The sequence below is a fragment of the Pelecanus crispus genome, assembly GCF_030463565.1.
Source record: "Pelecanus crispus isolate bPelCri1 chromosome 24 unlocalized genomic scaffold, bPelCri1.pri SUPER_24_unloc_3, whole genome shotgun sequence".
Lineage (NCBI taxonomy): Eukaryota > Metazoa > Chordata > Aves > Pelecaniformes > Pelecanidae > Pelecanus > Pelecanus crispus.
The window spans coordinates 1-51,015 of record NW_027461231.1 but is presented as its reverse complement, the minus strand read 5'-3'; the positions used below and the strand labels follow the sequence as shown (position 1 = coordinate 51,015).

Below are 51,015 nucleotides of genomic sequence, written 5' to 3'. Positions count from 1 at the left end.
CCCTATAGAGCCCCATACTATAGAGCCCCTATAGAGACCCAGAGAGCCCCAGAGAGCCCCTATAGAACCCTATAGCAGACCCAGAGAGCCCCAGAGAGCCCCTATAGAACCCCTATAGAGACCCAGAGAGCCCCTATAGAGCCCCTATAGAACCCTATAGAGACCCAGAGAGCCCCAGAGAGCCCCTATAGAACCCTATAGAGACCCAGAGAGCCCCCTATAGAGCCCCTATAGAACCCTATAGAGACCCAGAGAGCCCCAGAGAGCCCCTATAGAACCCTATAGAGACCCAGAGAGCCCCTATAGAGCCCCTATAGAACCCTATAGAGACCCAGAGAGCCCCCTATAGAGCCCCTATAGAACCCTATAGAGACCCAGAGAGCCCCATAGAGCCCCTATAGAACCCTATAGAGGACCCAGAGAGCCCCATAGAGCCCCTATAGAACCCTATAGAGACCCAGAGAGCCCCTATAGAGCCCCTATAGAACCCTATAGAGACCCAGAGAGCCCCTATAGAGACCCAGAGAGCGCCTACGGAGCCCCAGAGAGCCCCTATAGAGACCTATAGAGCCCCACAGAGCTCCTATAGAGCCCTATAGAGCCTCATAGAGCCCCTGTAGAGCCCCTATAGAGCTCCACAGAGCCCAGAGAGCGCCTATGGAGCCCCCATAGAGCCCCTACGGAGCCCCAGAGAGCCCCTATAGAGACCTATAGAGCCCCACAGAGCTCCTATAGAGCCCCAGAGAGCCCTATAGAGCCTCATAGAGCCCCTGTAGAGCCCCTATAGAGCTCCTCAGAGCCCAGTGAGCCCCTATAGAGTCCCTATGGCCCCATAGAACCCCAGAGACCCCCCCGGCCCCATAGACCCCCCCCCCCCACAGGCCCCACAGGGACCCCTGACCCTATAGAACCCCCATGGGCCATACAGCCCTCAGCCCCATAGAGCCCCCCTGGCCCCATAGGGACCCCCCAACCCCACAGAGCCCCCATGGCCCATATCCTCCTCCCCCTATAGCCCCCTCCCCAGCCCTATAGGACCCCCCCATTCCCCCCCCAGCCCCATAGGGACACCCCCGACCCCATAGCCCCCTCCCCCAGCCCCATAGGGACCTCCCCGACCCCATAGCCCCCTCCCCAGCCCCCATAGGACTCCCCTGACCCCATAGCCCCCCCATAGAGACCCCTCCCCAGCCCCATAGGACTCCTCCCCCCATAGAGACCCTTCCTCACCCCTATAGCCGCCCCCGCAGCCCCATAGCCCCCCACACCAGCCCCATAGGGACCCCTTCCCAGCCCCATAGCCCCCCCCAGCCCCACAGGGACCCCTTCCCAGCCCCACAGCCCCCCCCAGCCCCATAGGGACCCCTTCCCAGCCCCATAGCCCCCCCCCAGCCCCACAGGGACCCCTTCCCAGCCCCACAGCCCCCCCCAGCCCCATAGGGACCCCTTCCCAGCCCCATAGCCCCCCCAGCCCCACAGGGACCCCTTCCCAGCCCCACAGCCCCCCCCAGCCCCATAGGGACCCCTTCCCAGGCCCATAGCCCCCTGCAGCCCCACAGGGAACCCCTTCCCAGCCCCATAGGGACCCCTTCCCAGCCCCACAGCCCCTCCAGCCCCATAGGGACCCCTTCCCAGCCCCATAGCCCCCCCCAGCCCCATAGGGACCCCTTCCCAGCCCCATAGCCCCCCGCAGCCCCACAGGGACCCCTTCCCAGCCCCCCAGCCCCCCCGCAGCCCCACAGGGACCCCTTCCCAGCCCCACTGTGACCCCTTCCCAGCCCATAGCCCCCCCCAGCCCCCACAGGGACCCCTTCCCAGCCCCACTGTGACCCCTTCCCAGCCCCATAGCCCCCCTTCCCAGCCCCACGGACACCCCCACAGCCACCTCCTTCAAAATCCACTTTATTGGGGGGGGGGGGGGGGGGGGAATGGGAGCTGGAGGGGACCCAGCACCTGGGGGGCACCCATAGGTGGGTGTGGGGCACCCACGGGTGCTCCTGGGGGCACCCACGGGTGTGCTCAGCGGCGCGAGCGCAGGTCGGTGGTGAGGGGGTCGTGCTGAGGCAACCGTAGCTGGTTCTGGGGCACCCATGGGTGGGTGTGAGGCCCCCAATGGGCGGGTGTGGGGCACCCATGGGTGGGTTTGGGGCCCCCATGGGTGGGTTTGGGGCACCCACGGGTGCTCCTGGGGGCACCCACGGGTGCGCTCAGCGGCGCGAGCGCAGGTCGGTGGTGAGGGGGTCGTGCTGAGGCACCCGTAGCTGGTTCTGGGGCACCCATGGGTGGGTGTGGGGCCCCCATGGGCGGGTGTGGGGCACCCATGGGTGGGTGTGGGGCCCCCATGGGTGGGTTTGGGGCCCCCATGGGTGGGTTTGGGGCACCCACTGGTGCTCCCAGGGGCAGCCGCGGGTGTGCTCATCGGCACGAGCGCACGTCGGTGGTGAGGGGGTCGCGCCGAGGCACCCGTAGGTGGTTCTGGGGCAACCCATAGATGGTGTGGGGCCCCCCATGGGCGGGTTTGGGGCCCCCATGGGCGGGTTTGGGGCCCCCATGGGCGGGTGCTGGGCACCCACGGGTGCTCCCGGGGGCAGCCGCGGGTGCGCTCAGCGGCGCGAGCGCAGGTCGGTGGTGAGGGGGGTCGTGCTGGATGGTCTGGTGCAGCATCAGCGCCAGCAGCCCCGCCCGGTTGGTCATGGCCGCCCGCACGTTGCGCTCCTGCTCAAAGAGCTCGTCCAGCTTGTACCACTGCGGGGGGAGGGGCGTCAGGCACCCGCCGGCACCCGGGGACATGGGGGCACCCTTGGGGACACCCCCGGGGGACATGGGGACACCCAAGGGACCCTCGGTGACCACACAAGACCCTCAATGACACCCAAGGGACCCTCGGTGACCACCACAAGACCTCAATGACACCCAAGGGACCTTCGATGACACCCAAGGGACCTTCAATGACACCCAAGGGACCCTCGGTAACCACCACAAGACCTCAACGCCACCAAAGGGCTCCTCGATGCCACCCGAGGGCCCCCTGATGCCACCCAAGGCTCCTCGATGCCACCCAAGGCCCTCAACGCCACCCAAGGGACCCTTGATGACACCCAAGGGCCCCCCGACGCCACCCAAGGGCCCCCCGATGACCACCATAAGACCTCAACGCCACCAAATGGCTCCTCGATGCCACCCGAGGGACCTCAACGCCACCAAAGGGCTCCTCGATGCCACCCGAGGGACCTCAACACCACCCAAGGGCCCCTCGATGACACCCAAGGGCCCCCCGACGCCACCCAAGGGACCCTTGATAGCACCCAAAGGACCTCAACACCACCCAAGGGACCTTCGATGACCACCACAAGACCTCAACGCCACCAAAGGGCTCCTCGATGCCACCCAAGGGACCTCAACACCACCCAAGGGCCCCTCGATGACACCCAAGGGACCCCCGACGCCACCCAAGGGACCCCTGACACCACCTGAGGGCCCCCCCGATGCCCCACCCGAGGGCCCCCCGACACACCCGAGGGACCTTCGATGACCACCACAAGACCTCAACGCCACCAAAGGGCTCCTCGATGCCACCCCGAGGGCCCCCTGATGCCACCCAAGGGCCCTCAACGCCACCCAAGGACCCTTGATGACACCCAAGGGCCCCCCGACGCCACCCAAGGGCCCCCCGATGACCACCATAAGACCTCAACGCCACCAAATGGCTCCTCGATGCCACCCAAGGGACCTCAACACCCACCCAAGGGCCCCTCGATGACACCCAAGGGACCCCCGACGCCACCCAAGGGACCCCCGATGCCACCCAAGGGACCCTTGATAGCACCCAAAGGACCTCAACACCACCCAAGGGACCTTCGATGACCACCACAAGACCTCAACGCCACCAAAGGGCCCCCCAACGCCACCCAAGGGACCCTTGATGGCACCCAACGGACCTCAACACCACCCAAGGGCCCCCCGACGCCACCAAGGGACCCCTGATGCCACCCAAGGGACCTCAACACCACCCAAGGGCCCCTTGATGGCACCCAAGGGCCCCCCAACGCCACCCAAGGGACCCTTGATGGCACCCAACGGACCTCAACACACCACCCAAGGGCCCCCCAACGCCACCCAAGGGACCTTCAATGACCACCACAAGACCTCAACGCCACCCAAGGGCCCCTTGATGGCACCCAAGGGCCCCCCAACGCCACCCAAGGGACCTCAACGCCACCCAAGGGACCTTCGATGACCACCACAAGACCTCAACGCCACCTGAGGGCTCCTCGATGCCACCCAAGGGACCCCTGACGCCACCCGAGGGCCCCCCGATGACCACCACAAGACCTCAACGCCACCAAATGGCTCCTCGATGCCACCCAAGGGTCCTCAACGCCACCAAAGGGCTCCTCGATGCCACCCGAGGGACCTCAACACCACCCAAGGGCCCCTCGATGACACCCAAGGGACCCCCGACGCCACCCAAGGGACCCCCGACGCCACCCAAGGGACCCTTGATAGCACCCAAAGGACCTCAACACCACCCAAGGGACCTTCGATGACCACCACAAGACCTCAACGCCACCAAAGGGCTCCTCGATGCCACCCAAGGGACCCTCAACGCCACCAAAGGGCTCCTTGATGCCACCCAAGGGACCTCAACACCACCCAAGGGCCCCTCGATGACACCCAAGGGACCCCCGACGCCCACCCAAGGGACCCCTGACACCACCTGAGGGCCCCCCGATGCCACCCGAGGGCCCCCCGACACCACCCGAGGGACCTTCAATGACCACCACAAGACCTCAACGCCACCAAAGGGCTCCTCGATGCCACCCGAGGGCCCCCTGATGCCACCCAAGGGCCCTCAACGCCACCCAAGGGACCCTTGATGACACCCAAGGGCCCCCCGACGCCACCCAAGGGCCCCCCGATGACCACCATAAGACCTCAACGCCACCAAATGGCTCCTCAATGCCACCCAAGGGACCTCAACACCACCCAAGGGCCCCTCGATGACACCCAAGGGACCCCCGACGCCACCCAAGGGACCCCCGATGCCACCCAAGGGACCCTTGATAGCACCCAAAGGACCTCAACACCACCCAAGGGACCTTCGATGACCACCACAAGACCTCAACGCCACCAAAGGGCCCCCCAACGCCACCCAAGGGACCCTTGATGGCACCCAACGGACCTCAACACCACCCAAGGGCCCCCCGACGCCACCCAAGGGACCCCTGATGCCACCCAAGGGACCTCAACACCACCCAAGGGCCCCTTGATGGCACCCAAGGGCCCCCCAACGCCACCCAAGGACCCTTGATGGCACCCAACGGACCTCAACACCACCCAAGGGCCCCCCAACGCCACCCAAGGGACCTTCAATGACCACCACAAGACCTCAACGCCACCCAAGGGCCCCCCGTCACCACCCAAGGGACCCTTCATGGCACCCAAGGGACCTCAACGCCACCCAAGGGACCTTCGATGACCACCACAAGACCTCAACGCCACCTGAGGGCTCCTCGATGCCACCCAAGGGACCCCTGACGCCACCCGAGGGCCCCCCGATGACCACCACAAGACCTCAACGCCACCAAAGGGCTCCTCGATGCCACCCGAGGGACCTCAACGCCACCCAAAGGGCTCCTCGATGCCACCCGAGGGACCTCAACACCACCCAAGGGCCCCTCGATGACACCAAGGGCCCCCCGACGCCACCCAAGGGACCCTTGATAGCACCCAAAGGACCTCAACACCACCCAAGGGACCTTCGATGACCACCACAAGACCTCAACGCCACCAAAGGGCTCCTCGATGCCACCCAAGGGGACCTCAACGCCACCAAAGGGCTCCTCGATGCCACCCAAGGGACCTCAACACCACCCAAGGGCCCCTCGATGACACCCAAGGGACCCCCGACGCCACCCAAGGGACCCCTGACACCACCTGAGGGCCCCCCGATGCCACCCGAGGGCCCCCCCGACACCACCCGAGGGACCTTCGATGACCACCACAAGACCTCAAACGCCACCAAAGGGCTCCTCGATGCCACCCGAGGCCCCCTGATGCCACCCAAGGGCCCTCAACGCCACCCAAGGGACCCTTGATGACACCCAAGGGCCCCCCGACGCCACCCCAAGGGCCCCCCGATGACCACCATAAGACCTCAACGCCACCAAATGGCTCCTCGATGCCACCCAAGGGACCTCAACACCACCCAAGGGCCCCTCGATGACACCCAAGGGACCCCCGACGCCACCCAAGGGACCCTTGATAGCACCCAAAGGACCTCAACACCACCCAAGGGACCTTCGATGACCACCACAAGACCTCAACGCCACCAAAGGGCCCCCCAACGCCACCCAAGGGACCCTTGATGGCACCCAACGGACCTCAACACCACCCAAGGGCCCCCCGACGCCACCCAAGGGACCCCTGATGCCACCCAAGGGACCTCAACACCACCCAAGGGCCCCTTGATGGCACCCAAGGGCCCCCCAACGCCACCCAAGGGACCCTTGATGGCACCCAACGGACCTCAACACCACCCAAGGGCCCCCCAACGCCACCCAAGGGACCTTCAATGACCACCACAAGACCTCAACGCCACCCAAGGGCCCCCCGTCACCACCCAAGGGACCCTTCATGGCACCCAAGGGACCTCAACCGCCACCCAAGGGACCTTCGATGACCACCACAAGACCTCAACGCCACCTGAGGGCTCCTCGATGCCACCCAAGGGGACCCCTGACGCCACCCGAGGGCCCCCCGATGACCACCACAAGACCTCAACGCCACCAAAGGGCTCCTCGATGCCACCCAAGGGTCCTCAACGCCACCAAAGGGCTCCTCGACGCCACCCAAGGGACCTCAACACCCACCCAAGGGCCCCCCGACGCCACCCAAGGGCCCCCCGACGCCACCCAAGGGACCCTTGATAGCACCCAAAGGACCTCAACACCACCCAAGGGACCTTCGATGACCACAAGACCTCAACACCACCGAAGGGCTCCTCGATGCCACCCAAGGGACCTCAACACCACCCAAGGGCCCCTCGATGACACCCAAGGGACCCCCGACGCCACCCAAGGGACCCCCGACGCCACCCAAGGGACCCTTGATAGCACCCAAAGGACCTCAACACCACCCAAGGGACCTTCGATGACCACCACAAGACCTCAACGCCACCAAAGGGCTCCTCGATGCCACCCGAGGGACCTCAACGCCACCCAAGGGCCCCCCGGCCACCCGAGGGCCCCCCGGCCGCCCGGGCGCAGCACCCACCACGCGGACGCGCTCCAGGTCCACCTCGGCGCGGCGCAGCTTCTCCCAGCAGTAGTGGCGGGTGGCAGCGGCGCTTGGGGCACGCGGCAGAAGTCGCCCGTACAGCTCGAAGACGTCGCGCACCAGCGGGCACCCGCACACCTCATCCGCCGGCACCTACGGGTGGGGGGCACCCGCCGGGGTCAGGGCGGCGCCCCACGGCACCCAGGGGTGCGCCTAGAGTGACCCCACAGCACCCATGGTTTGCGCCTAGAGCCCATGGGGCACCCCACAGCACCCATGGTTGCGCCTAGAGCCCATGGGGCACCCCACAGCACCCATGGGTGCGCCTAGAGCCCGTGGGGCGCCCCACAGCACCCAGGGGCATCTACGCCCCGGCTGCACCCCACGGCACCCAGGGGTGCGCCTAGAGCCCGTGGGGGCGCCCCACGGCACCCATGGGTGCACCTAGAGTGACCCCACAGCACCCATGGGTGCGCCTACACCCCTGGATGTACCCCACAGTACCCATGGGTGCGCCTAGAGCCCGTGGGGCACCCCACGGCACCCATGGGTGCATCTACGCCCCGGCTGCACCCCACAGCACCCAGGGGTGCACCTGGAGCCCGTAGGGCACCCCACAGCACCCACGGGTGCACCTAGAGCCCGTGGGGCACCCCACGGCACCCATGGGTGCATCTATGCCCCAGCTGCACCCCACAGCACCCAGGGGTGCGCCTGGAACCCGTGGGACACCCCATGGCATTAGGTACGAGCACCCTAACAGCACCCAGGGGTGCGCCTAGAGCCCATGGGGCACCCCACAGCACCCAGGGGTGCGCCTAGAGCCTGTGGGGCACCCCACAGCACCCATGGGTGCATCTACGCCCCGGCTGCACCCCACGGCACCCAGGGGTGCGCCTAGAGCCCGTGGGGGCACCCCACAGCACCCATGGGTGCACCTAGAGTGACCCCACAGCACCCATGGGTGCGCCTACACCCCTGGATGTACCCCATAGCACCCATGGGTGCGCCTAGAGCCCGTGGGGCACCCCACGGCACCCATGGGTGCATCTACGCCCCGGCTGCACCCCACAGCACCCAGGGGTGCACCTGGAGCCCGTGGGGCACCCCACAGCACCCATGGGTGCCCCCCAGGGCCTGGGGTGTGCCCCCCCCAGCACCCATAGGTGCCCCCCAGGTCCTGCTGTGTGCCCCCCAGCACCCACGGGTGCTCCCACCCCCCTCCCAGCACCCATGGGTGCCCCCCAGGGTCTGGGTGTGTGCCCCCCAGCACCCATGGGTGCCCCCCCAGGGCCTGGCGTGTGCCCCCCCAGCACCCATGGGTGCTCCCACCCCCCTCCCAGCACCCATGGGTGCCCCCCAGGGTCTGGCGTGTGCCCCCCCAGCACCCACAGGTGCTCCCACCCCCCTCCCAGCACCCATGGGTGCCCCCCAGGGCCTGCTCTGTGCCCCCCAGCGCCCATGGGTGCCCCCCCAGGGCCTGGCGTGTGCCCCCCCCAGCACCCATAGGTGCCCCCCAGGTCCTGCTGTGTGCCCCCCAGCACCCATGGGTGCTCCCACCCCCCTCCCAGCACCCATGGGTGCCCCCCCAGGGCCTGGCATGTGCCCCCCCAGCACCCACGGGTGCCTCCCACCCCCCTCCCAGCACCCATAGGTGCCCCCCAGGGCCTGCTCTGTGCCCCCCAGCACCCACGGGTGCTCCCACCACCCCCTCCCAGCACCCATGGGTGCCCCCCTGGGCCTGGCGTGTGCCCCCCCAGCACCCATGGGTGCTCCCCATGGCCTGCTCTGTGCCCCCCCAGCACCCATGGGTGCCCCCCCTGCTCCCTCCTTCCCCCCGGGGCCCCTCCCATCCCCCCGGGCGCGCCCCTCCCCCGCCCCCCCGGGTGCCCCCCCCCGCCGCGCTAGCACCCATGGGTGCCCCTCACCTTGGGGTCGCGGGAGTGCTCGGGGCGACAGCACCTGCAGGCGCTTGCAGTAGGTTTTGCTCTGGGGGGTTGTAGACGTCGCAGAACAGGCGGGTGGCCCTGGGGGGAGGGGCAGGGGTCCCTGGGTGCTCCCCTCCCCCACCCCACGGGGACCCGGACCCCCCCCCCCCCCCCCCTCCCCCACCACACGGGGATCTGGGCCTCTGGGTGCTCCCCTCCCCCACCCCACGGGGACCCGGGGGTCTGGGGTGCTCCCCTCCCCCCCCCCGCCAGGGACACACACCCCCACCCCCCCCCCACCCAAGGGACCCCGGGTGTCTGGGTGCGCCCCTCCCCCACGCAGGGACCCCACCCAGCACCCCCCATAGAGCCCCGGGTGCCCCCTCCCCCCATAGAGCCCCGGGTGCCCCCTCCCCCCATAGGGCCATGGGTTGCCCCCTCCCCTCCCCCCATAGGGCCATGGGTGCCCCCTCCCCTCCCCCCCCCGGCCATGGGTGCCCCCTCCCCTCCCACCATAGGGCCATGGGTGCCCCCTCCCCTCCCCCCCCGGCCATGGGTGCCCCCTCCCCTCCCACCATAGGGCCATGGGTGGCCCCTCCCCTCCCCCATAGGGCCATGGGTGCCCCCCTCCCCTCCCCCCATAGGGCCATGGGTGCCCCCCCCAGCCATGGGTGCCCCCTCCCCTCCCCCACAGGACCCTGGGTGCCCCCTCCCCTCCCCCCATAGGGCCATGGGTGCCCCCTCCCCTCCCCCACAGGACCCTGGGTGCCCCCTCCCCTCCCCCCATAGGGCCATGGGTGCCCCCCCAGCCATGGGTGCCCCCCTCCCCTCCCCCCCGGGTGCCCCGTGGGTGCTCACCCCTCGATGCGGGTGGGGTACATGGACCCGAAGGACGTCTGGCTCTCGTACTGCGGCATGGGGGGTATGGCTCCTATAGGGTCCTATGGCTCCTATAGGGCCCTATAGCCCCCCAGGAGGCCCCCATAGCCCCTATAGGGCCCCACAGCAGGGGCCCAGGGGCCCCTATAGCCCCCATAGCCCCCCAAAAACCCCTATAGCCCCCATAGAGCCCACAGCGGGGTCCTGGGGGCCCCTATAGCCCCCCGAGAACCCCTATAGCCCCTATAGAGCCCCACAGCGGGGGCCCGGGGGCCCCTACAGCCCCCCAAAAAGCCCTATAGCCCCTATAGAGCCCCACAGCAGGGGCCCGGGGGCCCCTATAGCCCCCAAAAAGCCCTATAGCCCCTATAGAGCCCCACAGCAGGGGCCCGGGGGCCCCTATAGCCCCCCAAGAACCCCTATAGCCCCTATAGAGCCCCACAAGCAGGGGCCCGGGGGCCCCTATAGCCCCCCAAAAAGCCTATAGCCCCTATAGAGCCCCACAGCGGGGTCCTGGGGGCCCCTACAGCCCCCCCGAGAACCCCTATAGCCCCTATAGAGCCCCACAGCAGGGGCCCGGGGGCCCCTATAGCCCCCCAAGAACCCCTATAGCCCCTATAGAGCCCCACAGCAGGGGCCCGGGGGCCCCTATAGCCCCCCGAGAAGCCCTATAGCCCCTATAGAGCCCCACAGCAGGGTCCTGGGGGCCCCTATAGCCCCCCAAGAACCCCTATAGCCCCTATAGAGCCCCACAGCGGGGTCCCGGGGGCCCCTATAGCCCCCCAAGAACCCCTATAGCCCCTATAGAGCCCCACAGCGGGGTCCCGGGGGCCCCTATAGCCCCCCAAGAACCCCTATAGCCCCTATAGAGCCCCACAGCGGGGTCCTGGGGGCCCCTATAGCCCCCCAGAGGCCCCCAGCCGAGCCCCCCATGCCCCCCCAATGCCCCCCCCAGGCCCCCCGTGCCCCCCAGCCCAGCCCCCCATGCCCCCTATGGCCCCCATAGGCCCCCAGCCCAGCCCCCAGACCCCCCAATGCCCCCCCAGGCCCCCAGCCCAGCCCCCCAGACCCCCATTGCCCCCCCATGCCCCCCCCAGACCCCCCAATGCCCCCCCAGACCCCCATTGCCCCCCCACACCCCCCAATGCCCCCCCCAGACCCCCATAGGCCCCCAGCCCAGCCCCCAGCCCCCCCATTGCCCCCCCAGGCCCCCAGCCCAGCCCCCCAGACCCCCAATGCCCCCCCACACCCCCCATGCCCCCCCAGACCCCCCAATGCCCCCCCAGACCCCCATAGGCCCCCAGCCCAGCCCCCAGACCCCCCAATGCCCCCCCAGGCCCCCAGCCCAGCCCCCAGACCCCCCAATGCCCCCCCACACCCCCCATGCCCCCCCAGACCCCCCAATGCCCCCCCCAGACCCCCATAGGCCCCCAGCCCAGCCCCCCAGACCCCCCATTGCCCCCCGTGCCCCCCAGCCCAGCCCCCCCATGCCCCCTATGGCCCCCATAGGCCCCCAGCCCAGCCCCCAGCCCCCCCATTGCCCCCCCAGGCCCCCAGCCCAGCCCCCCAGACCCCCCATTGCCCCCCCCACACCCCCATGCCCCCCCACACCCCCAATGCCCCCCCCAGACCCCCCCATGCCCCCAGCCCAGCCCCCAGACCCCCCAATGCCCCCCCAGGCCCCCAGCCCAGCCCCCCAGACCCCCAATGCCCCCCCCCACATCCCCCATGCCCCCCCAGACCCCCCAATGCCCCCCCCACACCCCCCCACACCACCCCCAATGCCCCCCCCAGACCCCCATAGGCCCCCAGCCCAGCCCCCAGACCCCCCATTGCCCCCCCAGGCCCCCAGCCCAGCCCCCCAGACCCCCATGCCCCCCCCACACCCCCCATGCCCCCCCAATGCCCCCCCCAGACCCCCCATGACCCCCAGCCCAGCCCCCCCATGCCCCTATGGCCCCCAGAGGCCCCCAGCCCAGCCCCCAGACCCCCAATGCCCCCCCCAGACCCCCTGTGTCCCCCATTGCCCCCCCAGGCCCCCAGCCCAGCCCCCCCATGCCCCCTATGGCCCCCATAGGCCCCCAGCCCAGCCCCCCCACACCCCCCATGCCCCCCCAGACCCCCATAGGCCCCCAGCCCAGCCCCCCAGACCCCCAATGCCCCCCCCCACACCCCCCATGCCCCCCAGACCCCCCAATGCCCCCCCCAGACCCCCCATGACCCCCAGCCCAGCCCCCCCATGACCCCTATGGCCCCCAGAGGCCCCCCAGCCCAGCCCCCCAGACCCCCAATGCCCCCCCACACCCCCCCATGCCCCCCCAGACCCCCCAATGCCCCCCCCAGACCCCCATAGGCCCCCAGCCCAGACCCCCAGACCCCCCATTGCCCCCCCACACCCCCCATGCCCCCCCACACCCCCCAATGTCCCCCCCAGCCCCCCCACGTCCCCCATTGCCCCCCCAGGCCCCCAGCCCAGCCCCCCAGACCCCCATTGCCCCCCCACACCCCCCATGCCCCCCCCAGACCCCCCAATGCCCCCCCCCCACCCCCATAGGCCCCCAGGCCCCAGCCCAGACCCCCAGACCCCCCATTGCCCCCCGTGCCCCCCAGCCCAGCCCCCAGACCCCCCAATGCCCCCCCCACACCCCCCATGCCCCCCCACACACCCCCCAATGCCCCCAGCCCAGACCCCCAGACCCCCCATTGCCCCCCCAGGCCCCCAGCCCAGACCCCCAGACCCCCCAATGCCCCCCCCACACACCCCCCATGCCCCCCCAGACCCCCCAATGCCCCCCACCAGACCCCCATAGGCCCCCAGCCCAGACCCCCAGACCCCCCAATGCCCCCCCACAACCCCCCATGCCCCCCCACACCCCCCCAATGTCCCCCCCAGACCCCCCATGTCCCCCATTGCCCCCCCCAGGCCCCCAGCCCAGCCCCCCAGACCCCCATTGCCCCCCCCACACCCCCCATGCCCCCCCCCAGACCCCCCAATGCCCCCCCCCCCACCCCCATAGGCCCCCAGGCCAGACCCCAGACCCCCCAATGCCCCCCCAGACCCCCCATAACCCCCCAGCCCAGACCCCCAGACCCCCCATTGCCCCCCGTGCCCCCCAGCCCAGCCCCCAGACCCCCCCAATGCCCCCCCACACCCCCCCATGCCCCCCCACACCCCCCAATGCCCCCAGCCCAGACCCCCAGACCCCCCCATTGCCCCCCCCCAGGCCCCCAGCCCAGACCCCCAGACCCCCCAATGCCCCCCCCACACCCCCCATGCCCCCCCCACACCCCCCAATGCCCCCAGCCCAGACCCCCAGACCCCCCATTGCCCCCCCAGGCCCCCAGCCCAGCCCCACCAGACCCCCAATGCCCCCCCCCACACCCCCCATGCCCCCCCCAATGCCCCCCCCAGACCCCCCATGACCCCCAGCCCAGCCCCCCCATGCCCCCTATGGCCCCCAGAGGCCCCCAGCCCAGCCCCCCAGACCCCCAATGCCCCCATGCCCCCCATTGCCCCCCCCAGACCCCCCAATGCCCCCCCCAGACCCCCATAGGCCCCCAGCCCAGCCCCCCCAGACCCCCCATTGCCCCCCCTAGACCCCCTGTGCCCCCCGTGCCCCCCAGCCCAGCCCCCCCCATGCCCCCTACGGCCCCCCCCATGCCCCCCCCCAGCCCCACCGTGCCCCCCCCAGCCCCCCGTGCCCCCCCAGCCCCCCGCCCACCTTGGCGTAGCAGCGCTCCATGTGCCGCAGGGCCACCCTGGGGTTGATGGGGTGCCCGCACGACACGCAGAAGATCTGCAGCTCCGTGTCCTCGCTGTCGCCCTCCGTGCTCTGCGCCGCCGCGGGGGCACCCGGCGTCAGGGGGGCACCCGGGGGGGCACCGGGGGGGTGGGGGGGCACCCAGGGGGGCAGGGGGGGCACCCGGGGGGGGGCACCCGGAGACAGGGGGGCACCCAGGGGGGGCACCGGGGGCACCCGGGGGGGGGCAGGGGGGGTGGGGGGGGCACCCAGGGGGGGCAGAGGGGGCACCCAGGGGGGGCACCCGGCGTCAGGGGGGCACCCGGGGGGGCACCCGGGGGGGTGGGGGGGGCACCCGGGGGGGCACCCGGCGTCAGGGGGGCACCCGGGGGGGCACCGGGGGGGTGGGGGGGGGCACCCAGGGGGGGCACCCGGCGTCAGGGGGGCACCCGGGGGGGCACCGGGGGGGGTGGGGGGGGCACCCAGGGGGGCACCCGGCGTCAGGGGGGGCACCCGGGGGGGGCACCGGGGGCACCCGGGGGGGTGGGGGGGGCACCCGGGGGGGGCACCGGGTGTCAGGGGGGGCACCCGGGGGGCACCGGGGGGGGTGGGGGGGGCACCCAGGGGGGCACCCGGCGTCAGGGGGGCACCCGGGGGGGCACCGGGGGGCACCCGGGGGGGTGGGGGGGGGCACCCGGGGGGGGCACCGGGTGTCAGGGGGGCACCCGGGGGGGGCACCGGGGGCACCCGGGGGGGGCGGGGGGGGCACCCGGTGTCAGGGGGGGCACCTGGGGGGGCATCCGGGGGGTGGGGGGGAGCACCCAGGGGGGGCAGGGGGGGCACCCGGGGGGGGGCACCCAGCGTCAGGGGGGCACCCGGGGGGGCAGGGAGGGTGGGGGGGGACACCCAGGGGGGCACCAAGGGCACCCGGGGAGGGCACCCAGCATCAGGGGGGCACCCGGGGGGGGCAGAGAGAGGGTGGGGGAGGCACCCAGGGGGGGCACCTGGTGTCAGGGGGGCACCCAGGGGGGGCACCGGGGGGCACCCGGGGGGGGCAGAGGGGGTGTGGGGGGGGCACCCAGGAGGGCAGGGGGGGCACCCGGCATCAGGGGGGCACCCAGGGGGGCACCGGGGGGACCCAGGGGGGGCACCCGGCGTCAGGGGGGCACCTGGGGGGGCATCCGAGGGGTGGGGGGGGTGGGGGGGGCACCCAGGGGGGCGGGGGGGGCACCCGGGGGGGGACACCCGGCGTCAGGGGGGCACCCGGGGCGGCAGGGGGGTGTGGGGGGGCACCCGCGGGGGGCACCCGGGGGGGCACCCAGGGGGGCACCCAGGCATCCCGGGGAGGGGGATTAAGTGGTTTGGGGGGCACCCAGGTGCTTGGGGGGGTTCGGGGGGATCTGGGGGGGTTCAGGGGGATCTGGAGGGCACCCCAGGCGCCTGGGGGGGGGGTGCGGGGGGATCCGGGGGGCACCCAGGCACCTGGGGGGGGGTTCAGGGGGATCTGGGGGGGCACCCAGGCACCTGGGGGGGGTTCAGGGGGATCTGGAGGGCACCCAGGCGCCTGGGGGGGGGTGCAGGGGGGATCCAGGGGGCACCCAGGCACCTGGGGGGGGGGGTTCAAGGGATCTGGGGGGCACCCAGGCACCTGGGGGGGGGGTTCAAGGGATCTCGGGGGGCACCCAGGCGCCTGGGGGGGGGGGGTTCGGGGGGATCCGGGGGGCACCCAGGCACCTGGGGGGGGTTCAGGGGGATCTGGGGGGCACCCAGGCACCTGGGCGGGGGGTTCAAGGGATCTCGGGGGCACCCAGGCGCCTGGGGGGGGGGTTCGGGGGATCTGGGGGGCACCCAGGCGCCTGGGGGGGGGTCGGGGGGATCCAGGGGGCACCCAGGCGCCTGGGGGGGGGGTTCAGGGGGATCTGGGGGGCACCCAGGCGCCTGGGGGGGGGGGTTCAAGGGATCTGGGGGGCACCCAGGCGCCTGGGGGGGGGGTTCGGGGGGATCCGGGGGGCACCCAGGCGCCTGGGGGGGGGGGTTCAAGGGATCTGGGGGGCACCCAGGCGCCTGGGGGGGGGGTTCGGGGGGATCCGGGGGGCACCCAGGCGCCTGGGGGGGGGGGGGGTTCGGGGGGATCCGGGGGGCACCCAGGCGCCTGGGGGGGGGGTTCAAGGGATCCGGAGGGCACCCAGGTGCCTGGGGTGGGGGGGGGGGGTTTAAGGGATCTAGGGGGGCACCCAGGCTCCTGGGGGGGGGTTCAGGGGATCTGGGGGGCACCCAGGGGGGTTTGGGGGGATCCGGGGGGGGCCCCAGGCGCCCGGGGGGGATGCGGGGGGGCAGCGGGGGGGGGCTCGGGCGCACCTCCTCATCCTCGCGGGGCGGGTTGCCCCTTGGCGCGGGCGATCAGCCCCTCCAGCTCGTGGAAGCGCCGCTTCCATCTCCTGCAGCCGCAGCCGGGCCTGGTGCTGCTCCCGCCGGATCCGCTCCAGCAGCCGCTTCCCGTGCTCCTCCGCCACGCAGGGGCTCTGCTGCCACTGCTGGATCCGCTGCGGCAGGATCTCGTAGATCCGGCTGGGGGGGGGGGGGGGGAGAGGGGGTTATGGGGGGGCAGAGGGGGTGAATGGGGGCACCCTGGGGGGTCCCTGCTGCCCCCAGGACCCCGGGATCCCTGGGATCCACTGGGGGATCTGCTGCTGGACCCGCTGCGGCAGGATCTCGTAGATCCGGCTGAGGGGGGGGGAGAGGGGGTTATGGGGGGGGCAGAGGGGGTTAAGGGGGGCACCCTGAGGGGTCCTTGCTGCTCCCGGGACCCTGGGATCCCTGGGATCCACTGGGGGATCCGCTGCTGGACCCGCTGCGGCAGGATCTCGTAGATCCGGCTGGGGAGGGGGGGGGGAGAGGGGGTTATGGGGGGGCAGAGGGGGTGAATGGGGGCACCCTGGGGGGTCCCTGCTGCCCCCAGGACCCCGGGATCCCTGGGATCCACTGGGGAATCCACTGCTGGATCCGCTGCGGCAGGATCCCATGGATCCAGCTGGGAGAAGAGGGGGGTTAACGGGGGGGAGAGAGGGGGTTAAGGGGGGGCACCCCAGGGCAGCCCCGTGCCCCCAGCACCCCGGGATCCCTGGGATCCAGTGGGGGATCCGCTGCTGGATCCGCTGCGGCAGGGTCTCGGAGAACCGGCTGTAGGGTGGAGGAGAAATGGGGGTCAATGGGGCACCCTGGGGGGTCCCTGCTGCCCCCAGCACCCCGGGATCCCTGGGATCCACTGGGGGATCCGCTGCTGGATCCGCTGCGGCACGATCTCGTAGATCCGGCTGGGAGAGGGGGGGGGAGAGGGGGTTATGGTGGGGCAGAGGAGATTGGAGGGGTAACAGGGGGTACCCCAGGGTATTCCTGCTGCCCCCGGGATCCCTGGGATCGGGTGGGGGATCCACTGCTGGACCCGCTGTGGCAGGCTCTCATAGATCTGGCTGGGAGACTGGGGGGAGAGGGGGTTATGGGGGGGGGCAGAGGGGTGTGAATGGGGGCACCCCGGGGCAGCCCCGTGCCCCCAGGGGGGGGGGGGGGGACCATGGGATCCCTGGGATCTGCTGGGGGATCCGCTGCTGGACCCGCTGCGGCAGGATCTCGTAGATCCGGCTGCCAAAGGGGGGGGGGGGGGTGTGTTAACGGGGGGGAGAGGGGGTTAAGGGGGGCACCCCAGGGCAGCCCCGTGCCCCCAGATCCCTGGGATCCGCTGGGGGATCCGCTGCTGGACCCGCTGCGGCAGGATCTCGTAGATCTAGCTGGGGGGGGGAGGGGATTATGGGGGGGGCAGAGGGGGTGAATGGGGGCACCCTGGGGGGTCCCTGCTGCCCCCAGGACCCGGGATCCACTGGGGGATACGCTGCTGGACCCCGCTGCGGCAGGATCTTGTAGATCCAGCTGCCAAAGGGGGGGAGGGGGGGTAACAGGGGAAGAGGGGGTTAAGGGGGGCACCCCAGGGCAGCCCCGTGCCCCCAGGGCCCCGGGATCCCTGGGATCCACTGGGGGATCCACTGCTGGACCCGCTGCGGCAGGATCTCGTAGATCTGGCTGGGGGGGGGGGGGTGGAGGGGGTTATGGAGGGGCAGAGGGGGTGAATGGGGGCACCCTGGGGGGTCCCTGCTGCCCCCAGGACCCCGGGATCCCTGGGATCCACTGGGGGATCCGCTGCTGGACCCGCTGCGGCAGGATCTCGTAGATCCGGCTGAGGGGGGGGGGAGAGGGGGGTTATGGGGGGCAGAGGGGGTTAAGGGGGGGCACCCTGAGGGGTCCTTGCTGCTCCCGGGACCCTGGGATCCCTGGGATCCACTGGGGGATCCGCTGCTGGACCCGCTGCGGCAGGATCTCGTAGATCCGGCTGGGAGGGGGGGGGGGAGAGGGGGTTATGGGGGGGCAGAGGGGGTGAATGGGGGCACCCTGGGGGGTCCCTGCTGCCCCCAGGACCATGGGATCCCTGGGATCTTTTGCTGGGGGATCCGCTGCTGGATCTCGTAAGATCCGGCTGCCAAAGGGGGGGAGAAGAGGGGTTAAGGGGGCACCCTGGGGCGGCCCCGTGCCCCCAGGACCCCGGGATCCCTGGGATCTGCTGGGGGATCCGCTGCTGGACCCACTGCGGCAGGATCTCGTAGATCCGGCTGCCAAAGGGGGGAGAAGAGGGGTTAAGGGGGGCACCCCGGGGCAGCCTTGTGCCCCCAGGACCCTGGGATCCTGGGATCCGCTGGGGGATCCACTGCTGGATCCGCTGCGGCAGGATCTCGTAGATCCGGCTGGGAGAGGGGGGGTTATGGAGGGGCAGAGGGGGTTAAGGGGGGCACCCTGGGGCAGCCCCGTGCCCCCAGGGCCCCGGGATCCCTGGGATCCGCTGGGGGATCCGCTGCTGGACCCGCTGCGGCAGGGTCTCGGAGATCCGGCTGTAGGGTGGAGGAGAAATGGGGTCAATGGGGCACCCTGGGGCGTCCCTGCTGCTCCCGGGACCCTGGGGATCCGCTGGGGGATCCGCTGCTGGACCCGCTGCGGCAGGATCTCGTAGATCCGGCTGGGAGAGGGGGGGGGTTAACGGGGGGGAGAGGGGGGTTAAGGGGGGCACCCCAGGGCAGCCCCGTGCCCCCAGGGCCCCGGGATCCCTGGGATCCACTGGGGGATCCACTGCTGGATCCGCTGCGGCAGGATCCCATGGATCCGGCTGGGGGGGTGGAGGAGAAATGGGGTGAACGGGGCACCCTGGGGGGTCCCTGCTGCTCCCGGGACCCCGGGGATCCGCTGGGGGATCCGCTGCTGGATCCGCTGCGGCAGGATCTCGTAGATCCGGCTGGGAGAGGGGGGGTTAACGGGGGGGGAGAGGGGGTTAAGGGGGGCACCCTGGGGCGGCCCCGTGCCCCCAGGGCCCCGGGATCCCTGGGATCGGGTGGGGGGATCCACTGCTGGACCCGCTGCGGCAGGGTCTCGGCGATCCGGCTGTAGGGTGGAGGAGAAATGGGGTCAATGGGGCACCCTGGGGGGTCCCTGCTGCTCCCAGGGCCCCGGGATCCCTGGGATCCGCTGGGGGATCCGCTGCTGGACCCGCTGCGGCAGGATCCCCTGGATCCGGCTGGGAGAGGGGGGGGTTAACGGGGGGAGGAGGGCGTTAAGGGGGGCACCCTGGGGCGGCCCCGTGCCCCCAGGGCCCCGGGATCCCTGGGATCCGCTGGGGGATCCGCTGCTGGACCCGCTGCGGCAGGATCCCATGGATCCGGCTGTAGGGTGGAGGAGAAATGGGGTCAATGGGGCACCCTGGGGGGTCCCTGCTGCTCCCAGGCCCCGGGATCCCTGGGATCCGCTGGGGGATCCGCTGCTGGATCCGCTGTGGCAGGATCCCATGGATCCAGCTGGGAGAGGGGGGGTTAACCGGGGGGGGAGAGGGGGTTAAGGGGGGCACCCTGGGGCGGCCCCGTGCCCCCAGGGCCCCGGGATCCCTGGGATCGGGTGGGGGATCCACTGCTGGACCCCGCTGCGGCAGGATCCCCTGGATCCGGCTGGGGGGGTGGAGGGAGAAATGGGGTGAACGGGGCACCCTGGGGGGTCCCTGCTGCCCCCGGGATCGGGTGGGGGGTGGATCGGGTGGGGGATGGGTGGGATCCGCTGCGGCAGGATCCCGTGGATCCGGCGGGGGGGGGGAGGGGTCAAACAGCTCGACCCCACCGGCCTCGCTGCAGCCCCTGGGTGGGCGGGACCCGCGCTGGGATCCACCGCGCCCTGCGCCACCTCCCAGCGCTCGGTGCTGCTCCCTACTGCTCCCTACTGGTCTGCACTGGTCCATACTGGTCTATACTGGTCTATACTGGTCCGTACCGGTCTATACTGGTCCGTACTGGTCTATACTGGTCCGTACTGGTCTATACTGGTCCGTACTTACTTGGCGGCCAGCTTGACGCCGCAGGCCTCGCTGCAGCACCTGGATGACCGGGAGCACACAGGGATCCACTGCGCTCTGTGCCACTTTATAGCGCTCTATACTGGTCCGTACTGGTCTATACTGGTCCCTACTGGTCTATACTGGTCCATACTGGTCTATACTGGTCCATACTTACTTGGCGGCCAGCTTGATGCCGCAGGCCTCGCTGCAGCACCTGGATGACTGGGAGCACACAGGGATCCACTGCGCTCTGTGCCACTTTATAGCGCTCTATACTGGTCCATACTGGTCTCTACTGGTCTATACTGGTCTCTACTGGTCTGTACTGGTCTCTACTGGTCTGTACTGGTCTCTACTGGTCCGTACTTACTTGGCGGCCAGCTTGACGCCGCAGGCCTCGCTGCAGCACCTGGATGACCGGGAGCACACAGGGATCCACTGCACTCTGTGCCACTTTATAGCGCTCTATACTGGTCCATACTGGTCTCTACTGGTCTATACTGGTCGTACTGGTCTATACTGGTCCATACTGGTCTATACTGGTCCGTACTTACTTGGCGGCCAGCTTGACGCCGCAGGCCTCGCTGCAGCACCTGGATGACCGGGAGCACACAGGGATCCACTGCGCTCTGTGCCACTTTTATAGCGCTCTATACTGGTCCGTACTGGGCCATACTGGTCCGTACTGGTCTATACTGGTCCCTACTGGTCTATACTGGTCCGTACTTACTTGGCGGCCAGCTTGACGCCGCAGGCCTCGCTGCAGCACCTGGATGACCGGGAGCACACAGGGATCCACTGCGCTCTGTGCCACTTTATAGCGCTCTATACTGGTCCGTACTGGGCCATACTGGTCCGTACTGGTCTATACTGGTCCATACTCATCTATACTGGTCCATACTCGTCTATACTGGTGCGTACTCACTTGGCGGCCAGCTTGACGCCGCAGGCCTCGCTGCAGCACCTGGATGACCGGGACCTAACCGGGGACCCACTGCACCCCTGTCCTACTTCACAGCGCTCTATACTGGTCCATACTGGTTTATACTGGTCCATACTGGTTTATACTGGTCCATACTGGTTTGTACTCACTTGGCGGCCAGCTTGACGCCACAGGCCTCGCTGCAGCGCTCGGATGACCCAGACCTCACAAAGATCCACTGCGCTCTGTGCCACTTCACAGCGCTCTATACTGGTCCATACTGGTTTGTACTGGTCCATACTGGTCTACACTGGTCCATACTGGTCTACACTGGTCCGTACTCACTGGCGGCCAGCTTGACGCCGCAGGCCTCGCTGCAGCACTTGCATGACCTGGACCTAACCGGGACCCATTGCGCTCTGTGCCACCTCACAGTGCTCTGTAGCGGTCCGTACTGGTCCGTACTGGTTTGTACTGGTCCGTACTGGTTTGTACTGGTCCGTACTGGTCCGTACTCACTTGGCGGCCAGCTTGATGCCGCAGGCCTCGCGGCAGCGCTTGCATGACCTGAACCTAACTGGGACCCACTGCGCTCTGTGCCACCTCACAGTGCTCTGTAGCGGTCCGTACTGGTCCGTACTGGTCCGTACTGGTCCGTACTCACTGGGCGGCCAGCTTGACGCCGCAGGCCTCGCTGCAGCGTTTGGATGACCTGGACCTAACCGGGACCCACTGCGCTCTGTGCCACTTCACAGCGCTCTATAGCGGTCTGTACTGGTCTGTACTGGTCCGTACTGGTTTGTACTGGTCCGTACTGGTCCGTACTCACTTGGCGGCCAGCTTGACGCCGCAGGCCTTGCTGCAGCGTTTGGATGACCTGGACCTAACCGGGACCCACTGCGCTCTGTGCCACTTCACAGCGCTCTATAGCGGTCTGTACTGGTCCGTACTGGTCTGTACTGGTCCCTACTGGTCTGTACTGGTCCGTACTGGTCTGTACTGGTCCGTACTCACTTGGCGGCCAGCTTGAAGCCGCAGGCCTCGCGGCAGCGCTTGCATGACCTGGACCTAACGGGGACCCACTGCACCCTGTCCTACTTCACAGCGCTCTATACTGGTCCATACTGGTTTATACTGGTCCATACTGGTTTATACTGGTCCATACTGGTTTATACTCACTTGGCGGCCAGCTTGACGCCACAGGCCTCGCTGCAGCGCTCGGATGACCCAGACCTCACAAAGATCCACTGCGCTCTGTGCCACTTCACAGCGCTCTATAGCGGTCCGTACTGGTCCGTACTGGTCTGTACTGGTCCGTACTGGTCCGTACTCACTTGGTGGCCAGCTTGACGCCGCAGGCCTCGCTGCAGCGCTTGCATGACCTGGACCTAACCGGGACCCACTGCGCTCTGTGCCACTTCACAGCGCTCTATAGCGGTCCGTACTGGTCCGTACTGGTCCGTACTGGTCCATACCGGTTCGTACTGGTTTGTACTGGTGCATACTCACTTGGCGGCCAGCTTGACGCCGCAGGCCTCGCTGCAGTACTTGGAGGGCGGCCGCGCGGGGCGGGTGCAGCCGGGGCCCAGCACTGGCCCAGCCCGGCGGGGTCGCGGGCGTCCGGGCGCTCCGGGTGCCGGCTGCGCTCCCGGTGCCGCGGCTTCTGCCGGTGCCGCTTGTAGCGCTCCTCCTTCTGCCCCCGGCACCAGTCAGCACCAGTAAGAACCAGTCAGCACCAGCGAGGGCCCCGCGGCCACCAGCAGCGCCCCCAGGAGCTCCCAGTGCCACCCAGGGGCCCTCCCAGTAACCCTCGGGGGGCTCCCAGGGGCTCCCAGTAAACCCTCAGGGGCTCCCAGTAACCCTCAGGGGCTCCCAGTAACCCTCAGGGGGCTCCCAGTAACCCTCGGGGGGCTCCCAGGGGCTCCCAGTAACCCTCAGGGGCTCCCATTAACCCTCGGGGGGCTCCCAGGGGCTCCCAGTAACCCTCGGGGGCTCCCAGTAACCCTCAGGGGCTTCCCAGGGGCTTCCAGTAACCCTCAGGGGCTCCCAGTAACCCTCGGGGGGCTCCCAGGGGCTCCCAGTAACCCTCAGGGGCTCCCAGTAACCCTCAGGGGATTCCCAGTAACCCTCAGGGGATTCCCAGTAACCCTCAGGGGATTCCCAGTAACCCTCAGGGGATTCCCAGTAACCCTCAGGGGATTCCCAGTAACCCTCAGGGGATTCCCAGGGGCTCCCAGTAACCCTCGGGGGCTCCCAGTAACCCTCGGGAGGGCTCCCAGTGGCCCTCCCAGTAACCCACGGGGGGCTCCCAGTGGCTCCCAGTAACCTTCAGGGGGCTCCCAATACCTCTCGCGGGGTTCCAGTGGCTCCCAGTAACCCTCAGGGGCTCCCAGTAACCCTCGGGGGGCTCCCAGGGGCTCCCAGTAACCCTCGGGGGGGCTCCCAGTAACCCTCGGGGGGCTCCCAGTAACCCTCGGGGGGCTCCCAGGGGCTCCCAGTAACCCTCAGGGGCTCCCAGTAACCCTCCCAGTAACCCTCGGGGGGCTCCCAATAACCCTCGGGGGCTCCCAGTGGCCCCCCCAGTAACCCTCGGGGGGCTCCCAGGGGCTCCCAGTAACCCTCGGGGGGCTCCCAATAACTCTCGCGGGGTTTCCCAGTGGCTCCCAGTAACCCTCAGGGAGTCCCAGTAGCCTTCCTAGTAACCTTCAGGGGCTCCCAGTGGCCCGCAGGGGCTCCCAGTAACCCTCAGGGGATTCCCAGTGGCTCCCAGTAACCCTCAGGGGGATTCCCAGTAGCCCTCCCAGTAACCCCTAGGGCATCCCAGTGCCCACCAGAACCCCACCAGTAGCTCCCAGTGACTCCCAGTGCCCAGCAGAACCCCAGCAGTAGCTCCCAGTGACTCCCAGTAACCACCAGAAGCCCACAGGAGCCCTCCCAGTGACTCCCAGTAACCACCAGAAGCCCACAGGAGCCCTCCCAGTGACTCCCAGTAGCTCCCAGTGATTCCCAGTGCCCACCAGCACCCCCACTGGTAGCTCCCAGTGACTCCCAGGAGCCCTCCCAGTACCTCCCAGTACCCTCCCAGTGCCCACCAGAACCCCACCAGTAGCTCCCAGGGACTCCCAGGAGCCCTTCCAGGGACTTCCAGTAGCTCCCAGTGCCCACCAGAACCCCACCAGTGGCTCCCAGTACCTCCCAGGAGCCCTCCCAGTGACTCCCAGTGCCCACCAGAACCCCACCAGTAGCTCCCAGGGACTCCCAGTACCTCCCAGGAGCCCTCCCAGTGACTCCCAGTACCTCCCAGTGCCCACCAGCACCCCACCAGTGGCTCCCAGTACCTCCCAGTGCCCACCAGCACCCCACCAGTGGCTCCCAGTACCTCCCAGTGCCCACCAGAACCCCACCAGTGGCTCCCAGTACCTCCCAGTGCCCACCAGAACCCCACCAGTGGCTCCCAGGGACTCCCAGTACCTCCCAGGAGCCCTCCCAGTGACTCCCAGTGCCCACCAGGAACCCCACCAGTAGCTCCCAGGGGACTCCCAGTACCTCCCAGTGCCCACCAGAACCCCACCAGTGGCTCCCAGGGACTCCCAGTACCTCCCAGGAGCCCTCCCAGTGACTCCCAGTGCCCACCAGAACCCCACCAGTAGCTCCCAGGGACTCCCAGTACCTCCCAGTGCCCACCAGAACCCCACCAGTGGCTCCCAGGGACTCCCAGTACCTCCCAGGAGCCCTCCCAGTGACTCCCAGTGCCCACCAGAACCCCACCAGTGGCTCCCAGGGACTCCCAGTACCAATCCCAGTGCCCACCAGAACCCCACCAGTGGCTCCCAGGGACTCCCAGTACCTCCCAGGGAGCCCTCCCAGTGACTCCCAGTAGCTCCTAGTGCCCACCAGCACCCCACCAGTGGCTCCCAGTGATTCCTAGTACCTCCCAGGAGCCCTCCCAGTACCTCCCAGTGCCCACCAGAAACCCACCAGTAGCTCCCAGGGACTCCCAGTACCTCCCAGGAGCCCTCCCAGTGACTCCCAGTGCCCACCAGAACCCCACCAGTAGCTCCCAGGGACTCCCAGTACCTCCCAGTGCCCACCAGAACCCCACCAGTGGCTCCCAGGGACTCCCAGTACCTCCCAGGAGCCCTCCCAGTGACTCCCAGTGCCCACCAGAACCCCACCAGTAGCTCCCAGGGACTCCCAGTACCTCCCAGGAGCCCCTCCCAGTGACTCCCAGTGCCCACCAGCACCCCACCAGTGGCTCCCAGTAGCTCCCAGTGCCCACCAGCACCCCACCAGCGGCTCCCAGTAGCTCCCAGTGCCCACCAGAACCCCACCAGTAGCTCCCAGTGACTCCCAGTAGCTCCCAGTGCCCGCCGGTTCCCCACCTTTTTGTCGGATTTCTTCTCCCGCCGCTTGACGTGCTTGACCTTGACGGCGCGCTTGCGCAGGACGGGGTCGAGGAAAGGGGCGTCCTCGGGGTCGCTGAGCCACGGCTGTACCGGGGACACGCCAAAAACACGCCTCAGCACCGCAAACCCCACGCCTCGACATGCAAGAACACGCCTCGGTGAGCTTAAAGCGCCCGGGTTGGGGCTAAACCCACGCCTCGGTGCCCTGGAAATACGTCTTCACACGCTAAAAAACATGTCTCCGGGGGCTTAAAAATGGTTCTAACGCTCTAAAAACACAGGTTGACGCGCTCAAAACATGCCTTCACATGTTAAAAACACATCAGACTTAAAACGTGTCTTTACACGCTAAAAACATGCCTCTGTGGGCTTAGAAACGGTTGTGGGCTTAGAAACGGTTCTGCGCTCTAAAAACACGGATTGACACACTCAAAAGATGCCTTCACATGTTAAAAACATGCCAATGTACTTAAAAATGCATCTTTACCACGTAAAAAACATGCCTTAACATGCTTAAAACACACTTCTACATGTCAAAAACACCTCTTAATGCCCTGTAAAAATAGTTTTGCATACTAAAACACGCTTGGCTGCGTTTAAAATATGCATCTACACACTAAAAACATGCTTTGACCCACCTAAAGCGTGTCTTTTGCGTGCTAAATACACGCCTTGACATGCTTAACACGCGGCTACAAACTAAAAACGTCCCGACGCTTAAAATGCGCCCTCACGTGTTAAGTGCGTGCCTTGATACACGTAAAACATGCCTTTCCGTGCCAAAGCATGCCTCTGCATGCTAAAAAACATAGCTCTACACGTTAAAAGCATGCTTTGATGTGCTTTAAAACCCGCCGCTACGTGCTAAAGCATGTTTTGATGCGCTTAAAACGCACCTTTACGTGCTAAAAACACGCCTTGGTGTGTTTAAAAGACAGCTGCACACGCTAAAAGCACGCCTCCACGCACAAAGGCATGACTCGACACGCAAAAGCAACGCTTTGACGTAACTGAAACACGATTCTGACACGCTAAAACCACGCCTGGACACGGTAAACCCCCTGCCCCGACGCGCTAAAACCAGCCTCAAAACACCCCGACACGCCAAAAACACGCCACAGACACTAAACCCACCCCCCCGACATGCTATAGTCACGCCTCGACACGCTAGTAACACGCCAGAGGCTGCGTGTTGCGACGGTGGACCAGAACGTGGGGCATTTGGGGGCAAATTGGGGGGATTTGGGGTCCCCCAGGGCAAATCGCAGCCATTTTGGGGCCATTTGGGGGGGATTTGGGGGCCCTGAAACAGAATTTGGGGATTTTGGGGGCAATTCTGGGGGATTTGGGGGCCCTGGAAGAAAATTTGGGGATTTTTGGGGCAATTCTGAGGGGATTTGGGGTCCCCAAAGATCCATTTTTTGGGCCATTCTGGGGGGGATTTGGGGTGCCTGGAACAAAATTTGGGGCATTTTGGGGCAATTCTGGGGGGATTTGGGGTCCCCAAAGTCCATTTTTGGGCCATTCTGGGGGGATTTGGGGTGCCTGGAACAAAATTTGGGGCATTTTGGGGCAATTCTGGGGGGATTTGGGGTCCCCAGGGCAAACCAGAGTCATTTTGGGGGGATTTGGGAGGATTTGGGGTTCCCTAGAGCAGAATTTGGGGCAATTTGGGGTGCCTGGAACAGAATTTGGGGCAATTCTGGGGCATTTGGAGATGATTCTGAGGGGATTTGGGGTCCCCCAACTCCATTTTGGGGCCATTCCGGGGGGATTGGGGGTCCCCCAACTCCATTTTGGAGCCATTCTGACCGGATTTGGGGTCCCCCAACTCCATTTTGGGGCTATTCCAGGGGGATTTGGGGTCCCCAAAGTCCATTTTGGGGCCATTCTGACCGGATTTGGGGTCCCCAAAGTCCATTTTGGGGTCATTCCGGGGGGATTTGGGGTCCCCAAAGTCCATTTTGGGACAATTCTGACCAGATTTGGGGTCCCCAAAGTCCATTTTGGGGCCACTCTGGGGGATGGGGGGACCCCCAAAGTCCATTTTGGGGCCATTCCGAGGGGGATTTGGGGTCCCCAAAGTCCATTTTGGGGCCATTCCGGGGGGATTTGGGGTCCCCCAACTCCATTTTGGGACCATTCCGGGGGGATTTGGGGTCCCCCAACTCCATTTTGGGACCATTCCGGGGGGATTTGGGGTCCCCCAACTCCATTTTGGGGCCATTCCGGGGGGATTTGGGGTCCTCAAATTCCATTTTTGGGGTCATTCTGGGGGGGATTTGGGGTCCCCAAATTCCATTTTGGGACAATTCTGACTGGATTTGGGGTCCCCCAACTCCATTTTGGGGCCATTCTGACCGGATTTGGGGTCCCCCAACTCCATTTTGGGGCCATTCCAGGGGGATTTGGGGTCCCCAAAGTCCATTTTGGGGCCATTCTGACCGGATTTGGGGTCCCCAAAGTCCATTTTGGGGTCATTCCGGGGGGATTTGGGGTCCCCAAATTCCATTTTGGGACAATTCTGACCAGATTTGGGGTCCCCAAAGTCCATTTTGGGGCCACTCTGGGGGATGGGGGGACCCCCAAAGTCCATTTTTGGGGCCATTCCGGGGGGATTTGGGGTCCCCAAAGTCCATTTTGGGGCCATTCCGGGGGGATTTGGGGTCCCCCAACTCCATTTTGGGACCATTCCGGGGGGGATTTGGGGTCCCCCAACTCCATTTTGGGGCCATTCCGGGGGGATTTGGGGTCCTCAAATTCCATTTTTGGGGTCATTCTGGGGGGATTTGGGGTCCCCAAATTCCATTTTGGGACAATTCTGACTGGATTTGGGGTCCCCCAACTCCATTTTGGGGCCATTCTGACCGGATTTGGGGTCCCCCAACTCCATTTTGGGGCCATTCCAGGGGGATTTGGGGTCCCCAAAGTCCATTTTGGGGCCATTCTGACCGGATTTGGGGTCCCCAAAGTCCATTTTGGGGTCATTCCGGGGGGATTTGGGGTCCCCAAATTCCATTTTGGGACAATTCTGACCAGATTTGGGGGTCCCCAAAGTCCCATTTTGGGGCCACTCTGGGGGATGGGGGGACCCCCAAAGTCCATTTTGGGGCCATTCCGAGGGGATTTGGGGTCGCCAATTTCCATTTCGGGGCCATTCCGGGGGGATTGGGGGGGCCCCCCAACTCCATTTTAGGGCCATTCCGGGGGGATTTGGGGCCCCCCAACTCCATTTTGGAGCCATTCTGACCGGATTTGGGGTCCCCCAACTCCATTTTGGGGCCATTCTGGGGGGATTTGGGGTCCCCCAACTCCATTTTGGGACAATTCTGACCAGATTTGGGGTCCCCCAACTCCATTTTGGGGTCATTCTGGGGGGATTTTGGGGTCCCCAAATTCCATTTTGGGACAATTCTGACTGGATTTGGGGTCCCCCAACTCCATTTTGGGGCCATTCTGACCGGATTTGGGGTCCCCCAACTCCATTTTGGGGCCATTCCAGGGGGATTTGGGGTCCCCAAAGTCCATTTTGGGGCCATTCTGACCGGATTTGGAGTCCCCAAAGTCCATTTTGGGGTCATTCCGGGGGGATTTGGGGTCCCCAAATTCCATTTTGGGACAATTCTGACCAGATTTGGGGTCCCCAAAGTCCATTTTGGGGCCATTCTGGGGGATGGGGGGACCCCCAAAGTCCATTTTGGGGCCATTCCAGGGGGATTTGGGGTCCCCCAACTCCATTTTGGGGCCATTCTGACCGGATTTGGGGTCCCCAAAGTCCATTTGGGGCCATTCCGGGGGAATTTGGGGTCCCCACCCCCCAGAATTTGGAGCACTTGGGCCCCATTCCGAGGGGATTTGGCCTCCCCAGCCTAAAATCAGGGGCACTTGGGGGCCGGGACAGGTGGGGGGTAGTCCGGGGGGAGGATTCGGGGGTGCCGGGGGAGGATTCGGGGGTGCTCACCAGGCCGTGCTCGTCGAAGGCGCCGGCGCAGAGCTCCTGGTAGAGCCGGGGGTCGAGCGGCAGCTCCTCGTCCGAGAGGCTCTCGGGGGGCCCCGCCGCCCCCAGCTGCTCCTTCAGCAGCTCCAGCTCCCCCTCGCGCCCCACCGCGCCAGCTGGGGGGGGGTCAGCACCCACCCAGCCGGCCGGCACCCACACCCCCGGGGGCACCCAGGGGGCCGGGGCACCCACAAAACCCCCCATTGCAACCCCAGGGGCACCCAGGTGTCGGGGGCACCCAGAGACCCCCCCCATTGCAACCCCGGGGGCACCCAGGGGGGCCGGGGCACCCAGAGACCCCCCCATTGCAACCCCGGGGGCACCCAGGGGGCCGGGGCACCCAGAGACCCCCCCCACTGCAACCCTGGGGGCACCCAGGGGGGCCGGGGCACCCAGAGACCCCCCCCCACTGCAACCCCGGGGGCACCCAGGGGGGCCGGGGCACCCAGAGACACCCCCATTGCAACCCTGGGGGCACCCAGGGGCCGGGGCACCCAGAGACCCCCCCATTGCAACCCTGGGGGCACCCAGGGGGCCGGGGCACCCAGAGACCCCCCCATTGCAAACCCTGGGGGCACCCAAGCATCTAGGGCACCCAGACCCCCCCCATATCAACCCTGGGGGCACCCAGGGGGCCGGGGGCACCCAGAGACACCCCCATTGCAACCCTGGGGGCACCCAGGGGGCCGGGGCACCCAGAGACACCCCCATTGCAACCCTGGGGGCACCCAGGGGGCCGGGGCACCCAGAGACCCCCCCCCCACTGCAACCCTGGGGGCACCCAGGGGGCCGGGGCACCCAGAGACCCCCCCCATTACAACGCCGGGGGCACCCAGGGGGGCCGGGGCAACCCAGAGACCCCCCCCATTGCAACCCTGGGGGCACCCAGGGGGCCGGGGCACCCAGAGACCCCCCCATTGCAACCCCGGGGGCACCCAGGGGGCCGGGGCACCCAGAGACCCCCCCCCCACTGCAACCCTGGGGGCACCCAGGGGGGCCGGGGCACCCAGAAATCCCCCCATTGCAACCCGGGGGGCACCCAGACCCCCCCCCATATCATCCCGGGGGCACCCAGACCCCCCCTCCATTGCAACCCTGGGGGCACCCAAGCATCTGGGGCACCCAGACCCCCCCCCATATCAACCCCGGGGGCACCCAGGGGGCCGGGGCACCCAGAGACCCCCCCATTGCAACCCCGGGGGCACCCAGACCCCCCCCATATCATCCCGGGGGCACCCAGACCCCCCCCACATCAACCCCGGGGGCACCCAGACCCCCCCGGGGGCCGCAGGGGCGGCGGGCGACTCACCGAGGTGGGGAAGTACTTGTAGGACTCCTGGGGGGGAAACACGTCAGGGACACGTTGGGGACACGCGTGACGTGGTTGGGGACATGGGCAACGGAGGGACACGTTAGGGGTGGGGGGACACGGGATGGGGGACACGGGATGGGGGACACGGGGACATATCAGGGACATGGGATGGGGGACATGGGGACACGTCAGGGACATGGATGCGTGGGGGACACAGGGACACATCAGGGACACGGGACGGGGGACATGGGATGGGGGACACGTCAGGGACATGGGACATGTGGGGGACACGGGGACACGTCAGGGACATGGGACATGTGGGGGGACACATGGGGGGACACGTCAGGGACATTAGGACACGTCAGGGACACAGGATGGGGGACATGGGATGGGGGACACGTCAGGGACACAGGACGTATAGGGGACACATCAGGAACACGGGATGGGGGGACATGGGATGGGGGACACATCAGGGACACGGGACATGTGGGGGACACGGGGACACGTCAGGGACATGGGACATGTGGGGGGACACGGGGACACGTCAGGGACATGGGACATGTGGGGGACACAGGGACACATGGGGGGACACGTCAGGGACATTAGGACACATCAGGGACACAGGATGGGGGACATGGGATGGGGGACACGTCAGGGACACAGGATGGGGGACATGGGATGGGGAACACGTCAGGGACACAGGACGTATAGGGGACACATAAGGAACACGGGATGGAGGGACACGGGATGGGGGACACATCAGGGACACGGGACATGTGGGGGACACGGGGACACGTCAGGGACATGGAACGTGTGGGGGACATGGGACACATGGGGGGACACAGGGACATATCAGGGACAACGGGATGAGGGACACGTCAGGACACGGGGACACGTCAGGGGACACAGGATGGGGGACATGGGACGGGGGACACGTCAGGGACACGGGACGTGTAGGGGACAAGGGGACACGTCAGGGACATGGGATGCGTGGGGGACACGTCAGGGACACGGGACGGGGGACATGGGATGGGGGACACGTCAGGGACATGGGACATGTGGGGGACACGGGGACACGTCAGGGACATGGGACATGTGGGGGACACGGGGACACATGGGGGGACACGTCAGGGACATTAGAACACGTCAGGGACACAGGATGGGGGACATGGGATGGGGGACACGTCAGGGACACAGGACGTATAGGGGACACATAAGGAACACGGGATGGAGGGACACGGGATGGGGGACACATCAGGGACACGGGACATGTGGGGGACACGGGGACACGTCAGGGACATGGAACGTGTGGGGGACATGGGACACATGGGGGGACACAGGGACATATCAGGGACACGGGATAAGGGACACGTCAGGGACACGGGGACACGTCAGGGACACAGGATGGGGGACATGGGAACGGGGACACGTCAGGGACACGGGACGTGTAGGGGACAAGGGGACACGTCAGGGACATGGGATGGAGGGACAGGGGGACACATCAAGGACATGGGATGGGGGGACATGGGATGGGGACACGGGACGTGTGGGGGACACGGGATGGGGGACACGGGGACACATCAGGGACACGAGATGGGGACACAGGAACACATGAGGGACACGGGACATGTTAGGGACACAGGATGGGGTGGCATGGGGACACGGGATGGGGTGACACGGGAACATGTTGGGGATATGGGAAGAGATTTAGGACGCATCAGAGACAGGAACAGGGTGACACAGGGACACGTCAGGGACACGGGACATGTGGGGGACACGGGATAGGGTGACACAGGGACACGTCAGGGACACGGGACAGGGCAACACAGAAACGTGTCGGGGACACGGGACATGTCAGTGACATGGGATGGGGACACAGGGACACGTTGGGGACACGGGACACACCAGGGACATGGGACACGGGGACACAGAAACATGTCAGGGACACAGGACATGCTAGGGACACGGGACAGGGTGACACAGAAACGTGTCGGGGACACAGGACACGCCAAGGACACGGGACAGGTGCTGTGGGGCCACGTCGGGGCCACGGTGGGGACACCCAACAGGCACACGGGGCCACGCACCCCCCAAAACCACCCCACCCCCCCCGCACACGCCAGGCACACGCCAAAGGCCACGCCAGCAATATGCTTGCAACACACTAAGCCTACGCTGAACACACGCTAAAACCACACAAACAACACGCTAAGCACGTACTAAACACAAGCCAAACCCATGCTAATAGCACACTAACAGGTTAAGAGCACTCAGCTCATGCTAATAACATGCCAAGAACATGCTATGCATATGCAGATCACTAAAATTAGTAAACACATGCCAAAACCATGCTAACATCGCACTAAAGACACGCCAAGCACACGCTAAAGCCACAGTAACGACTGACTACACATACATAAAGGCCACGCTCATCATGCATGAAGCACACCACTAAGACTACGCTAAGGCCACAGGAACAACACATATGTTAAGAACACACTGAGGCCGTGCAAACATACTAAGCACATGCAAAGACCACACTAACAATAGTAATGACATGTTAGCACGCTAAACACATGCTACGCTCACACAGGACACGCTAAGCACCCACTAAGGCCACGCTAATAACGTGCTAAGGGCATACCAAGCTCACACTGAGAACACGCTAACACACTAAGGCCACGCTAAACACATTGACGATGCACTAAACACATGTTAGGTCATGCCAAGGACACATTAAGTGCATGTTAAGCACACCCTAAGGTCTCGCTAAGCACACGCTATTACCATGCTAAAAGCACATTAAACACACGCTGAGCCGCACAAAGCACATGCTAAGGCCACGCTAACGCGCTAAATACGCACTAAAGGTGCTACAGCCGTACCAGCCACGTGCCAACACACTAAACCGACGCCAACATGCTAAGGCCACGCTAACGCAATACACGCTAGATACTACAGCCGTACCAGCAACGTGCTAACACACTAAACCCACGCAAACACGCTAAGGCCACGCCAAGCCCACGTGAAGCACTCACTGACCCCGCGCTAAGGCCGTGCCGAGCACACGCTAACGTCGCAGTAACACCAAACTAAGGCCATACCAAGCACATAAGCACATACCAAGCCTGCACTAAGAACACGTTAAGAACACGCTAAAGGCATACCTCAACCATACTAGCAATATGTTAACGTGCTCAGGGAACACTAACGACATACTGAGACCACGCTAAGGCCACACCAAGCACTTGCTAACACATGAAGCGCTCACCAACCCCACGCTAAGACCACACCAAGCACACGGTAGCGCCATAGTCAGGCCAGGCTACTGACATGCCAAAGCCATGCTAAGCACACATGAAGCGCTGCCTAACCCCACTCTAAGACCATGCCAAGCACACACTGAGCCCACATGACACCACACTAACACTAAACTAAAACCACGCCAAGGACACATTAAGGACACACCAAGGCCACACTAAGACCACACAAAACACTCCCTAACCCCACGCCACACCCACACCAAGAACACGCTCAGGCCCTGCCAAGAACACGCTAAGCACACACTAAGCCCACACTGACACCACACTAAGACCATGCCAAGCGCACGCTAAAGCCATGGTAAGGACACGCTAAGGACACACCAAGGCCAGGCTAAGGCCACATGAAGCGCTCCCTAACCCCACGCTACGCCCACACCAAGCACATGCTAAGGTCATGGTAAGGACATACTAAGGGCACATGAAGCACTGCCTTACCCCACACTACGCCCATGCTAAGCACACGCTAAGGCCGTGCTAGGACACACCAAGGCCACGTTATGCACTCCCTAACCTCACGCTACACCCATGCCAAGCACATACTATGGCCATAGTAAATACAGACCAAGGCCACGCTAAGGCCACATGAAGCGCTCCCTAACCCCACGCTACACGCACACCAAGCACACACTAAGGCCATGCTAAGGACGCGCCAAGGCCACATTATACACTCCCTAACCCCACACTACGCCCACGCCAAGCTCACGCCAAGGCCGTGGTAAGTACACACCAAGGCCAGGCTAAGACCACGTTAAGCACTCCCTAACCCCACGCTATGCCCACGCCAAGCACACACTAAGGCCACACGAAGCACTCCCTAACCCCACGCCACACCCCCGCCAAGCACACGCTCAGGCCCTGCCAAGCACACGCCAAGCACACGCTCAGGCCCTGCCAAGCACACGCCAAGCACACGCCACTCACCCGGGCGCGCAGCTGGCACTGCCGCAGGCGGCACTTCTGGCGGATCTTGTTGGGCCCCCCGAACTTCTTCATGTCGCGACAGAAATCGCACTGCCCGCAGTCCTCGGGCCGCCGGCACGCCTCGCACTCCCCGCACATACGTGCCGAGCGCTTGATCTGCGAGGGGAACGGCACCCAGGCGTCCGGGACCCCGCCCGCGTCGACCCCACGCCCCCCACCCAAGGCCTGGGTGCCCACCCCGACGCCCGGGGTCCCACCTTGGCGGCCCGGCCCTGCTCCAGCGCCAGCTCCTGGGCCTTGACGCTCTCGTGTTCCCGCTCCTTCTCCCGCCATTTCTTGTGCCGGTACCGGATCTCCAGGGTGGGGTCCTTCTCTGGGGGGGGGGGGCATGGGGTTAGGGGGGGACCCAGGCGTCTGGGGGCACCCCCCTGAAAGGGATCTGGGTGAAAGAGGGACCCAGGCACCCAGGGACCCCCCCCCCCAAAAAGGACCCCAGGCACCCAGGATGCCAAAAAAGGGAGCCAGGCACCCAGGGACCCCCCAGAAAGGGACCCACGCACCCAGGGACCCCCCCAAAGGGACCCACGCACCCAGGGACCCCCCCAAAGGGACCCACGCACCCAGGGACCCCCCAAAAAGGGACCCAGGGACCCCCCAAAAAGGGACCCAGGGACCCCCCAAAAAGGGACCCAGGGACCCAGGGACCCCCCAAAAAGGGACCCAGGGACCCCCCAAAGGGACCCAGGCACCCAGGCCGCCTCCAAAAAGGGACCCAGGGATCCTGCAAAAAAGGGACCCAGGCACCCAGGGACCCACCCCAAAAGGGACACCAGGCACCCAGGGACCCCCCCCAAAAAGGGACCCAGGCACCCAGGGACCCCCCCCAAAAAGGGACCCAGGCACCCAGGGATCCCCCTAAAAAGGGACCCAGGAAAAAAAGCCACCCGGGGACCCCCCAAAAGGGACCCAGGTATCCAGGGACCCCCCAAAAAAGGGAGCCAGGCACCCAGGAAACCCCCAAAGGGAGCCAAGCACCCAAGGACCCCCAAAAAGTGACCCAGGCACCCAAAGACCCCCCCAAAGGGACCACGCACCAAGGACCCCTCCAAAAAGGGACCCAGGGACCCCTCCAAAAAGGGACCCAGGGACCCCTCCAAAAAGGGACCCAGGGACCCCTCCAAAAAGGACCCAGGGACCCCCAAAAAGGGACCCAGGCAAAAAAGGCACGCAGGCACCACCCCAAAAGGGACCCAGGCACCCAAGGAACCCCCAAAAAAGGGACTCAAGCACCCAAGGAACCCCAAAAAAAGGGACCCAGGCATCTGGGGACCCCCCCAAAAAGGGACCCGGCCCCAGGCTGCTCACCCCGGCACTGCAGGCAGTACCACTCCCGGATGGCCTTGGCCATCTTCTCGGTGATGTTGATGCAGTCGCCGTGGAACCACTCGTTGCAATTGTCGCACCCACTGCGGGGGAAGGGCAGCGCCTCAGCCGGGGCACCCAGGCACCCGCGACCCCCCTACCCCCACCCTAAGGGACCCCAGGGTCCCGCACAGGACCCAGCACCCCCCTACCCCCACCCTAAGGGACCCCAGGGTCCCGCACAGGACCCAGCACCCCCCTACCCCCACCCTAAGGGACCCCAGTGTCCCACACAGGACCCAGCACCCCCCTAACCCCACCCTAAGGGACCCCAGGGTCCCGCACAGGACCCAGCACCCCCCCTACCCCCACCCTAAGGGACCCCAGGGTCCCACACAGGACCCAGCACCCCCCTATCCCCACCCTAAGGGACCCCAGGGTCCCATGCAGGACCCAGCACCCCCCTAACCCCACCCTAAGGGACCCCAGGGTCCCGCACAGGACCCAGCACCCCCCCTAACCCCACCCTAAGGGACCCCAGGGTCCCATGCAGGACCCAGCACCCCCCTACCCCCACCCTAAGGGACCCCAGGGTCCCATACAGGACCCAGCACCCCCCTACCCCCACCCTAAGGGACCCCAGGGTCCCATGCAGGACCCAGCACCCCCCTAGCCCCACCCTAAGGGACCCCAGGGTCCCGCACAGGACCCAGCACCCCCCTACCCCCCACCCTAAGGGACCCCAGGGTCCCGCACAGGACCCAGCACCCCCCTAACCCCACCCTAAGGGACCCCAGGGTCCCATGCAGGACCAGCACCCCCCCTACCCCCACCCTAAGGGACCCCAGGGTCCCGCACAGGACCCAGCACCCCCCTAACCCCACCCTAAGGGACCCCAGGGTCCCGCACAGGACCCAGCACCCCCCTAACCCCACCCTAAGGGACCCCAGGGTCCCGCACAGGACCCAGCACCCCCCCTACCCCCACCCTAAGGGACCCAACGGTCCCGCACAGGACCCAGCACCCCCCCTACCCCCACCCTAAGGGACCCCAGGGTCCCACACAGGACCCAGCACCCCCCTAACCCCACCCTAAGGGACCCCAGGGTCCCACACAGGACCCAGCACCCCCCTAACCCCACCCTAAGGGACCCAACGGTCCCGCACAGGACCCAGCACCCCCCTACCCCCACCCTAAGGGACCCCAGGGTCCCGCACAGGACCCAGGACCCCCCTAACCCCACCCTAAGGGACCCCAGGGTCCCGCACAGGACCCAGCACCCCCCTAACCCCACCCTAAGGGACCCAACGGTCCCATACAGGACCCAGGACCCCCCTAACCCCACCCTAAGGGACCCCAGGGTCCCATGCAGGACCCAGCACCCCCCTACCCCCCACCCTAAGGGACCCCAGGGTCCCGCACAGGACCCAGCACCCCCCTACCCCCACCCTAAGGGACCCCAGGGTCCCGCACAGGACCCAGCACCCCCCTAACCCCACCCTAAGGGACCCAACGGTCCCATGCAGGACCCAGCACCCCCCTAACCCCACCCTAAGGGACCCCAGGGTCCCGCACAGGACCCAGGACCCCTCTACCCCCACCCCAAGGGACCCCAGGGTCCCGCACAGGACCCAGCACCCCCCTAACCCCCACCCTAAGGGACCCCAGGGTCCCGCACAGGACCCAGCACCCCCCTAACCCCACCCTAAGGGACCCAACGGTCCCGCACAGGACCCAGCACCCCCCTACCCCCCACCCTAAGGGACCCCAGGGTCCCGCACAGGACCCAGCACCCCCCCTACCCCCACCCTAAGGGACCCCAGGGTCCCGCACAGGACCCAGCACCCCCCTACCCCCACCCTAAGGGACCCCAGGGTCCCGCACAGGACCCAGGACCCCCCTAACCCCACCCTAAGGGACCCCAGGGTCCCGCACAGGACCCAGCACCCCCCCTAACCCCACCCTAAGGGACCCAACGGTCCCGCACAGGACCCAGCACCCCCCTACCCCCACCCTAAGGGACCCCAGGGTCCCGCACAGGACCCAGCACCCCCCTACCCCCACCCTAAGGGACCCCAGGGTCCCGCACAGGACCCAGCACCCCCCTACCCCCACCCTAAGGGACCCCAGGGTCCCGCACAGGACCCAGCACCCCCCTAACCCCCACCCTAAGGGACCCCAGGGTCCCGCACAGGACCCAGCACCCCCCTACCCCCACCCTAAGGGACCCCAGGGTCCCGCACAGGACCCAGCACCCCCCTACCCCCACCCCTAAGGGACCCAACGGTCCCATGCAGGACCCAGCACCCCCCTAACCTCACCCTAAGGGACCCAACGGTCCCGCACAGGACCCAGCACCCCCTACCCCCACCCTAAGGGACCCCAGTGTCCCACACAGGACCCAGCACCCCCCTAACCCCACCCTAAGGGACCCCAGGGTCCCACACAGGACCCAGCACCCCCCTATCCCCACCCTAAGGGACCCCAGGGTCCCATGCAGGACCCAGCACCCCCCTAGCCCCACCCTAAGGGACCCCAGGGTCCCGCACAGGACCCAGCACCCCCCTACCCCCACCCTAAGGGACCCAACGGTCCCGCACAGGACCCAGCACCCCCCTAACCCCACCCTAAGGGACCCAACGGTCCCGCACAGGACCCAGCACCCCCCTAACCCCACCCTAAGGGACCCCAGGGTCCCGCACAGGACCCAGCACCCCCCTACCCCCACCCTAAGGGACCCCAGGGTCCCGCACAGGACCCAGCACCCCCCCCTACCCCCACCCTAAGGGACCCAACGGTCCCATGCAGGACCCAGCACCCCCCTAACCCCACCCTAAGGGACCCCAGGGTCCCATGCAGGACCCAGCACCCCCCTAGCCCCACCCTAAGGGACCCCAGGGTCCCATGCAGGACCCAGCACCCCCCTAACCCCACCCTAAGGGACCCAACGGTCCCGCACAGGACCCAGCACCCCCTAACCCCACCCTAAGGGACCCAACGGTCCCGCACAGGACCCAGCACCCCCCTACCCCCACCCTAAGGGACCCCAGGGTCCCACACAGGACCCAGCACCCCCCTAACCCCACCCTAAGGGACCCCAGGGTCCCATGCAGGACCCAGCACCCCCCTAGCCCCACCCTAAGGGACCCCAGGGTCCCGCACAGGACCCAGCACCCCCCTAGCCCCACCCTAAGGGACCCCAGGGTCCCGCACAGGACCCAGCACCCCCCTACCCCCACCCTAAGGGACCCCAGGGTCCCGCACAGGACCCAGCACCCCCCTAACCCCACCCTAAGGGACCCAACGGTCCCGCACAGGACCCAGCACCCCCCTAACCCCACCCTAAGGGACCCAACGGTCCCATGCAGGACCCAGCACCCCCCTAACCCCACCCTAAGGGACCCCAGTGTCCGCACAGGACCCAGCACCCCCCTAACCCCACCCTAAGGGACCCCAGGGTCCCACACAGGACCCAGCACCCCCCTATCCCCACCCTAAGGGACCCCAGGGTCCCATGCAGGACCCAGCACCCCCCTAGCCCCACCCTAAGGGACCCCAGGGTCCCGCACAGGACCCAGCACCCCCCTACCCCCACCCTAAGGGACCCCAGGGTCCCGCACAGGACCCAGCACCCCCCTAACCCCACCCTAAGGGACCCCAGGGTCCCACACAGGACCCAGCACCCCCCTATCCCCACCCTAAGGGACCCCAGGGTCCCATGCAGGACCCAGCACCCCCCTAGCCCCACCCTAAGGGACCCCAGGGTCCCATACAGGACCCAGCACCCCCCTACCCCCCACCCTAAGGGACCCCAGGGTCCCGCACAGGACCCAGCACCCCCCCTAACCCCACCCTAAGGGACCCCAGGGTCCCACACAGGACCCAGCACCCCCCTACCCCCACCCTAAGGGACCCAACGGTCCCATGCAGGACCCAGCACCCCCCTAACCTCACCCTAAGGGACCCAACGGTCCCGCACAGGACCCAGCACCCCCCTAACCCCACCCTAAGGGACCCCCAGGGTCCCACACAGGACCCAGCACCCCCCTACCCCCACCCTAAGGGACCCCAGGGTCCCATGCAGGACCCAGCACCCCCCTAACCCCACCCTAAGGGACCCCAGGGTCCCGCACAGGACCCAGCACCCCCCTAGCCCCACCCTAAGGGACCCCAGGGTCCCGCACAGGACCCAGCACCCCCCTACCCCCACCCTAAGGGACCCCAGGGTCCCGCACAGGACCCAGCACCCCCCTAACCCCACCCTAAGGGACCCCAGGGTCCCGCACAGGACCCAGCACCCCCCCTACCCCCACCCTAAGGGACCCCAGGGTCCCGCACAGGACCCAGCACCCCCCCTACCCCCACCCTAAGGGACCCAACGGTCCCATGCAGGACCCAGCACCCCCCTAACCTCACCCTAAGGGACCCAACGGTCCCGCACAGGACCCAGCACCCCCCTACCCCCACCCTAAGGGACCCCAGTGTCCCACACAGGACCCAGCACCCCCCTAACCCCACCCTAAGGGACCCCAGGGTCCCACACAGGACCCAGCACCCCCCTATCCCCACCCTAAGGACCCCAGGGTCCCATGCAGGACCCAGCACCCCCCTAGCCCCACCCTAAGGGACCCCAGGGTCCCGCACAGGACCCAGCACCCCCCTACCCCCACCCTAAGGGACCCAACGGTCCCGCACAGGACCCAGCACCCCCCTACCCCCACCCTAAGGGACCCCAGGGTCCCACACAGGACCCAGCACCCCCCCTAACCCCACCCTAAGGGACCCCAGGGTCCCATGCAGGACCCAGCACCCCCCTAGCCCCACCCTAAGGGGACCCCAGGGTCCCGCACAGGACCCAGCACCCCCCTAGCCCCACCCTAAGGGACCCCAGGGTCCCGCACAGGACCCAGCACCCCCCTACCCCCACCCTAAGGGACCCCAGGGTCCCGCACAGGACCCAGCACCCCCCCTAACCCCCACCCTAAGGGACCCCAGGGTCCCGCACAGGACCCAGCACCCCCCTAACCCCACCCTAAGGGACCCCAGGGTCCCACACAGGACCCAGCACCCCCCTATCCCCACCCTAAGGGACCCCAGGGTCCCATGCAGGACCCAGCACCCCCCTAGCCCCACCCTAAGGGACCCCAGGGTCCCATACAGGACCCAGCACCCCCCTACCCCCACCCTAAGGGACCCCAGGGTCCCGCACAGGACCCAGCACCCCCCTAACCCCACCCTAAGGGACCCCAGGGTCCCACACAGGACCCAGCACCCCCCCTACCCCCACCCTAAGGGACCCAACGGTCCCATGCAGACCCAGCACCCCCCTAACCTCACCCTAAGGGACCCAACGGTCCCGCACAGGACCCAGCACCCCCCTACCCCCACCCTAAGGACCCCAGGGTCCCGCACAGGACCCAGCACCCCCCTAACCCCACCCTAAGGGACCCCAGGGTCCCATGCAGGACCCAGCACCCCCCTAACCCCACCCTAAGGGACCCCAGGGTCCCGCACAGGACCCAGCACCCCCCTAACCCCACCCTAAGGGACCCCAGGGTCCCATGCAGGACCCAGCACCCCCCTAACCCCACCCTAAGGGACCCCAGGGTCCCGCACAGGACCCAGCACCCCCCTACCCCCACCCTAAGGACCCCAGGGTCCCATACAGGACCCAGCACCCCCCTACCCCCACCCTAAGGGACCCCAGGGTCCCGCACAGGACCCAGCACCCCCCTAACCCACCCTAAGGGACCCCAGGGTCCCATGCAGGACCCAGCACCCCCCTAACCCCACCCTAAGGGGACCCCAGGGTCCATGCAGGACCCAGCACCCCCCTAGCCCCACCCTAAGGGACCCCAGGGTCCCATACAGGACCCAGCACCCCCCTACCCCCACCCTAAGGACCCCAGGGTCCCGCACAGGACCCCGGCGCCCCGGGAGGCCCCACAGGGAGGGCCCCAGGGCCGGGCCCCGCCGGCACTCACATCATGAAGCAGTTGATGTCGGGCTTGCGGCACACGCAGTACACCGGGGCGTTCTCCTCGCCGCCCGGGCCCGCCTCCGCGTCCGACAGCTCGCTGTCCTGCGGGGGGGAAAGGCGGGGGAGGCGTCAGGGCCTGCGGGGCCGGGGGGACCCCGAGTCCGAGCCCCCCGCGGGGCCCGGGCCCGCACCGCCCCTCACCATCGCGCCTTTGTCGCCGCCGCTGCCCCCGACGGGAAGCTCCCGCAGTGGCCCGGCCACGACCGGAAGCGGAAGGGGCGTGTCCCGCTTCCGCTTCCGCGTTCAGGCGACGCCAGCGCCCACAGACAATATGGCGGCGGCCGCGCCCGCCCCTAAAATGGCGGCGGCGCCTGCGCGGGGCGCGGCAAAATGGCGGCGGCAAAATGGCGGCGCCCGCTGCGGCGTGTGTATATGTGTGGGGGGGGGGATTTCAAAATGGCGGCGGCCACGAGGGGGCGGCCATGTTGGGGAGGGAAAGGGTCAGCAGCGCCCACCCAGCCCCCCGGACCCCCATAGAGACACGAGAGCGGCGGTGGCAGTTGGGGACGTTTATTGGGGGGACACGGGGGGGGACACTGGGGACATGGGGGGATGTGGGGGGACATGGGGACATGGGGGGATGTGGGGGCACATGGGGGGACATGGGGGGGACATGGGGACGTGTAGGTGACATGGGGGGACATGGGGACGGGGGGGATGTGGGGGGGACATTGGGGACACGGGGGGATGTGGGGGGCACATGGGGGACACGGGGGGGACATGGGGGGATGTGGGGGACATTGGGGACGGGGGGGATGGGGGGACATGGGGGGACATGGGGAGATGTGGGGGGGACATGGGGGGACCTGAGGGGATGTGGGGGACATGGGGGGACATTGGGGACATGGGGGGGAGATATTGGGGACCTGGGGGACACTGGGACAGGGGGACATGGGGGGCTATGGGGGACATGGGGCCATGGGGGACAGGGGGGGGACATGGGGGGCTATGGGGGACATGGGGATGCGGGGGACATTGGGGACATGGGGGGACAATGGGGGGGACATGGGGGGTAAGTGGGGACAATGGGGGGCTATGGGGGGCATGGGGGGTACGTGGGGACATGGGGGGGACATGGGGACAATGGGGGGCTATGGGGGCAATGGGGGGACGTGGGGACATGGGGGGACATGGGGGGGGACAATGGGGGGGACACTGGGGGGCCGGGGGCCGTCAGGGCCATGGGGGCCCCGGTGCCACCAGCGGGTGACGCTCAGGTCCCCCCCCCCTTCACTGGGCGGAGCCTCCAGGGGGCGCTGCAGCCGCTCCAGCTCCTCCGCCAGCCTGAGGGGGCGGGGCCAGAGGGGGCGGGGTCAGAGTGGGTTGGGCCCAGAGAGGCCACGCCCTCGGGGGGGCGGGGCCCAGGCGCCCCCCAGGCCACCCACCTGTCCCTGCGGCCCAGGCAGGCCCCGCGCCGGCCAAGCTCCGCCCCCAGCCGCTGCCGCGCCCCCTCCGCCTCCTGCTCCACCAATCGCCTGCGGGAGCCGGGCCGTGAGGGGCGGAGCCAGGGGTTGTGGGCGGAGCCAGGGGTTGCAGGTGGAGCCATGGTTTTTGGGGGCGGGGTCAGGGGTTGGGGGCGGAGCCAGGGGTTGCGGGTGGAGCCAGGGGTTGCGGGTGGAGCCAGGGGTTGCGGGTGGAGCCAGGGGTTTGGGGGGCGGGGTCAGGGGTTGGGGGCGGAGCCAGGGGTTGGGGGCGGAGCCAGGGGTTGGGGTGGAGCCAGGGGTTGGGGGTGGAGCCAGGGTTTTGGGGGCGGAGTCAGGGGGTTTGGGGGTGGACCGGGGGGTTGGGGGTGGAGCCAGGGGTTGGGGGTGGAATCAGGGCTTTGGGGGCGGTGCCAGGGGTTTGGGGGCGGAGCCGGGGTGGTTTGGGGGCGGAGCCAGGGGTTGGGGGCGGAGCCAGGGGTTTGGGGGCGGAGCCAGGGTTTGGGGGCAGAGCCTGGGGTTTGGGGGCGGAGCCAGGGTTTGGGGGCGGAGCCAGGGCTTGGGGGTGGAGACAGGGGCTTGGGGGCGGAGTCAAGGCTTGGGGGTGGAGCCAGGGGTTTGGGGGCGGAGCCGGGGGTTTGGGGGCGGGGCCACCCTGGCACTCACATGGCCACGTGGGCTTCGGGTCCCAGCTGCTCCTCTGCCTCCAGCAGGTGGCGCTCTGAGGGGGCGGGGCTTGTCACCCCCCCAGGGCACGGGGGGGGGAGCACCCAGGGGTGCAGGGGGGGCACCCAGGGCTTTTGGGGGGCTCCCAGGGCTTTTGGGGGGCACCCGGGGGTGCGGGGGGGGCACCCACAGCTTTTGGGGGGCACCCAGGGGTGGAGGGGGGGCACTCAGGGGTGGAGGGGGGGCACCCAGGGCTTTTGGGGGGCACCCAGGGGTGCAGGGGGGGCACCCAGGGCTTTTGGGGGGCACCCAGGGGCGCGGGGGGGGGCACCCAGCGGTGGAGGGAGGGCACCCAGGGCTTTTGGGGGGCTCCCAGGGCTTTTGGGGGGCACCCGGGGGTGCGGGGGGGGGCACCCAGCGGTGGAGGGGGGGCACCCAGGGCTTTGGGGGGGCACCCAGGGGTGTGAGGGGGCACCCAGGGGTGCAGGGGGGGCACCCACAGCTTTTGGGGGGCACCCAGGGGTGGAGGGGGGGGCACTCAGGGGTGGAGGGGGGGCACCCAGGGGTGTGAGGGGGCACCCAGGGGTGCAGGGGGGGCACCCAGGGCTTTTGGAGGGCACCCAGGGGCGCGGGGGGGGGGCACCCAGGGCTTTTGGGAGGCACCCAGGGGTGTGAGGGGGCACCCAGGGGTGCAGGGGGGGGCACCCAGGGCTTTTGGGGGGGCACCCAGGGGCGCGGGGGGGGGGCACCCAGGGGTGCAGGGGGAGCAGCCAAGGCTTTTGGGGGGGCACCCAGGGGTGTGAGGGGGCACCCAGGGGTGCAGGGGGGGCACCCAGGGCTTTTGGGGGGCACCCAGGGGTGTGAGGGGGCACCCAGGGGTGCAGGGGGGGGCACCCAGGGCTTTTGGGGGGCACCCAGGGGTGTGAGGGGGCACCCAGGGGTGCAGGGGGGGCACCCAGGGCTTTTGGGGGGCACCCAGGGGTGTGAGGGGGCACCCAGGGGTGCAGGGGGGGCACCCAGGGCTTTTGGGGGGCACCCAGGGGTGGGGGCTCACCCTGGCTCAGCAGCTTCTCCTGCTCCTCCTCCAGTCGCACCAGTTCAGCCTCCAGATGGGCCGGGGCCTGCATGGGGGCACCCATGGGTGCAGGGGGGCACCCAGGGGTCTGGGGGGGCACCCGGGGGTGCAGGGGGGGCACCCAGGGGTTTGGGTCGCCCCAAAACCCGCTTGTCCCCCACCCAAGAACCCCCAAAATGTCTCCCCATGGGGGGCACCCAGGCTTTTGGGGGGCACCCAGGAGCCTGGGGAGGGGACGCAGGGGTCTGGGGGGCACCCAGGGGTCCGGGGGGGCACCCATGGGTGGGGGGCTCACATGCGCTTCCCACAGGCGCCTGTGCTCCGCCATGATCTCCTCGAGCTGCCGGCAGAATTCCTGCCTGGGGGGGTGGGGGTCACCCCGTGGGTGTCGCGTGACCCCCGGTGTCACCCACCCATGCCCCACAGCACCCACCCATGCCCCCAGCACCCCTGTGCCCCCCCCAGCACCCACCCGTGCCCCCCCCAGCACCCCTGGGTGCCCCTCAGCACCCACCCAGCACCCACCCGTGCCCCCCCAGCACCCCTGGGTGCCCCTCAGCACCCACCCAGCACCCACCCGTGCCCCCCAGCACCCCCGGGTGCCCCCCACCACCCACCCGTGCCCCCCCCAGCACCCCTGGGTGCCCCCCAGCACCCACCCAGCACCCACCTGTGCCCCCCAGCACCCACCCGTGCCCCCCAGCACCCCTGGGTGCCCCACCACCACCCACCCGTACACCCCAGCACCCCTGTGCCCCCCCCAGCACCCCTGGGTGCCCCCCAGCACCCACCCGTGCCCCCCAGCACCCCTGGGTGCCCCACCACCACCCACCCGTACACCCCAGCACCCCTGTGCCCCCCCCCAGCAGCCACCTGTGCCCCCCCCAGCACCCCTGGGTGCCCCCCAGCACCCCACCTGTGCCCCCCAGCACCCACCCGTGCCCCCCACCACCCCCGGGTGCCCCCCCACCACCCACCTGTACACCCCAGCACCCCTGTGCCCCCCCCAGCACCCACCTGTGCCCCCCCCAGCACCCACCCGTGCCCCCCAGCACCCCCGGGTGCCCCCCAGCACCCACCTGTGCCCCCCAGCACCCACCCGTGCCCCCCCCAGCACCCCCGGGTGCCCCCCAGCACCCACCCGTGCCCCCCCCAGCACCTACCTGTGCCCCCCCCAGCACCCACCCAGCACCCACCTGTGCCCCCCAGCACCCACCCGTGCCCCCCAGCACCCCCGGGTGCCCCCCAGCACCCACCTGTGCCCCCAGCGCTGCTGGCGCAGGTCTCCCTGCCGCTCCCCCGCCCCCCTCCAGCTCCTGCTGGCGGCTCTGGCACAGCCCCCGGCGCCTGCAGGGTCAGGGGTCAAGGGTCACGGGGTCAAGGGTCACATGGTCACAGGGGTCAGGAGGGTCAAGAGTCAAGGGTTGCATGGTCACAGGTGTCAAGTGTCACAGGGGTCAAGGGGCAGGGGTCAAGTGTCAGATGTCAAGGGTCACAGTGGTCAATGGTCACAGAGGTCAAGGGCCAAGGATCCAGGGTCACAGGGTCAAGGGTCACATGGTATCAGGGGTCAAGAGGCAGGGGTCAATGGTCACAGGGGTCAAGAGTCACATGGTCACAGGGGTCAAGGGTCACGAGGTCATGGAGGTCAATGGTCACAGGGGTCAATGGTCATGGGGTCAAGATTCATGGGGTTAAGGGTCACAGGGTCAAGGATCGTGGGGTCAAGGGTCGCAGTCACAGATCACAGGTCGACGGGGGGGATCGGGGGGACCCTCCCCACTCACCTTTGACCTCCCCACTCACCTTTGACCTTCGGCCTCCACTTCCTCCCTGCGCAGCCCGCGCCACCTGCACCGCCTCTGCGGGGAACACGGGCCAGGAACGGGTCACACGCGTGGGTTGGCGTGACCTGGGCGCACACGCGTGTGTTGGCGTGACCCCGGTGCACACGTGTGGGTTGGCATGACCCCCGTGCACACACGGGGCTTGGCGTGACCCCGGCGCACACGCAGGGCTTGGCGTGACCCTGGTGCATACGCGGGGGTTGGCGTGACCCGGGTGCACACGTGTGTATTGGCGTGACCCCCGGCGCACACGCGGGGGTTGGCGTGACCCGGGCACACACGCGGGGGTTGGCGTGACCCTGGCACACACACGGGGCTTGGCGTGACCCTGGCGCACACGTGTGGGTTGGCGTGACCCCAGCGCACACGCGTGTGTTGGCGTGACCCTGGCGCACACGCGTGTGTTGGCGTGACCCGGTGCCTCACCCTGCTTCTGCTGCCAGAGCCCCTCCAGCGCCGCCTGACGCTGCTGCACTGCGGGGAGAGGGTCAGCGCCCGCCCCGCGGCCCGCACCCCGGGATCCCTCCCGAATTCCGGGGATCCCTCCTGAACTCTGGGGATCCCTCCTGCACCCTGGGATCCCTCCCGAACTCTTGGGATCCCTCCCGAATTCCGGGGATCCCCTCCTGAACTCTGGGGATCCCTCCTGCACCCTGGGATCCCTCCCGAATTCCGGGGATCCCTCCCGAATTCCGGGGATCCCTCCTGAACTCTGGGAATCCCTCCTGCACCCTGGGATCCCTCCCGAACTCTGGGGATCCCTCCTGCACCCTGGGATCCTTCCCGCACCCCGGGATCCCTCCCGAATTCCGGGGATCCCTCCTGAACTCTGGGGATCCCTCCTGCACCCTGGGATCCCTCCCGAACTCTTGGGATCCCTCCCGAATTCCGGGGATCCCTCCTGCACCCCCGGGATCCCTCCTGCACCCTGGGATCCTTCCCGCACCCTGGGATCCCTCCCAAACTCCTGGGATCCCTCCTGCACCCTGGGATCCCTCCCGAACTCTTGGGATCCCTCCCAAATTCCTAGGATCCCTCCTGCACCCCGGGATCCCTCCCGAATTCCGGGGATCCCTCCTGAACTCTGGGGATCCCTCCTGCACCCTGGGATCCCTCCCGAATTCCGGGGATCCCTCCCGAATTCCGGGGATCCCTCCTGAACTCTGGGAATCCCTCCTGCACCCTGGGATCCCTCCCGAACTCTGGGGATCCCTCCTGCACCCTGGGATCCTTCCCGCACCCGGGATCCCTCCCGAATTCCGGGGATCCCTCCTGAACTCTGGGGATCCCTCCTGCACCCTGGGATCCTCCCGAACTCTTGGGATCCCTCCCGAATTCCGGGGATCCCTCCTGCACCCCCGGGATCCCTCCTGCACCCTGGGATCCTTCCCGCACCCTGGGATCCCTCCCAAACTCCTGGGATCCCTCCTGCACCCTGGGATCCCTCCCGAACTCTTGGGATCCCTCCCAAATTCCTAGGATCCCTCCTGCACCCCGGGATCCCTCCCGAATTCCTAGGATCCCTCCTGCACCCCTGGGATCCCTCCTGCACCCCGGGATCGCTCCCAAATTCCTGGGATCCCTCCTGAACTCCTGGGATCCCTCCTGCACCCCAGGATCCCTCCCGCACCCTGGGACCCCTCCTGCACCCCCGGGATCTGTCCCAAACTCCTGGGATCCCTCCTGCACCCCGGGATCCCTCTGCAACCCTGGGATCCCTCCTGCACCCTGGGATCCCTCCTGCACCGTGGGATCCCTCCTGAACTCCTGGGATCCCTCCCGAACTCCTGGGATCCCTCCTGCACCCCGGGATCCCTCCTGCACCCTGGGATCCCTCCTGAACTCCTGGGATCCCTCCCACGCCCCCTGGATCCTTCCTGCACCCCGGGATCCCTCCCGCACCCTGGGATCCCTCCCCAGACACCTGGGTCCCCGTTCCCAAACTCCTGGGTCCCCTTTCCCAAATCCCTGGGTCCCCTCCCGGACTCCTGGGTCCCCCATCCCCAATTCCCGGTGCCCCAGACTCCTGGATCCTCCATCCCCAATTCCCGGTGCCCCTGGACGCCGGGATCCCCCATCCCCAATTCCCGGTGCCCCCTGATGCCGGGATCCCCCATCTCCAATTCCCGGTGCCCCTGGACACTGGGATCCCCCATCCCCAATTCTCAGTCCCCCCGGATGCCAGGATCCCCCATCCCCAATTCCCAGTGCCCCCAGACTCCTGGGTCCCCCATCCCCAATTCCCGGTGCCCCGGACTCCTGGATCCTCCATCCCCAATTCCCGGTCCCCCAGACGCTGGGATCCCCCATCCCCAATTCCCAGTCCCTGTGGACTCCTGGATCCCCCATCCCCAATTCCTAGTGCCCCCGGACGCTGGGATCCCCCATCCCAAATTCCCAGTCCCTGTGGACTCCTGGATCCCCCATCCCCAATTCCTAGTGCCCCCGGGACGCTGGGATCCCCCATCCCAAATTCCCAGTCCCCCAGACGCCAGGGTCCCCCATCCCCAATTCCCGGTGCCCCTGGATGCCGGGATCCCCCATCTCCAATTCCCTGTGCCCCCTGGACACCGGGATCCCCATCCCCAATTCCCAGTCCCCCCAGATGCTGGGATCCCCCATCCCCAATTCCCAGTGCCCCCCTGGACACCGGGATCCCCCATCTCCAATTCCCGGTGCCCCCAGATGCCGGGATCCCCCATCCCCAATTCCCGGTGCCCCCAGATGCTGGGATCCCCCATCCCCCAATTCCCAGTGCCCCCCGGACACCGGGATCCCCCATCCCCAATTCCCGGTGCCCCCAGATGCCGGGATCCCCCATCCCCAATTCCCGGTGCCCCTGGACACTGGGATCCCCCATCCCCAATTCCCAGTCCCCCCGGATGCCAGGATCCCCCATCCCCAATTCCCAGTCCCTGTGGACTCCTGGATCCCCCATCCCCAATTCCCAGTGCCCCCGGACTCCTGGGTCCCCCATCCCCAATTCCCGGTGCCCCAGACTCCTGGATCCCCCATCCCCAATTCCTAGTGCCCCCGGACGCTGGGATCCCCCATCCCAAATTCCCGGTCCCCCCAGACGCCAGGGTCCCCCATCCCCAATTCCCGGTGCCCCCAGATGCCGGATCCCCCATCCCCAATTCCCAGTGCCCCCGGACACCGGGATCCCCCATCTCCAATTCCCGGTGCCCCCAGATGCCAGGATCCCCCATCCCCAATTCCCGTGCCCCCAGACTCCTGGGTCCCCCATCCCCAATTCCCGGTGCCCCCGGACTCCTGGATCCCCCATCCCCAGTTCCCAGTCCCCCCGGATGCCGGGATCCCCCATCCCCAATTCCCGGTGCCCCCGGACTCCTGGATCCCCCATCCCCAATTCCCGGTGCCCCCTGGACACCGGGATCCCCCATCCCCAATTCCCGGTGCCCCCGGACTCCTGGATCCCCCATCCCCAATTCCCGGTGCCCCCTGGACACCAGGATCCCCCAT

At 67.9% G+C, this 51,015-nt stretch overlaps 1 protein-coding gene across 1 annotated transcript; it reads right to left on the bottom strand.

Annotated features, from left to right (window-relative positions):
- Window positions 1–2,554: 2,554 nt before the first annotated feature.
- LOC142596792 (CXXC-type zinc finger protein 1-like) lies at window positions 2,555–42,671 on the bottom strand. Its single transcript, XM_075727263.1, is given in 22 exon segments — window positions 2,555–2,636; window positions 2,638–2,745; window positions 7,276–7,431; window positions 9,207–9,230; window positions 9,232–9,273; window positions 9,275–9,305; window positions 10,065–10,114; window positions 13,808–13,918; window positions 16,184–16,198; window positions 16,200–16,253; window positions 16,255–16,393; window positions 22,672–22,750; window positions 22,753–22,855; window positions 25,545–25,652; window positions 29,530–29,717; window positions 30,847–30,901; window positions 35,122–35,308; window positions 35,310–35,443; window positions 35,445–35,494; window positions 36,487–36,587; window positions 42,468–42,565; window positions 42,665–42,671. Coding segments are annotated over 22 exon segments (1,869 nt in total). The 5' UTR covers window positions 42,668–42,671; the 3' UTR covers window positions 2,555–2,603.
- Window positions 42,672–51,015: the final 8,344 nt, after the last annotated feature.